At 39.9% G+C, this 60948-nt stretch overlaps 4 protein-coding genes across 5 annotated transcripts in view; 1 reads left to right on the top strand and 3 right to left on the bottom strand.

Moving 5' to 3' along the window:
* Nucleotides 1-4231: 4231 nt before the first annotated feature.
* Nucleotides 4232-10363, bottom strand: mbip (MAP3K12 binding inhibitory protein 1). Its single transcript, XM_069721106.1, has 9 exons — nucleotides 10238-10363; nucleotides 9057-9173; nucleotides 8657-8872; nucleotides 7958-8054; nucleotides 7544-7609; nucleotides 7223-7381; nucleotides 6689-6786; nucleotides 4733-4771; nucleotides 4232-4612 (listed from the first exon to the last, which is right to left on the bottom strand). The coding sequence occupies exons 1-9, from the start codon at nucleotides 10355-10357 to the stop codon at nucleotides 4505-4507; spliced, it is 1020 nt and encodes a 339-aa protein (XP_069577207.1). The 5' UTR covers nucleotides 10358-10363; the 3' UTR covers nucleotides 4232-4504.
* Nucleotides 10364-27990: 17627 nt separating this feature from the next.
* nkx2.1 (NK2 homeobox 1) lies at nucleotides 27991-29909 on the bottom strand. Its single transcript, XM_069721107.1, has 2 exons — nucleotides 29417-29909; nucleotides 27991-28733 (listed from the first exon to the last, which is right to left on the bottom strand). Exons 1-2 carry the CDS (start codon nucleotides 29781-29783, stop codon nucleotides 28045-28047), a joined length of 1056 nt encoding a protein of 351 aa, XP_069577208.1. The 5' UTR covers nucleotides 29784-29909; the 3' UTR covers nucleotides 27991-28044.
* Nucleotides 29910-39804: 9895 nt separating this feature from the next.
* On the bottom strand, nucleotides 39805-41027 carry nkx2.9 (NK2 transcription factor related, locus 9 (Drosophila)). Its single transcript, XM_069721109.1, has 2 exons — nucleotides 40868-41027; nucleotides 39805-40502 (listed from the first exon to the last, which is right to left on the bottom strand). Exons 1-2 carry the CDS (start codon nucleotides 41025-41027, stop codon nucleotides 39931-39933), a joined length of 732 nt encoding a protein of 243 aa, XP_069577210.1. The 3' UTR covers nucleotides 39805-39930.
* A 13544-nt stretch (nucleotides 41028-54571) lies between these two features.
* The window catches only part of pax9 (paired box 9), a 7599-nt gene continuing 1222 nt past the window's right edge, over nucleotides 54572-60948 (top strand). Inside the window, exons 1-3 of one of the 2 annotated variants that reach the window (XM_069721110.1) lie at nucleotides 54572-54650; nucleotides 55309-55923; nucleotides 57922-58059. In XM_069721110.1, coding sequence (XP_069577211.1) covers nucleotides 54647-54650; nucleotides 55309-55923; nucleotides 57922-58059 — 757 coding nt within the window. In that variant the 5' untranslated portion in view covers nucleotides 54572-54646. The remainder of the gene's footprint in view (nucleotides 54651-55308; nucleotides 55924-57921; nucleotides 58060-60948) is intronic. The other variant, XM_069721111.1, reaches the window with a different exon arrangement.

Raw genomic sequence — 60948 nt, 5'->3', positions numbered from 1 at the left:
GGGAAGAGAGAGAGGGGTAGGGGGTTGGGGGCGGGGGTGAGGGGGCTTGCTCTACGCGGTGCCTGGGCCAATGCGTGAGGGTTTGGGGCTAAGTGTCTCATCAGCATCCAGCTCAGGTGCTGCCAGGGCCCACGCACTAACTATGCCCTGACTTGATTGTAATTGCCTGAATTCAACTCCCGCTGCTCCCTCCTGGCAATATCACAGGCACATTTAACTCCCGAGAGCCTGGGGACCATGCAGCAGGGCCACAGAGAGCAGCTGACTGCCTCTTGTTGAAGCCTGTGGGCTGCAGGGGGATCCTCTCTTGGTGCTGTCTGCTTTGTTGGGGGGGGGGGCCCAGGTGCATGCACCCCCCACCCCCCCTCTCTCCACACACACATACACACCCCTCCCACCCCCTCATCTGGGTGTGAACATGAAACAAGTGCGACTGCATCGGATATACTCCGACAGTGATGGCATGAGCATGACAGAAGGTATTTGCAGTATTTTTTTTTCTGGAGGCGTGAAAATGTGCCACGAGCTGCCCTGGCGGCCACCCGAGAGCAAAGTTTGTGCTTATAGAACCATAACGGCGAAAATTTCGACTTAAATTTCAGATGTGTATCCAGGGGTTTCCATGACTACGACAACTATAAATTACTTGGCTTTATCTTTAAAATCTCCACACAATCAGAGCAGAAAAATAGCCCTCCTGGCTCCCATCAGCCTGTGTTTATCATGTCCAATTCAAAAGCAAAGTATACACTTGATTGCTTCATATCGCCAGCCACAATACTTTTTTGTATTTGACATACGGTTGTGATGCTGCATGCAGCAGTTATGCTAATGTTTTGGGGGGTTGAAAATTGCTCAAATCTGTTGTCAGAGGAAGAACTGAAACCCTTCAGATGACAGAAATAGTTAAATGAAAACCACAAGACCACCATCAACAACTTTACAGTAAGTACATTTGGGTTTTTCTCTGAACAGCACATATGAATTTGGCTCCAAATCTGTAGTTATAGGACACTCCAAGCTGCCCACATTTGAGCCCCTTTTGTTTGTGACATTTTGTTATTTGACAAGCGCACGAATGAAGTACTTTCCCCTTACACCAACAAAAGCCCTAATTCAACATACAAAATCACGAGCAGAAATGGCTTTTCCAGTAGTAATATGTACTGTAATCTACGTTTCCCAATCGGCCAGCTTTGAAAAACTACAGCAGGGTTAACTTAAAAAAGTTACCCTGTGGTGCTCCTCATCCTGTGATAATAGGCCTGTCTGTAATGAAGAACAGGCTTGTTGCCAACAGGTGGTCTCTTTAAAAGACCAGAGCCACAGCACTCAGGATGGGGGGAAAAAAAAAAAAAAAAAAACTGCCATGGCAAAATGTGTCAGAATCTAATGTTCTGCAGAGTGAAAAGCCTGTTTTCTGTCTTTTGTTCCCAGCTAGAGATTCAGCCTTGTTCCTTATTGTTCAGGGCACAAACGAGCAACAGTCTTTTTTGACACGGAGCCACAGATGAATAAAGACTGGAGCTGACTAGTCACAGGAAGGAGCTTTCTTTTCTGGAGGGCCTGGAGCCCATTAAGAGATTGTGAGATATGAATGGATATGAATCCTCTCCTTCGAACCCACAAAAATACTGGACCCACAGAAGACAAGGAACACCTCTGTGTCTTTTTAACCGAGGTTCCCAAGGACATTTCAAGACATCAGGCAGAGGAGGGGACTGATTGACAGGCAGGAATTACATAGAGTCAATAAGGAAGTGGCTCTTTGTTCATTTGAAAGGGTACACTATGCCCACCCAACCTTGGAGCGCGAACCACTGACACTAATGTTGACATATTGACTTTATATTCTTGACATGAGCCGTAAGAAAGCAGCCAGGTAATTGCAGCGATTGCAAACTTCGTTATTGGGATGTAAAGTTTACATTTTAGTTACATTGACTGGGAGAGGCTACGTGCATAATGTGTTCATGTGATAAAACAGACAGGATAAAGATAATGAGATATATAGTAAGCCGCTTCATGCAGACGCTAGTCAGCGCGTTGGGCTCAATGGGCAGATGATGGGTGGATCCCGGCGAAAGCAGCCCACAAAATACAAGCTTTTGTCCGACTCCATAATCCATTTGTTACACTCGGACCAATTTGTCCTCATTAACCCTCATAAGGGCACTGTGTCTGAGACAAAAGCTCCCGGGGAACAATGAGAACACCCCTCCCTCCCCTCCCGCCCTCCCCACATCCACATCGCCGCAGCTCAAGTGCTCCCCTTCCCAGCACATTGTGGCCCCCTCGTCGCCCAGAAGGTTCCAGTCTATGAGCAAGAGATGGACGGACCCCAACGAGCAGGGTCCTACCTGAAAGAAGGGGTGAAAAGAAATCTCCCCATTTCCGCGTTAAGAATGAAATATCTTCCGAAAAAAAAAACCAACCAAAAAAACAACACAATGCGACGTCTTCTGTTGTATTCAGGTCACTCCATCAATCAACTCTGAACTAAATCTTGACAAGACGTACAAAGAGCAACGCCAGAGCAAAGACAGGGGGAGTTACAGTCATTTCCAAAGACGTGAGAAAGTTGCAATTTTCTGTACTTGTCAGTCTGTCACACCTACTATCAAATTAATATAAAAAATTACATATATTATTGCCATAAGAGGAAGCACAAAGCAACTTCAGTTTTAAAACATGTTCAATTTTCACCCAATGGTTTTAAAGAACAGTTTGCCATAAACATGGCAATCGAGTACTTTTATTCAGTGAAGTACAAGTATCTCAAAATTGCACTAAAGTATTTCTTTATGCCAATTCGTACCTGCACTGCTCTATATTTTAAAGGGAACTTGTGTACTTTTTACTCCACTGAATTTATTAGACAGCAATGGTTTGTAGTTGCTTTACCTTTATTTATTTCACGTTCGTTTATACCACGTCATTAATAGTCCGTGCTCGTTTGTAATGCCACTTCCTAGAAAGACCTTTTTAATATGCCAAAAACAAAAATAGGTACAGAATAGCACAAAACACAAACAAGGACGGTGTTACAACAGAATTACCCTCAAACTCAATGACCAGATAACTCGGGTCTTTGAAAACCTGATTCAACTTCAGTTTAAAACTGAAACTTATCATGATCCCTTTTCAAATTTTGTGGGTTGCATAAAATCACCAAAAATTAAAATGCGTGGCTGAAGAGTGAGCCAGTGGTTGCTAATGTTTTTTGGCGCAAGACAAAAAAAAGTGTCTTATCGGGGTCACGTTTTAGATGCCCAGATGAGTTGTTAATAGTTTTACCAAAGAGACATTTCCCAAACCTCTTAAGTGTGGAACCATTGAATTGAATATTCTAACAAAGTCATATAATAATGCCCACAGGTGACAATTGTTTGGAGTACTCTTTCTTTCGCTCATAAGTGCAAGGCTTATTTAAATAAAATCTTACATTGGTGTTTTTAGTTAAGCAAAATGATTTGAAATACTCAAACCAGATAATATAACAGTCTGTTAGATATGATTCAGTTTCAATATCAACACAACAGTCCTTCAGATTTACTCATCATGGGAAGAAAAAAACAAAAAAAAACACAATTACTGTTTCATCCACTCGTTCGGTTAAAGCTCTACGCGAAAGCCTTTTATGAAACATGTCGCAGTGTCAAACGCAGCAGCGTGCCATTTAATGCTGGTTTGTTGGGTCTCCGATATGTTTTCCAAACAGAGTTGCAGTAATCAGGTCATTTGTTATAATGACAACCATTAGGGGTGATCATCGTCACACAGCAGCCAGGCAGATAAATCAGGTGCTCTCGCTCTCTCTCTCTCCGAGTCGTCTCGGTTACACACACACACACACTCACCTTCCCATCGTTAGAATGGAAATGTTAAAGAGCCATTATAAATTCATGCTGAAACGTATTTCTAGTATTGTTTGAAGGTGTTGTTCCGCTTGTTGTGTTATCCATTTGAGCTGAAAATAGTAAATATTATGAATTCATTTGCAACATCTGATTTAATTCGTCAAGTTATAATTTAAGCAAAAAGATTCACCGTTTAGCGATATTTCATAGACCAAATAATCATTGATAGAAAAGAAAATCAGATTAGTTGAGAATGAAAATGATCCTTAGTTACAATCTTCATTTTTACCAATAAGAGTGACTCATGGTAATCAGGTTTCACATAACATTTAACAAATACTTTTAAGTCGTGATTCAATTACGAGTCAAAGTTTTCGTGGAGGAAAAAAAAACAACTTTATTTACAGAAGAATAATGTTTCATTAAACTATATAAAACTATTTAGAGAAATACATTTCTTTTCTATTTTGATATCCAAAGGTCTCACATCACCACGTGAAAAGTCTTTTTGTGTTTTTAACGGCATAGATGGTGAGAATGGTGCTGATTGGTTAAAAAAAAAAAGAAGAGGAGAAGAAACGGAGGATAGACGCTGAATGCGTCGGTAGACGTGTTGTGTTTGGAGAAGTTGGTGTGTGGATCTATCACAGTGGACAATCTGTTCCGTATCCAGGCCCGAATTCGGTCACCCTCTTCAGTAGCGCCGCTTTTACCGCACTGATCTTCTCATCCAGCTCAGTCAGACTGCAAGCCTGAAGGACAAAGTAGGGGAAGAAAAAAAATAATCAGCTGCTCAAAACACGATAACCTCCGCTTAGAACTTGTGAAATGAAACAAAAACAAAAACAAAAAAAAAGAGAAAATCGACCAACCTGAGCAGGGGACGTCTTTGGTCTCTTGTGCAGGTGACTCTACAAAACAAGGACACAAGCGCACACCAGACCTTCTTAATTAGTGCACTTTCTAAACTGGCTTGAGCTTTGAGCAGCATACTGAGGTACTTGTCAGTCCCACTTCTTACTCCACTCTTAAATGTCTCTCAAGGACTGAAAGAGAATTTACTCAGAGACACGGACACAATGCAGGAGAAAGCCGCTTTGCAAAATCAAAACTTAAGCTGGAGATTTTCTCAGATCCACTTAATGAATTAAAAAAAAAAAGAGGTGAATTTATATCTTCAAAAGAGAAGACTGTGCAATGCTGCAGATCAAGGGAAACATTTAATTTTCATTGAATACTTTTTTTTTTTTTAATGGAATTTTGCCTGTATTGGAGGTTTTGACAATAGTTGGACAGTAAACATACGAGGAGTGACGACCAGCAGAAGTCCATGGTCAAACTTGAACAGAGGACATCATTTGTGTACGACTGCTCGCCGCGATACATATTTATTTTGAATCCGCAATTCTGGCAGTAAAACCTTGTGGAATTGTTTATCTTTAAGTTGCTGCAAATTAGTAAAATGTTGGTTTTTTTTAGGTTTTTTTTGTTGTTGCTAAAATTGTGGGCCAACTGCGTACCGCTTTTCAGCAAACACCAAACTATAGCAAAAAAAAGAAAAAGAAAAGCAGGGGAGGAGTGGGAGACTCCGAATATAAAGGACCCCATCCTCATCAGTTTATTCAAAGACACTCAACATCTCTTGCTCTGCTCACACAAACATACAGTGAGTCAAAAGCAGATGGAGAGCGGCATACTCACAGAAGCAGCATGCTGTGCTGAGAAATAACAGTATGAAGAGACGTGCAGCATCTCAAGCACACTTAGATAACTAACACGCTGGACAGACTCCTTCAGCATGGGGAATTAGAGTCTGTGTGACTCTGCTCATGTCTGACAGGTGGGATATGAAGTCCAATAAATTACACACTGGCATCTTTTGAGTCGGCGCTTCTCTGTAAAGCAGTGAAAAGTTGTCTTCCGCGACCTACATGTTAAAGTAAATCTGACCAGAGGCGTGAATTTTTGATTCAAAATCAACTCGTGTTGAGTGAAACGTGTTGAAGTATCAAAGCGTAACAGAGGAGGGGAGGGGGGAAAACTCTATTAGCATCACCCAGGAACTCCTTTCAAAAAGTAGATTTTCAATTTTGAAATGATTCTTCCACCAGCGAATCAATATCCTACCTGACAATTTAGGCAGCATAGACATTAGAACTGCGAGTGTGTGAAATGGACAAACTAAGAATACTCTGGAAGAGCTTTTAGTATGAATCCTCGACTGATACAGTGTCCCCCCCCCCCCCCCCGTTCCCACATACAAACACTGGAAGCCCACAGGGATGCGCATCCTGAAAACATCCTGTCGACACCCACAGAGACTCGACACTCGAAGGTCGCTGAGCAAAGCAAACTGGGTCGGTGAGGTAAAGTTAAACTCGTTGCAAAGTTGTTTATTTATTCCTACTCTCCAAATGGCGTAACTGTTGACACACACAAAACTTCACTGCAACTAGAATTCCCCCTCATTGTTATAGCTGTATACATACCACCTTTTCACCTTGTATATAACACTTGACTCTGTGATTTTTATGTAGATCATATGAATAGCAAGTCCTGCGTAAATGTGATCAAAAGTTATTCGTTTTTAAAACAGAAATGTGTTCGTGCTCATGTAGCCTGGGCGTCTAAATTTGATACCGAATGATGGGGCATTTTCTCCTGCTAGATTGTATCGAAGCAATTTGGCCGGTGCCTTAAAAGTATGTTGTAAGAATAGCATGAGAAACGGTTGATTCTGTGATAGCTGCTACAGTGTAGACAATTTCATAACTAAGTCAACAGGAAGTGGCTTTTCTCGTATCTATTTTAAAACCGGGGGTACTCACCGTAGACAGAAAGTACTCGGGTGAGAGTCCCTCCAACTCGAGGATACGATCCTCCAGCTTCTTGAGTCTGTGGTAGACACTCGATGGGATCGGGCCCACTGAGGAATAAGACACTTGTTGAACAGCCCAGATATGAATAACCGAACACGGCAAATTCAGATTGAGGGTGGAGATAGTTTGTAAAAAAAAAAAAAGAAGAATGGTCTTAACAAAAAGTAGGTCACTGCTAATCACTAAAAACTAATCATGTACACTGTATCAAGTATAAACCTCATAAAGTGTCTTATTTTTATCTTCTTATCTCACATAAAAGCCAAAAAGAAACAATAAACAATACAATAGCATCATACTGTAAAGCCATTTAAATGCTATATTTTCTATAAATTGCAATTGTAGAATTTTTTTAGTTGAAATTTTGAAAAAAAGTATTTTTCAATGACGTGTGTCACTTGCAGTCATGTAAACATGACCTAAAATAGAGATGATAATTGAAGCCTTACTAGACATTATTGGATCTTTTTCCCCTCCTCTCACCTGTTGGGAGTTTCAGGTGTGTCTCGATGTTGTGTAATCTTTCTTCTATGGCTGCATTTCCACAGTCTCGTACTATCGACCCCCTCTGCTGCTCCCCAGCCTCTCCTGGGCCTCCCCCACTACGGGTCTGGGGCCCGTACGTGTTCACCACGCGTGTGACTGCCCAGCCAAACAACAGACACGCAAGGCCACGAGTCAGTGTTAACCAGAGGCGACTAAACATGTCTAACCATTTCCAAAGCATGCAGATACATAGACAAGTTACTACGGGTCATCCATCTTTAATTACAAAAATGATGGTAAATAAAGCCGTTTTCTTACCTTTTACATGGCTTTTAAAACCCGGGTAAGGAGTAAACACTGCGTCTGTTCTGGCACAGCTGTCTTCTGCAGAGGATAAAATTGATTTGAAATTGAAATTAGAATTTCCAACTGTAATTAAATATGATTAGAAGAAATGTACATATCGCCCTTGAATTACAACTACTCCCTGATTTCTATTACTGGTGTCTCACACAGGATTTGAATTTTTTTTAAAAAGGGTCCTCGGGTCTCGTGTTTTTCTGGACTGAGCGGGTTGTGTTTTGAGGCCGAGTGTGTTAGCTACTTCAGCCCCACTCTTGGAGCAGTTCAGCCTGACCTCTCGCCTGTGGAAATCAGTTCTCTCCCAAACATTGGCAATCTGTGTGCAGGCTCTCCTCTCCACCCTGCCCCCAACCTCTCTCCCATTCTCACCCTGATTGCAGTCGATCACGTTGCAGAACTCGCGCACATTGTTTTCATTGATCTCCATCTGCTTGCGTTCCATAAATGCAGATATTCTTCGCTCAATCTAGGGAGGGACAATGAAGACACAACACAGATAATAAGATACGATGGATTGATGAGCTATTGATAGGTGTGAAGAAAGCAGTGTTGTTGTTTTTTTTTTTTTTTTTGCCTACTTCATGTTAATGATCCGGGGCAAAGAGGGTGCAGCAGTTTACATTACGTGCAATGAGAAATACAGGAAGAAATTATTCCAGGTAGCCAAAAAAGTTGAATTGCTTGCCATCGTCACATGATGGAATATGAATAGCGTTTGCTTGGCTACCAAAATAAATGCACAACAGAATGGGGCCTCTTGTCCTTCATCCACATGCAATCTCAGAGTAATGAGCATCCACTTCATAATCCATCAAGGACCTGGCCCTCTCTCAAAACCCTCCAGCAATGTGGTCTGTTCTACCCCACCACAGCACTAAAGGACCCCTTATTCTCTGCCGAACTCGGCTTATTAGGTCTCCATCAAGCATTTGCTTCATCGAGGCACGTCATGTGCACATCCTCGGGAGCAATTACTTATGATTATTCATTTGCTTGACAGAGTGTAAAGAGGGCTCCAAAATGTCACTGCCAGAGAACAGCTGACAGATCTGCTGACAAGAGACCAACCTCTGACTTCCCCGCTCTGATCTGAACCATGACGTCATCCGCCGCCGCCGCCGCGTTGCTCCCTGCAGCCTGCGAGTTGTGAGGATGGTGCTCAGACGGGGCAGTAGTCTGCTCTTTGACTGAAGATGAAGTGACATCATCATCGGATGCGTTGTCCTTTATAGCTGATGTATTGCCATCCGCATCCACCACTGTCTTTAGGCTTTCTGAAACCGCCTGTTTAAACGGTTAGGGCAGAAAGAATATTCTATTCAAGTAGGCAAAATAGTTAAAGACCCTTACTCACAACTATATAAAATAATGATGTCATGTCCAGACTATTTTAAACATAATATAATACAATTATGCAATTTAACCAATGTAAGAATTCTACAACCTGTAAAATCTCTAAGCACTTTACCTGTAATTTAATGATATGCTCCTGCAAACAGCTGTAAACATGTGCAGCTGGAGGCGATGGAAGACTCACTGCATCAGGGTTGACTTCTATTCTCAAAGCAGCATCACCTAATTTCAGCTTCATTTCAGAAACACACAAACAAAGTTAGAGTGTCACTGCCCTGGATATTGGCATTAAGCACATTTTGCATTTCACATGAAATGACATCGTCTCAGGACCATGTACACATCTGTCTGGTAAATTGATCTAAAAATAATTGGGCTATTATATTATCAATTAGGGTTATTCATTAGTTAGTCATTTTCCAAGTAAAATACAAATAGTTTGCTGAGGTCGGCTTCTGTAAAATATCGTTTTAAATAGCAAGTATGTTCTGCTTTTCACTGTTTTATTTCATTGTAAATGGAATATCTGTGTGTGCATTGCTTGTAGAACAAAAGCACTTTGAATTTATCCTTTTGGATTCAGTGAACTTCACTACTACTAATTTATTACTTTGGAAAAATGATGAAAGCAACTCCTACTTTACAGAATCAAGACTTGGAATCAGTGTACTAATGCAAAAGATACAGTTCGTGCACATGATGAAGCCAGAGGTGAGAGGAAATTTATACATTTTAGAAAATGCAGTGTGAAAAGAGCAAATGCTCATAATGTTTTAAATCCATTGAATACTTTAGTCCAACCAGGACAAAAGATCACCCACTGTATGCATTTGAATAATGCAAGCAATATGCCGTAGCATGTGTAAATGTATGATATAGTTCTGTTAATTAAAGGTTCGCAAGAATACGAGCCAGAAAATGAGCTGTGTGCGGGGTAATAATGGCGATAAAGCTGACGTGAAATTAAGATTTTTGCTTAAAGAAATAAACACACCCGAACAAATGCGTAGCAGCGAACAACTCTAAATTTTATTTTTTAAAAAAACCAAAAAACAAAACAAACAAAAAACAAAAAAAACAGAAAACATTAACCGCAGCTACTTGACTACATCGTGCTTTTTTTTTTTTTTTTAAAAAAAAACATCGCCTGGATGATGGGCGAGTTATCAATGAATGAGGTGAGCAGCAGCAGCAGCCCTGCCAACATACCAGGTTGCTAAAAACATTAGCATGAGGCTAGCTAACATCACGCACTGAAAGGACCGGAGCTACTTAGCTTAAACGAGCCAAACCAACCTCTTTCCCGAAGTCTACTAGCAGCCTCAGTATCAAATCCACGCAGTCACCGGAGCTGGACATTTTGCAGGATTCATTGGGAGGAGCGTGGTTTCCACTTAGCTTCATTGTCTCCGCCATCGCTGTTCAACGGCACCAGAAATACTGTGCGCTGATTGGCTCGAGTGCAGCCGCTGTATTTGCGTAGTAGATGACGTCAGAGGTTGCGCACGCAGGCGTGCACGCGCACAACCGTGGCTCAGCAGAGCATTTACTATCACTCTATTCCGTGTAATCCCATAGAAAAGAGTGTATTTACTAATAATTGAACCGCACTCTGGCGCGGGGTGGGTACCAGCGTTTCTACATTTGGCTAAATCTGCTCCTTATTAACAGTCCAACTTATTTTTTGAATATTTATTTTAAGTGTTTTAAGATTTAAGATTTTACAATAAATTAGTTCATATTGTCATCAGACATACACACCGATCTAAAACTAATGCAGTATTATGCAACAGTGCTGTAATAAATACCTTCATGATGGTTAATGATTTTGTTTATTTAGAGAGGAGTTAATTTAGTTGTATGATCATTTTGGAAGATGTTAATCAATTTTCATTGATATATAAACAGGAAGGACAATATAATAGACACATGTGGTGGTATTTAATATATAGTATTATATTATATAATTAAAAAAAATAGTACTATATTCACAGCAAAATGCCATTGCATCAAACATAAAAGTTCTCTGTGCATAATGGCCCCTGTCAGTGTTATATTGTGCTGGGTATTATTGAATTACTAGTATTGCTGATATGTTATGTAAGCAGCATTTATGTCTTGCAGCTGGTCGAGTTGGTGATATTTTGAACATCTAAAAATATCATCTTTTATGAACTGATTATGTAGGTTGTGTGTAAAATATTTATCTGCAAAGCCTGCAATCGGGCCCAACCTACGGAACAAATTACCAACAGTTCAAAGACATGCCTTGTATTTGACATTTACTTTTAAAAGCAAGCTATAATTCCTTTTTCATTTTTGTGTATTCATTTTCAGATTTATATCTTGATTATCACTGAATATGCTTATGTGATCAGACTTACTTTTTTATAATGCTTAAACATATGGAAAGCACTTTGAAACCGCCCTGCGCATTAATTCTACCGGATAAATAAATGTGCATTACGTTGCAGTAGAGAAGTAAAAGGAATGTACAATGTTTCCGGTAATGTTTATTATTAGGAGACGCTTTGGTAGAAAAAAAAATTGTTCTCATGAGAAGTTAAAAAAACCCAACAACAACAACAACAGTGTTACTGGTGCACAAATACACACGGTTCTTACTATATGGCATTTAGTAACTGGTGAAATGCGAGATGAATGACCCTTGAAGAAGAAAATTGTTCTGTCGCTGTTCAAGTGAGCAGAATTACACATGAATCAACTGCATAATAGAACTGGTATATTCACTGTTGTTCAGGGTTCTCACTCTGATTTATATCTGCAGTTAAGTAAGAAACAATCAGAAATGGCTCCCCGTTGGCTGGCCTGACTCAAATGTGAGACGTGTAGCTGCATTTAACTGTATTCTCCATCACTTACTTTTGTAACAGGAGAAAGAATGGTCACTCAATTGTCCCTCTGACCACGGTGAGCTGTGCAGCAGGGCATTGGGATGGGAACCTGGCTACAATGGCGTATTTTTCTGAGTTGAGTGACTGTGGGAAAATCTCCTTCCTCTATTCAGACATTTTTTCCTTCTTTTCATATAATGAGGAGAGAGACTGATGAAGGCAACAACAGGAAAAGAACAATTACAGGCAAAGAGAAGGCACAACCACTCAGAACTCAATAATGCTCTTTAGAAGGGTTAATCATTTTAGGAAGGGGTCTGAAGACCAGCCTTTTTAGTTTAATTCATCTCTGGGGTGATATTTTCCCCCCCAAAACAGGAAGGGAACTGTAACACTTGACATGGTTTGACATGCTGAGCCATTGCTGAATGTTCCCACACAGCAAGGAGCTCAGAAATTAAAAAACTGCTCATTTAATTTGGCTGGCTGCAGACCCAAGAATTGGGATTTTCTTTCTTTTTAACTAACAAGAGTTGTGATTCATATAAGCCGCCGTCCCCCCCCCCCAAAAAAAAAGTTTTCAAAGAAGCATTTATATCATTAACTACCAGTTGAGATGTCATTAAAACTGTCCCTTAAAAGTAAAATTTACACTCAAAATTTTACACAAATAAAGAAGGCGGGTACTTTAGGTAGTTTAATTTATACCAATGCATCATATTTTGTTATTAGCTGTGAAATAACTAGGGAAATAAGTGAAGTAGCACAAAATGACAATACTTGTACAATACTTCTAAGACTGAGTGCACCTCAAAACATTGCAAAAAGTAACTTTCAAACTAAAAAAAAAAAAAAGGGGAAAAAAAAGATTTTTAATGTTTTGTCTTTTTGTTTTCTCAAAGTTATGAAATCATAACGGCAAAGGAACAGCTGCAAATTAAAAATAAGTTTTCCATGTGACTTTACTTCTAAACTTGTACACACAAAAAGCGAGCAGAGATTTGTAAGTGCTTATTAATTTCTTTATCAACAATTTTAACTTGTGCAAACAGTTGATGAATAATAGCACACTATAACATAGTTGTAATCATATCAAAATACATATAATTACACACAAACACATGTTAAATAATCACATACAAAAATGCATTTGCAACCACAAACATAAAGCATAGGAAAATAGTGGTTTTATAGTTTCCAATATTTAACCACGAGTTTTTTTTTTTTTTTTAAACTAGATTCAGAAAAACGCAAGTAGACAATAAACCATTTCTTAGTGTTTACTGCCTTAGGCTAAAATCGTTACTAAGGTTCATTAGTGGTCCTCTGTGCAACTTAACGACATTTTTTGTATTCTTTATTATTATTATTCCTGTCTTGCCAGGGAGAGAGACTTTGTTTCATACAGGAAACAAGGTGGTGCTGGTGGTGCTGGTGGTGGAGGGAAGCGAGTGAAGAGGGATTGTTGCTGCCTCTTGCCTCAGTCACATCAGCCACCTGCAGGAAAGTAAAAAAAAAAAAGGTCTGGTTTTGAGCCCGTCTGCTCCTCGGTGGCAGATGATGTTGACAGAGCATGAGACAGAGTAAAGGCCAGTCAGGAGGTTCAGGAGAAAGAAGGCAGCACAATGCAGAGAGCCAAGTGGATGGCAGTGGGAAGGTTTTGTCTCGTTTTACTGTGAGAGGAATAATTAAATGTATTCCTTTCTTGTGGGTTTGGGAGTGAGCTTCCCTTGGTTTAAAATACTTGTCATTAAGATATCACAGTGGAAGAAATTGTAAAATGTGCTGAAATGTTTGTTTATTTGTTTTGTTGCCGCTTTAACATGAGTCCGGCCTTGCTATTGAATGTGAGAGACTACTTTGCACCGCGGTACTTTGAGTTAAAAGCTAATGCTAATATCAGCATGTCAACACTCTACTAACAATGACGGGTGCAAATATATTAATCTTTAGAAGGCTTAACATTAGCATATTAAAGCTTGGACTGTTGCAAATGTTTTTAGTTTTGCAAGAATTGGGCAATAAACCAACATGTTAGACAAATAAAAAGTTAAATGCTTACTAAAGTTGTAACAGTTCATCCTGAGGGAGGTCATGACTTCATGACCTAATTTTTATTTGCAGCATTTCAGTCAAAATCATAAATGGTCACGGGAGGTGCCAACTCCATAACCCCAGTGAGACACTGAACCATCTCACCTTGTTGCCAAGGCTTTTTACTCTGTAGTTTCTTACTTTGGTGTATTAGCGTTGTATACATGGTGTTATAATAGATGTATTTCAAAATGACAACAAAAAAGCCAATCATAGAGGGTCCTGCAGTAAAGTCAGAAATCTCCAAAGTTCACTCTTGTCCAAAATATTTGATCTTTGTTTTCATGCTAACGTTGGCTACTTATCAGTAAACACTGCTGAGGTCACTCAGAAGGCTGTTAGTTTGGTTACTAAACTCAGGGAGGTATTGGCGAACTGAAAGTTCGACCCACTGCTGCTAAATAAAAAAGCGAAGGGGTTCAGCAAAGTTATCACAAATTCATTGAGGGATATCCATTGATGTCAATGTCATGGTGGCACTACTGTGAAAGTCGGGGGAGCAAAAGTAAATAGAATTCCTTTTCGAGACCATCAAAATCTGTGCACATTTTTTTTTTTTTTTTTCCAACCATCCGGGAAATGGTTGAGATCAAAAGATGTTGCAATGCCACTAGTGTGCCTTGACAGAACACAGACCAAAGAGGACAAAAAAAAAATGTATTCAGTGATTTTACTGCTCATTTTACACAGCGGCAAACCCAGCTCTACCAAACTCTCAATGAGTTAATGTGATGGGGAAAATACCACTCTCCTGTGTAATGCAGTCTCCACTGAAAGTTAGGCACAAGGGTAGGCAGGCAGGTTATTGCTTTAAGCCACTTGTGACTGTGAAGAGCATTAATGATATGGACAAAGTGCTAAGGATCCTCATAAAGTTATTAGCTGGCTTTTACCGCCGCACACCGCTGCTCCTGCTACATTTCCAATCAGTGAGAGGAAGATGCAAGTGTGCCAGCGCTCTAGCCTTTCCATGTGCATTCGCTTAATCAGCTTAATCAGCTTGATACAGGTTCCTTCGCACGTATGGGGCAACTCAAGAGGTCTCGTGGTTGACCTATGTTCAGATGGGTTTCCATTATATATGCCTTTGGTTGTCTGTAAAATATATGTTTTTGAGTCATCTCGTATCCGACAAGACCACGTAACACATCAAACAACTGGCAAAAAATAATGCAGCAAAATTTAAAGCAGCAGTTGTGAAAGAAAACACTCCCACCATCAGGTCCAATTAGCTGTTCTGTAGCAAACAAAAACATTTTATTTATACATCTAACTGTTCAATTGTGATTTCTATAAATTTGAACTCCAGCCATACAATTGTACGTTTCTAAACTTTTTCTCCACTTAGTTACAGCTGTAAACGTAGTGGCCTTTTATAATAGACATTTAGATTGAATCTGCTATAATTTATAATTTTACAGAAACAATGGATCAAATATTGTAAGTATGTGAAAGGCGTAACTTGTGGTGATGATCAGCTTATTACATTCCACAATTTTACCTCTTTGGTTCACTCTCCCATTAGAGTGGTTTCAAGCAGCAGCTGGCAGCGGTTTTCAGGGAAAAGCCTTGTATTCTCCCTGCTCACCACTAGGTGGCAGACAGACAAAGTTAGCGACTAGCTAGTAAACAGAAGCGGCTTTTCAACTGCTTGGGAAGGTTCAACTCAACTCCTCTTTTTTGGTTTTCCATCGGGCAACCTCCTGGTACATGTTTTGGTATCTCTTCTGTCAGGGTTTCAAGTGAGCTCAGCTTTCTATTTTGTATTTACCGTAGTACTCGATTATTGGCAGCCTGTCGAAGCATACCATGGTCAATTTAGGGATTACAAATGTTCCTCTGTTTTTTCCTTGCTACGTCACTGTGACAACTAGATACACTGAGCTGCTACTATCTGCAGTGAAAAATGAAATTCTGAAAAGTACGTGATACCAAAACCACGTTCCTGGAAAGAGGCAACGTGGAGCATTTAGCAGCTTAAGAAGCGGAGGAGGGTGGTGGAGACCAAAACAGAGCAAAATTAAGTTTTGGACTTACATTAATTAGGTAGCCAGAAATACAACTCTAAATTAATTGAAAAATAAATTCTATCTGTTGAATGCTGAAATGAACATTTGCTAATAAGTTTGACATTAACTTAAAAGGTGACTATATATTGCTGTTTTCATATTTGGTTCCTGCTGCTCCCAAAAAAGCAGTTAACACAAGATTTAGATTTTTTTTTTTAAAGACGTATAGGTTGTAATCGTAGGAATAAACTATTGATGTCATTAACCCACCCCCAATTTTTTTTTCTTTTTTCCAGAAATATTATATAGGACCTGGCTTCTTTGTTGTTAGTTTGATTCAGCTCCGACTACAGCTGTAATTAAATGAAGTGGTGTAAAAGTAAAGTTGCACAAATACAAGTAAAAATTTTAATCAGTATTGTACTGAAGTAAATGTACTTGGTTACATCCCACCACCGGTCCGCTCTCACCTTTTTAGGTAAAAAAAAATAACCAAGTTACCAGAGACAACTTACTCCTTCAACATTGTCCTCCATGCAGCTGAGACTGTAACCAGCAGAGCCCAAATGGCTGAAGTGAAGTGCAGTGAGTCAGAGTGCTCCAATCACTCAGCAGTCTTTCCCTGAGTGGCTGTATGTTGATAGTTCCCTTGTTATTACATCCTCAGTCAGAACTATGGAGACCCATCTGAATCGTGGCTGTCTGCCAGCTCCATATACGGAGCGAGGCATATGAGATTTTTGGAATGGATAATGATAAACAAATGATAAGTGAAAGTGATGTTGTCGTCCGTGATGAAAGAGTGGCAGTAGTAGTAGTGTTAGTTTAAACACGGAAAGTATCCGCTTCAAAGCATTTGGCAGAAGTATTAAAATATTTTTGCTAAACAATACCAGAATGTAAAACTGCTCCCTCCCATTATAATGTACTGACAGCATCAAAAGGAAAAGTATTCATTATTCAGCAGAATAACTCCTATCAGATTGGTATAATTTTTCTGGCCAACATTTGAATGTTTTAGCTGATTGAGGTGGACCTAATTTAAATGATTTTAGATCTTGCTGGATAGTTGAATGTTAAAATTTTCCATATTTTATTATTTGATAATTTATTATTACTTTAACTGCCCAGTTTATAGGTAATAAATTGTTTATAATATAATGTAAATATAAAGACAAGAGCAAGTCTCTATAGATGCTTATCAGAAAGAGTAAAGTTCTTTACAAACACAACAATAAAAACTACACAAACTTAAAACTCTATCAATGTGTCCTATAAACTATTTATTAAATATATAAGCGCCAAACATACAGGTTATACCGGAATTTTTGCTTCTGAAATGTAGTGAGATAGAAATATAAAGTAAAAGTAAACAACTTAAAAATGGCATATGGGCTTCTTATCTCTCCTTTGTACTTGTTATGGGGATAAATCCTGCTGAATCTTTAAACTGCTGCGTAACAAATAACACTAATGTAAAATTTGACATAAAGATTGTGAATATTTAAATCTTCACTTCGTTCCCAGACAATCCACCAAACCTCAGTCTGTAAATCCGTCTCTCGGTGGCCCTACGAATACATCTTGCCATGTTACTCCCCATTTCATGACACGGTCCCTGCCCCCACCTTCAGCTGACTGCACCTGTCACCTGGGGGCCTCTGCCTACATTCAGGATCAATTTACATAACCTCATTTAGCAGTTCACAAATCAGAGCCATTAAGAGCTACTAAAAGGAACCAAGGGTTCTAATTTAGCTTGCCTTTCACAGTGGGAAAATTGTTCGGTTGAGGCCGACAAATAAAGATTCAGGTCTTGGCTTTGATTGTTGATTGTGATGGTAAATGTACAGATGATTAGAACAGATTTTCCCCCTGTATTGATTTCCTGCCAAAACACAGCAGGCACTGGTCCTCCTCTGGGAAAACCACAGGAAGAAGGTGAGCGCGTTGCAGACATTGATATGTACATGTATTAAGGTTTTTAAGTATAAAGTGTTTAATAGAGTCATAAAACTGCAGTGTTTTTCTGCATGGCCGGAGGTGCTTTTAAATGTATTACCATATATTATATAGATAAGAAAAAAAAAGATGTTATGAATTGAAACACCAGATAGATTCCTGAACAAAAAACTGACAAGTAATCAATGCTAAATTGAATATAACAGTTTATTTACAGTAACTTAACCCTGTAATTTTTTATTTCTCTATGCACATTTAGACGTTATACCTCAAACGACAAGCCGCACAATAATTTGAAGACTTGCTCAAGACTCAAATGCCTTTATTTACATCTGTGTGGCGGTGTGACAGGAGCAAAACCAATTCAGAGGCGTGAAAAGCTGCAGTCAAGAGCTGAAAAATTATTTTCAATCTGCATTCAATTTGGCAAAGATGGGGCTCATAGAATAAAGAGGCTGATTCAGATTCCCACTTGTTCGCCACTAAACTTGGTTGTACCGCATTGTGAACGTGTGCTTTTTTTAGGGGGCATTTTTTTTTGGGGGGGGGGGGAGGGAGGGTGGAAATCATGTTTAATTAATCAACAAATCAGCACTCTTCTCGCCAACATTCCCGGCCCATATGTTTGCACTTCAGGCTGTAGGGTAAGGAGGAGGCTCTGCGTGAGATGCATCCAGCCGCCTACAGATTTTGTCTACTGCTGTTGCAAAATGTGATTGCATAACATCAGCCATCGGCAGGCAGATAAGAGCTGCAACAACAGTGGGCCCATAGAGTTGGCAAGGTTTAGACCATGTGTGCTGAAAAGACCCAGACGCATGCATTGACTGTATAAAAGCTTTAGGGGTCAAGTCACACAAAAATGAAAATGTTTATGAGGTGTGATTCAGTGAAGTGGCTGTGTCCAGCTTTGGTCCAGCTCGTTTTTAGTCGTTTCACTTGAGGATAATTTATTACAAGTGTGCAGAGCAGGTCGATGTGGGGGTTGGGATTTAACAGAATGGTGCTTGAAAATGCTATAGCAACCAACAAGAGGTTGTGGGCCTTTGGTAAAAGCAACTCGGATTGTGTAAAAAGGAGATAAGATAGCATACTGATCGGGAGGGTGAAACATGGTGTTTTAGCATAACACTCAGTTAAACAACAGAGTTCAGGCTGCTTCTTTTTTTTTTCAGTTACAAGTAGGCAGAAAGTAAACTAAATGAGTGGAAATATGTTGCAAAAATGTCTTTTTGATTCTAGTTTTTGAGTTAAAATGAACTCCAGTGTGACTTTCAGACAATTTTAACTCAGTTTATCAGATGGACAGTTTGATTTAATCTCAGTTTTTTTTTTCTTCTTCTTTTTCTTCTTCTAAAATAAAAAGAAGTCCCAGCCTGAGTGAGATTAAATCCTTAAAAAAAGGACTTGGACGCCAGCCAGTGTCTTGTCCATCACTCCTTAAAAAAAAATAAAAAAGGAAAAGGGGGAGACAACTGTTGTTGCTGTGTAGTCTAGACGAATTACTTTTAATGAACATGTAATTAATGGAAATAGACTGAACGGTTTCAAGGCAAACAACGATTCTAATTGATTTGCATTTTCCTTTTTTTGGGGGTCCCTCCGATTCCCTTTGTCAGCCGTCTCTATTGATTACCCTCCGTGTGTATCGCTCCGCATGTGTTTTCCTTCATTAAGAGATAACGGGTTCCTGATTACTCCCATCCCCGGGTTTAATGTTGCTTAATGTCTACTTTGTTCCCGTGTCATGTCGGAGGGCAGAGAGAATAACGAGAGAGTGGGTGGGCCGTGATTGGCCCGCAGTAAGGCAATAGTGTGTTTAGGACGCCGGCTGCAAAGGGATCAGTGGAGAGGTTAGAAAAGCAGAACCTTTTGGGCTTGGCTGAAGCGCAGCATGTGGCCGCCGAGTCCGATTCAGCCTCACTTACACCGCTGTTTTTCTGTTAAACTGCCATTTTACTATCAACACCTGACACCGCTATATTGAGCCGCCTGTCAGCCTGACATCCCCGAGATGTGCTTTGGAGGCTTTCTGACCGAGTGTTTAACATAAATGTGCCTCCATCGTCGGGGATTAGGATATAAGCCCCTATTCTGTCGATTTCCGTTCATTTAGCCTGTAAATTGACCAAGTAAGAAATCACATAGGCTACATCCTACTGAGCAATTCAGCCACCGGAATAACATACAGTGACAATTGGCCCAAAAGGAGAACTACCGCGTTATGTGAACAGAATTGCATGTTAGCTAATTGTTAATTTAAGCGGCTCGCAGTGGCTAATTATGTCGGCACAGCCAAGCCATTAGCATGATGGACCAGCCACCTGCCTGAAGGCGCTGCCAGGGCAAACTATATAATTACTGAACAGCAGTGGGGCAATTTTTGACTGTCGCCCCTTTTGTGTCACATGAATTCCTCCTAATGACATATTTCATTAGGGGGGGTAAATATCACCCCTCCTCCTGGCTGCCCGAACAAAACATGCACGTCTCAACAGGTCCTAATATACAGGACCTATTTACATCCACCTTCACCCCGTGTTTTTTTATTAACCTGTAGTTATGTGCGTCGTTACTGTGAGTTAAATGGAGAGTCGTGCCTTTTCACAGCTCGGCACAGGCTGTGCTCCGGTTCCAATGGACCAGTGCTTTTTCTTAAAGTGATTGCAGCGTGAACTCATTAAGCTGTCAAATGTTCCAGCTTTGGGATCTTGATTGCTTATTGTGTAGCAACATTCAAGGAATTTTTTTTTTTCCTCCCTATTCTGCAGAGACTACCCCACTTATCACTGTGACTGGAGAATGGCCTGACTATGGTGGACTACAAGATTTGGAAGGGTTTTCTAAAGTTTCCCCACGTTGCATGTGTCAAGTTTAATTTATTTATTTCAGCAAAGACTCAAAAACAAGAGCAACTATTCTACCATGTCGTTTTCAGCTTGCACATTTAGCTACGCAAACGTGGCAAACCAGCCACCACACTATAGAGTATCTGTAGTAGTTTTATATGCACACATGTGATTGGTAAAAATGTAAAAGTTCTAGCCACAAAATCTGCTTAAAGTAGAAAATTTATACTCAGATCAGTATAGTTCTGTTGTGTAGGCCATTATTATTATTTATTTATTTGGATAGCAATGTATTAATTGGTAAGAGTGGTCAAGACACATAGGGTATCATTTGAACTACAATTAGAGGAACTTTACTTACTTTATTAAGCAGCTATAGATATTCAGCTATTTCCTGTAGAAATGCACTGGAGTAAAATTATAAAGTCAAGCACGACTTTAAAATTTGTACTTGAGTAGCCTATTACTACCCGAGTAAATGCGCTGAGTTGCTTTCCACCACTGCTCTTATATTCTGCCAGGAATGATAAACATAGGCTACTTTTTCTGGGTTAATTCCTCTCAGAATATCGCTATATATTTAAAAAGTGCTCTCGTGTTTATGGCATAGAAATCCATTTAAATTCCCTTTAGGTCTTACCATTTGAAAGGGATAGCCTTGGACTATTCAGACCTTCATTAAATGGAGAAGTTATTGCTGCATGGTCTATAGAGCGAGCAGCGGCACCCGGGTCGGTCTGGAGGGTCTGGTGTTAACGGGGTTAGTGATGGCTCGTTGGTTTCTAAAGGACTCCTGCTGGTACTGTACACAGACATGACAACTCCGCTTTAGTTGGGTCTCCTTTAATTGGCATGTTTAACGGGAGCCCGCGCGCGCGCGCGCGCACACACACACACACACACACACACACACACACACACACACACACACACACACACACACACACACACACACATATAGGAAGAGGGACACGTGCACATTAAGGCGTGCGTGCGCGCATAAATGCTCACGTGTTCTTGAATTTCTGTCCTGACGAGGACCTTCAACACAGCACCGTATTCAGGTTTTAGCCCAAGATTTGTAGGCTCAACTAGCCTATTTCTAATCAAGATTTTTATAGAAATCTTAACTAACCTTTGAATACGTGTACGAGTTTGCGGAGACAGGAAACAAATAAATGTTTGTGTTGGATGAACACCAAAGACACGACACTTTTGAAAGTTTGGAGAATTTGAAAGAACTGCCAATAAAACTAGCGTGTAACATGTCATGAGACTGGGATTGATAAGTGTTTGTAGAATTAAAAACAAATAAATGAGGTTGTTTTTTGGAGGTAATGACAAGTTTACACCCCGAGGTAGCCTTGCAGTGTTTACAGGATGCAATTATGAAATAAACTCATGGTGGGACTGGTGGGAAAATCTGAAAAACACAAACCCCAACTTTCGAAAGTTGGAAAAAAAATGTGAATAGATTTCATATTTGGATTAAACTAAAACTTAACATCTTTTTTGTAGGTGTATTATTTCGATTTGTTTTCCTTTTTTAAAGAGTTAAGTGGATGAATTAGTTTAAAAAAAAAATCTTAAATACCTTAATCTGAAACCTAACCTGGGTCTTGTAAAGACAAAAATAAGACAACGCTGAACTGAAAGAGGGCGATATACATTATACGCACATGCATTAGCTTACTGGACACAGCTAGGAAAGTCCTTCATTAGTTTGGATGTGGAGAGCTTAGAAACTGACTGAAAAGTTTTGAGCATGACTGCCATGCGCAGCCTCGCCTATTTATTTTTGCGCATAAATAATGTTTGATTTGATGCATCACGCTTACAATTTGCCATATTATGAACAACATGTTACTCTGTAAATGTAACAGACTTCTCTTTCACTTTGAGTAATTATGTCATTGATGATGTTAAAGCCAAACAAATAAACTTGTCTACTGTAACACGATTAATTTGTGGGTGTGTGCTGGTGTTTGGACCTTGCATGGATAAGGGTGGTGGGTGTGAAGGTTAGCACTCCTTTGCAGGTCTATATCTTTACATAACTCCTCATCATGCGGTGATTGCTATTCTATGGCCACCTTTAAGCGATTCAGTCACGCTTAGAGGGATTTAAATCCCTCTCTGCCCCATCTACGTGCTGTTCCACACACTGCTGAAGCTATAAAGACATTTTAATGTCTGTTTCACTGTAAATTTAACTTCTATGCAGATGATACTCTGTTTATAAAACCTATTATCTTAATGAACAAATTCATTGTATGTAGAGCAAGATGAAACAAGGTCTAGAAGGTTTGTTCAAATAATTAGAAAACACATCTCTTTCTTTTAAAACAGGAGTAGACGAGCAGGTCACTAAATACGGTTCTTCCAAACAATTGTTTGTGATTTTAAATGTTTGGGTTGACTCAAAAACTAGCATCAAATAGAGGTACGTGCTGGGCAACATTGTTAGAAGCAGGTGTGCTACCTATATGCCCAACTAAATCTTCCAATTTAATACCAAATGAAAGTACCAGTCAATAATGGAAAACAAATATTTAGAAAAATCCGTTTCTTATGCAAAATTTTTCTTCTATTTACGTTTATAACAATCCTGCACACTCCACTGTCAATTGCTTTTACTAACATCATTCAAAATATTTATGTCTGTCTTGGAAACTTACTCATTTGTCTTCCTCTTATTTTGAGTTTAGTATTTTCTGCAGTTTAGAAGTTTGGTTTTTTTTTCTTCTGCAATCTGAGGTGATCCTGCAGCACAGGTCACAAATACATAATCAGTTATTCATTAATAAGTTCAATAGACCTTTTCTGGGTCATTGTGGTCCCTGAAGGCACTGTATATATTCATTTAAATAGTAATACAATTTCAGGAGATTTTCTTCCTTTATATCTTACAGTTGCAACAGTAGGGCTCAGTGATAACATCCAGTCTAAAGGTATCAAAGTTAAACCTCTGAAAGTCTGTCCTCCTGTTGTGTCCTCGAGTCAGACTTTGAACCCCTGCTCTCCACTATAAAGACCTTCATGTCAAAAATCACAAGCACATCTATTTGCAAGTTCTCTGGCATTTTAGACTGAGTATGAAGTCCATTCAGTATTCAATTGAAAAATCGTGTGATTTGTGCCGGGGTTTTTCTTCCGCCCATACAGCATTATTAAAAAGAGGAGAAATTGCAGTGAGTCCCAGAGAAATTTTCTTCAAAAGAAACAAAGACAAATGAACACAGAAGATGTATAAAATGCACTCTGTTCATCAGAGGGAGGGAGAGAGAAAAGACTCCACTCAGCGAGCTCTGAATGCTGCATTTCATGCCTGCAACAATTATGCTGAAAGGTCAAGTATTACAGCATCTTGTGCTCCGCTTTGCATGCAAAGTATTTCAGTTCACAAATGACCCTCGTTTGTGCTCTTTGCACAATAGCTTGAAGAACCAGATAAACGCAGGACAATTAAAGATTTTTGCTGCTGGCTCACAATAACATTTACCAAAGGGGGTGATTGCAGTTTCTGTGTAATTGTCCTATTTGTAATGCACATGAATGCTCAGGCCTGCTGCAATGAAATGTTTAGGAACTTAAGAAAGAAGGACGAGAGGAGCTGTGTTTTAAAAGAAGAAAGTGCATCCAGCTATTTTTTTTATTTTTTTTTTATTAAAATCTACAAAGGGCTATTATGAAATGAAAACACATCTCATACTTTAGTGATGCTTGTCTTTGTGCTATTTTATTTCAGCACCGTGGACAGCACCCAAGTCAGCCCCTTGCATGTTTATCAGAAAAAAACTTTAGAAAGACACACAAAAACATGTTTTTTGAAAATTATCAGAGGCTGCTCTGAAAGTAGTTTTTTTTTTAAAGGGTTTGTTCTATTTATATTAGTTGTTTTTACATGCTAACAAGCCATATTGCAGCATTAATATTGCGCATGTCCTTTCACATCCTCACATATTCATCAGATGTATGTAAGAATTCACACACAAATTAACAAAATCAACAAATGTGTTATGTTAATTGGTTGCAGATCTGTTTTTCAATGTGCACTTTGTATTTTCAGCATTTAGTATCTGATTGGATAATGCTCATATTCCCTGTTTCAAATATAGGCTTATGATTACAGTCTTAGTCATTCTCACAAGTTGAGGTTTGAGATCTGTGGGGCTTTTGTTTTGCATCAACCCATTAATGCTGCAACAAGAGTCTGGATACAAATTCCCCTGCAAAAATATTTAAGTGATTCAAAAAGAGATCTATATCTTAAGAGGCCCATTTAGCTTCCTCAACTGCGATTTCAATATTTACTCCACAATTTTTACTAAAACAATAAACGTGCACAGGAAACTAACCAATTTATCATTTGTGAGAAAAAATAATGCAAATTGAAAACGACTGACACGCAGCCTCAATTTTAATTTTGAAAACCTCTCAAACTTTAAAGTCAATTCTACCTACATACTCCTGATACACAGAATTCCTGGGTGCTTAACAGGCGAATAAAATTCACCAGCTCGTCACTAACTCAAATATGATTACCTTGAGATTACAGACTAATTGCTTGGGGTTCATGGAGACAGCCCACCATAAAGCCAAGAGGACTTGGGGAGTTGCACTGTGGGTTTCTACAAAAGAGAGCGATGAGAGCACACACGCTTCCAACAAGTCATTTTCAACAGCTACAAGCTCCACACAAAGACCACACACCATGCCAAAGACATGTTAATGTAATCCCAAAGTTCTCACTTCTCTCCCGAACAAAACCTGCCCTGCAAAACACCTAAATAGAAGATAGTTTCTGCTGGTACGATTTCACTTAAAAGTTCCCAAAAGGGCTCTTTTTTTTTTTTTTTTTTTAGGGGCTGCCTGGGGATTAAACTGATACATTCAAGTTAGAAAAGAGGCGAATGTAAATTTTGTTTCGTAATTCTATGAAAATCACATCCTTAATTATATTTGTTAAATAAAGTTAATTGTCAAATATTATTAATTGTAGAAAAGTCTGTTTACATTCTTTGAGCCAAAACGTACTGCCGTACTCTGCAGGGTTCTGATAGGTTCGTATTAAAAAAGGGGAACATTTAAAGGCTTTTAGACAGATAAATATGACTTCTGGTGCAATCACACATGATACAGCATGTTAATTGTAGCTTAAAATTCATACTGCTGGATACTGTAAACACCAGGAAACAGAAGAGAAGATAATAAAAGAATCCCTTCTATCAACCGCAGTGATGCCATATTAAAGACATCATGTGCATTGTAGGGTAACAGGTGCGGAATAGGCCTGCAGAGTTAATGTAGCTGCATGTGAGTGATAATGTTTTTCAATCACATACAACAAACGTAAGCAGCTTTGTAACTTCCTTTTTGGGAAAGTTGATTAGCTAGACTTTAGGTTGGCGGATTAAGGAGCTGATTTTAGTCCTCAATTAAAACTACAGAAGCCACAAAATCATGCAATGGAAAGCCCACAGTGCCTGTCAATGGAGAGTAAATTTACTAAACTGGGCCATGCACAGAGATGGTCATTCATCTCAAGACAAAAGCATCCATTTCCAGGGGATTTTTATTTTTTAAAAATATTTAGCCTATATAGTCTACTTCAAATCTTCACCTAAAGCATGCAAATATTTATTATTTTAGAAATGAAAAGGCAGCTGAAGCTGAAACCAAAAAGGCTGAAGGATAAAAAAAAAAAAAAAAAAAAAAAAGGAAATGCCTTTATGCCACAATATTTTTCAGTCACGCGGGATAGTATCTTATCCAAACTGAAGGTATTTTAAATTACAGCTAAATGACATGCGACAGCACTGAATCGAAAACAACTTATTTCTGCCGTAAACGAAAATCACCTATCGTTACATGCGTCGCTTGGCAACCACATTGTTTACTGTTTAAGACCTACAAGTCTATTAGGCGGCGGGAGAATAGTCTCTACTGGTTATTATAGTCTCTATTTACCTCACCAACACCTAAAGAAAAATCAATTACTATAATTATATAATTACTGGTTTTATTCGGCCTACCAAGAGCCGACAGTCTAATTTAAAAAGAAATGTTTGTGGAGACAGATTTGTGACTGACGCCTGATTTATATTAAAAAAAAAAAAAATCATCAAATAAAAAAACATTTGCCGTTTCCTTTTCAATTCCAGATTGATTATTGATGAAGCAGCTGATCGCCCCGCGCCGACACTTCGCCTCGCCTGGTCATTTGAGAAGAATCGCCCCAACCGCGCTGTTTGGTCAGGGATTTCATTGATAAGCTGCCCCTTTGAGCAGCGTTCGTGTTTGATGTTGGGAGCTGCGAGAGAGACCTCACCTTTCTGACTCACGCGGAGAGAAAACACGCATACAGAAAGAGAAAAGAAAGAGCACATAAAGGCTCGGTTTACTCTGCAGGGCATGCTTGTGTGAGCTGCAGTCTTGAGACGATAAGCCTTGGGCGGTATGCGATTTGTCAGAAAATAAAATAAAACTGGCCCCGTTATTGTCAGAATAGAAGTTGAGTGTTGATTTAGTATTTAGTTTTGTCACTTTGACAAATCTAAGACAACTTTGAGTGCAGTTGGTCCTTCAGATGACTTTTTTTTGTTGTTTTTTTTGTTACATAATAATAGTAAAAATAATAATAAGTTTAGGACTATATTTTTTTTTAAAGGAAATATTTTCGCCATTTAAAACCGGAAGTATTGACATTTTTCACAAAAAAAAAAAAGTTTAACTGTCTTGTTTCCATAATTTATTAATAGGACTGTTTTGTAGTAAGTCAAATATCTATATAAGTTACAAAGAAATAAAACGTACAAATACCAATGAAACGACAACAAACCGGCAATAGCGTCAAAAACTTTGTACAACAAATCGCTAAAATTCAAACCTCTTACAGAAATATACAAGCTAGATCTACGGCTTACATTACATTCTATTATAAATCAGAGTCGTCACGTGTGTTTGTGGAGTGGAGTGGAATTTCACAGCACCCGTCATACAGCAGTCCTGCAGTCTATTTGCGTCAGTTTTCCCCAACTAGCGGTCTATTTGACTGCTGATTCTTCTGTTTTGTTTTTTTTCTCAATATAATTTACATAAATAAATCCCAAGACTTTCACATCCGCAGTTTCTGGACACGTGTTTCTTCCACAGGAGTCACAGTTCCTTTCAAAAAAGCTAAAATTGAAGAAGAGCTGCATCGATTTCTTGTTCAAAATGCGCACATTTACAGTGGAAACTTCTCGAGTCTTGACAGAAAATGTCTTCTTTTTTCTCTCTCTCTCTCTCTCTTTAAATAGAAGAAGATTTTAAATCATAGCCGGCGCCTCTTGTCACCACGTCCTGCCGTATAACAGGGCTGAACACTGCAAGGCCGAGCCGTACTCTGCGCCGGGGGAGTTGAGGTGGGAGAGGCCGGCCACTTGGCTCTGCAGTGAGGGCGGACTGGCGGAGTGCGGCGCCAAGTCTGGAGAGTGACCCGTGCTTCCCACCTGCTGGCTCTGGTGCTGGCCGAGGCCGGACGTGTTGTTGGACATGATCATGACGTTGCCCCCTTGCTGGTGGTGTGTCTGCGCGGAGGATGTGGGCGTGTGGCCGCTGCCTTGGCACGGCTTCCCGTCCTTCACCAGCACCGGCACGGCCACCCTCCGCGGGGACTGCTGCTGCTGCTGCTGCTGCTGCTGCTGGCAGGAGCCGCTCTCCTGCTGCATCTGCTGCTGGGACACTTTGTCTTTCGCTTGCCTCTTCATCTTATACCGGTGATTCTGGAACCAGATTTTCACCTGGGTCGGGGTGAGGTGGATCATACTTGCCAGGTGTTCCCTCTCCGGGGCCGACAGGTATTTCTGCTGCTTGAAGCGTCGCTCCAGCTCGTAGACCTGAGCTTGGGAGAACAGCACTCGCCTCTTTCTCCTCGGGGTGCTGGACAGAGAGCCCATGCCTTTACCCACGTCTGCCAGGGAGCCGAGGCTGCCCATGCTGCCCATGTTCATACCCGACGATGAGCCCATGAAGCGAGAAACTGCGAGAAAAAAAAAAAAATAATAATTTCAGCGAAACACTGATTTGACTTGGAACAACATGCAACAAGTGTCACATGGAGAAAAATGATTCTCTTTGTGTAGAAAAATTCGCGTTAAATTTGGATATCGCTGTGTGTTATTAATCCTGTTAATCCATCTATGACATTAAAACTAATAATTATTTCAATGGCCCAAAAAGTGCAACTCAACATTATCTGCATTTTGGCAAACATCTGAAGCAGGTACCCTTAAATACAAACACACAATACGTGTCGAAGCCCATATTCATAACCTGCATCGACTGAATTTATTAGCACCAGTTCATAATTTACAGCATAGTTATTGGATGAATATGATAAAAGTAAAAAAAAAAAAAGGTTAATAAATTAGATTTATTTGCTCAAAGATTAGAATTAATTCTCCCGTGCTCCTATCGTCAGACTTTCTCCAGATGTTGCACTCCGTAGACGTGGAGATTTTGCGTAATTTCTGCCCCTCTTAATTATAAGAATAAGGAAATCTAATTTGCAGAGAGCCTACTTTGCGCACAAAAGCGCAGAGGAGACAGAAACAAGGCAGCGAGTATACAAACACGGATCACCGAACGTGTCCATAAACCCTGGATTTCAGCACACTGCGATAACTCAGAACTGCAGTCGGAGTACAGGTAGAGAATACTCACTGGTGGAGAAACGCGGGTCTGGGTTGGCTCCGTACCAGCCGGTGGCCGTGGCGCTGCCCCTCATGCCGTCCTGGTAGGACGGAAGGTCGCCCATGTTGCCCAGGTTGCCGTTACAGTAACCCCCCATGGCAGTGTGTGACAGCTGAGAAACACCTGCCGCAGTCATGTGGTAAGCCGCAGACACAGTCCCATTATGGCCCATGTGGTGCTGCTGCATCGCCGCCTGAGAGACCTGCGGTTGCCGGTAAGAAGTGAGAGGTGCCCCCAAGTTGTTATTCTCCATACTTACTTTCTTATAGCTCTCCTCAAGGGGACTCAAGATATCGGAAACAGAAAAAGGAGTCGTATGCTTAGGGCTCATCGACATTGTTCTGGGGCTGGAGAGGGAGAAATTAGAAGGCAAGGCAATCTCTCCTTCTCTCTTTTTTTTTTTTTTTCCTTTTTTTTTTTTTTTTTTTTTTTTTTTTTTTTTTTTTTTTTTTTGGCCAAAGCCCCTCTGGTTCCTGTTGTCTCAACGTCGATCCTGGTAGATGAACACGTAGGAGAGCGCCTCAAGTCCGCCTTAATTGGATTGAGTGGGAGCTCGGTGCTGGCTTTGGTTTGTTTTAGCTGGGTGCCAGGTTTAAGGCTACCATCAGAGGCGGGGCATCGGCAACAATACAAAACAGTTCTAGCCTCCTTTTTTCCGAGCGTAATTTCACATACAAGACATGTGCTCCCCTCCCACTAACAATAACATAAGCGCTGTACATGATCGTAAATGTTCATCCCGGCCGGCTGCAGGCGGTGTCCGAGCGCGCTGCAGCTGCTTGCATTTGGAGTTCGGGACTTGTTGCTGCCGATGATAACCACGCGGCTGCACCTTGGGATTGCAGTGACCACAATACACTTTATTAACTGTAGTGATGTTTACGAGGGCCTCTTGATGAAAGGAGCCCTATATGGACTTGAGAGTTGGAGAACCACTCCGCGGTTGAACTACTGACTTTTAATGGCCATGAGAGGCCTCCAGTGATTGCGGGATTGTTTGTGTTATGCCTTATCGTACTCAGACATGCAAAAGTGCACTTGCGGGGAGGGAAAATGACTGATACTGATAAGTAAATAAATACACATCCGCGTGTTAAGTGGCTGCGTAAATGATTAACCCCCTCGGATTTTTTTTTTCTTCTTTCTTTTCTTTTGATATCGTTGGACGCAAACAGCGTGTTACCTAAATTCAGATGCACACACTCGCCTGAGACCCAGGGAAGAAGAAAAAAAAAAGAAATAGAGTCTGGAGTAGGAGAGGCTCTCATGTGAAGTTAACGGCGTTCAAGTAGCTACCCTCCTGCAGCACAACGCCAGGTAGCCCTCAGTAGCATCTTGCCTTAATGCTCGAGGAGCCATTACAGTTTAACTCAATCATATCTCATTTGTAAAATTTTGACGCAGATGCACGAGAAAAGATTTTGTCCTTTTTCCAAGCAGCTTTTAAAGTCAAGAAATGGTGTTTTTGGTGCCTTTGGTGCCTTTCTCTGCACATTTAACCCATAAGTAGGGATTAAAATAGCCTTATTGTTTTAGGGGGAAAAAAATATGTGAAATGATATTAGATCTATTATTATTATTATTATTATTATTACTATTATTACTGGGTTTTTACTTAAATTATAGCTATTATCACTATTACCAGCGGATTTAGCTTGGTTTAATAATCGTATTTTATTGTACGGTAGTCAATAATTTAGTATAAAGCCATAACCACAGGTCCGTCTTCGACTATTCATGTATCCTGTCTTCTGCTTTACAGCAACAAAAATTACAGTCGTACAACATCATCACATTAAGCAGTGAATTAGCATCGATGTAGTAACTTCGAACTTACACAGTCTGTGGATGTCAGGATCGTGCCGGACAAGACACAAATAATTTGAGATCTAACGTCAGTCCAGCAGCAGCAGCAGCAGCAGCAGCAGATGCCACAGAGGTCTGCGCCTGCAGGTTGAACCGCTTTCACCTTATAGCCTACAGGAATTAAAGAAACACAGCGTCTTCTGGTGGCAGCCCATGCACTCTCAGTCCTCACATTGCCTTTGTGTTTTTTATTTATTTATTTATTTATTTTATTGTAATGTACAACTGTAATTGTTTATTTATTTATTTTGTATTAATTTTTTTTTTTGGGGGGGGGGGGGGTTACTTTTTGCAGCTTTTTCTCGTAGCTATGATGGCGCAAGTCAAGAGCAACAAGGTGCCCAACTGGAGCCACGCAGGCTCAGCAGCAGTGGGAGTGTGTCGGCTGCAGTGACATGCAGATCACTGACAGTTGGTCACGGGGATCACCAGCGGCGGTTCTCTATTTCACTGCCTTTCAGGGCTGTGTGCTTTACGGGTGCCCGCGTGTTTCTTGCGCCGTCATCTTGCGTTCTATTTTCAGTGCGCCGGTCCAATTTGCAGAGCCCTGTGCACCGTGCACATCACAACAACCCATATCTTCCCTTTACCTTACAATTATCGCTAATGAAGCAATATTACCATATAGTACAAGGCTAAATATTACAGCTGAAATAAATTGTTTGGTTGATAGCCGAGGTGGGGGTGCGTAATTCGCAGGCCATATAAACGCAGGCAATTAAAATTACAGCATCTGTCTGCATCCCAGGTAAATCTTGCTTATGCGTTCCTTAATTACGGAATTTTTCAAGACATTCTTAATCATCTAAATCAGTACCTTTACCCTGTTCTGGCACACCGCTATTACGGCCAATTAGCAGCAATTAGTCCAAATGTTCCGGCTAATTCCTCAGAATAATGAGGACACTTTGAAGTGGCGGGTATGAGGCTACCGAGCCTTTGTTATCGAGGCTTCACGTCGTTGTTTATGAACTGATTGGAGCATGATATAATCCAGAGAGCAACTTCAGACGAGGAAATAGAAAGGTGCTCAATAAAAAAGTTAAAAGGACTTACTGTTGTTGTTTAAAAAAAAAAAACTAAAAAAAAAACTTTTTATTTTATTTTTAAAGATAGGCAAATTGTCCACATATTCATAGGGATACAAAGAGACATATGAGTATAACATATTGATTAAATGCACTTCTATATGAATGTTATAAGAATATTACTAGACTCTATGACCATCAAATGTAAAAAAAAACGTCACTTTATAACCACAAAGGTATCCCAAATGTATCTATAAAAATATCAAGACAATCCCTAACTTTATTTCAATTCCAAGGGAATATAAAATAACAAAGTGTAGATCTGTATGTTCCTAAATTTTGACTATTTTGCATTAAAAAAAAAAATCGTATAAAGTTTGGTCCACTTCTGTTAGTTTTCTTAACTATGGATTTATGACACAAACACTGTATCCCCATTAAAATAACAAACTGCCCGCAGTGGGGATATTAATAACTGCCTGCCTTGCTTTGACAATATTTGCTCCCCTAAAGATTTTTTGTTTTGTTTTTTGTTTTGCATTAAAACTTTCTCTACATTTTTCCTGTTTTCCTCTAAGATAGTTATCAACCCTGGTGCTACCAGGAAACAAGCTGCATACCAAATAGAAGACAAGCGTGGGTTTACGGAGGAGAGAGACCAAGTTAAAACTTTGCTTCACCACCTCACATGTGACGTCAACCGATGATGACTTCATGAGTCATTTCTTCGTCTTTCTTACAGCTTTGAAATGTGAATTTATGACGTTACTTGTGAAAAATAATCCCTAATCATTTATCCAATCATCACATATAGTACAGGAGCCTGAAAGAGTTGTACACGTTTCAAAATCTATCTGACATGGTCTAAATACAGAACGAGAGACTTTTGGAGCCCTGCCACGCAACCTTTGAGCAAATCCTGGCGCATGACGTCACGCCACGTAGCCGTAATTACGCCACTATGCGGGCAGCCGTATTTCTGCACCCATTCAGCAGCTGCAAGGGGAACGCAGGAGAGCACATCGTGGCGTTTTTCAGTGAAGCACGGCCCCTGGTGGATGAGCGGCTCTCCTCATGCAAGTACCTAAACGCACCCTTTGGTGACATTTCCTTCACCAGGCGAGTGAGACGGTTTTCAAAATGATACGGTGTGTTACTCCGCCATCTAGTGTAGAGTTGTGTCACAAACCTCTTCACACTCAACAGAGGGTGAGACAATTCACTGCATATTAATACAGCAGCCAGTTTCAATTACTGAAAAAATACCAGTGAATTAAACTTCTACCTTAATGTGGGTCATCAAATGTGATTAAACATATTTTGAGGTCAGTAAAACACAGATTTTATGAATATTAAAAGCTGCACAGATTTAAAATGTTGTGACTGTTACATCAACCATTAGTTTCAATCAGAGGTTTCCAAATTCACAACAAACATGTCCTTAAAAGCTGATTATACCGTTCAAAACGAGATCAGACTTTAAAGTTTATCACGAGATGCAGTTCGCTTGCTCAGCACCACAATATGTTTAAAAATAAAATGTGATACACAGGCTCCGGCAGTGGTGCAAAACATAACGGTAACAGTACAGTACATATGTCCAAGTACTTACTTAAATACAGTTTTGCGGTAGTTGTACTGTACTAGAGTATTTCTGTGTTATTCTACTTCAAACTTCTGCTCAACAGAGGAAAATATGGTTTCTTTTTATTTAATACATTTATTTCACAGGTATAGTTTGTAGTTCCTTTGCTAATCAATATTTGACAAAAACATATTAGGTTGTAAGATACGATAAACCCATTATAAATGAAACACTCATTAGATACATAATGTCAAAATTAGCGCCATCTTGTCATGACTAATAATTCAGTATTATAATTAGGCTACTGCATTGCTTTTTATGCTTTGAGTAATTTTTAGGATGATACTTTAATGCTTTTACTTCCTGATTGTGGTAGTTGACTTTACTTGTACTGGAGTATCTTTACAGTGCACTCTTGCTACTTTTACTTACAGCAAGTTAGATATCATTTGTCTTAAGAGACATGGGTCATTGCCATCAAATGATGCTCAATCCGGTGTAAGTCAGTGTTGAATATGGTTTTCAAATGTCTCCAAATGTTTTTGTTGCAGATTTTCACGATAGGATTTCTACCTTTTATGGCATTACTGCATCTGATATGACTGTCTTTTTATTCGGGCTGATAATGAGATACTGGCAAAGGTTTTCTTCCTTTAAGAAATTGTTCTCGGATGTTTGACGCACCGGACTGTTTGGATAACCATTAAGCACACCTGTCATCAAAGAACTTGTCAGCATGATGTATAAATATCAGTGTTTTGCATTTATTTAAACATTATGACCTAATGAAGATCCAAGTCTGTCCACTTTATTTCACATTTTGAACAACATGCTCTAGTATGACCTTTTTTTTTTTTATTTTGGACGACATGCTATAGTATGACTTTTTTTTTCATATTAGGGACGACATGCTATAGTATGACTTTTTTCATATTTCGGATGACCTGCTATAGTATGACTTTTTTCACATTTTGGACAACATTGACTACGTGCATGAGTTTGTCGTCCATATTTTGGACTTTTAGGTTATTAGTTATGCAGAAACATGCAAATTCCACTTAGAAAGTCTCAGGCGGTTATCGAAATACAGACCTTTAGACTGTGAGACGACAACGCTGACAACTGCACTATTGTGTTGCCTGCCAAAATATCAACGGAAGTCATACTATAGCATGTTGTCCAAAATATGAAAAAAAGTCATACTATAGCATGTCGTCTGAAATATGAAAAAAAAAAGTCATACTTTGGACGACATGCTATAAGTATGACTTTCATTCAAGTTATCGAAGGCAGCACAATAGTGCAGTTGTCAGCCTTGTCATCGCGCAGTCTAAAGGTCCCCGGTTCAAATCACTCCTGGGACTTTCTGTTGTAAGTCATTGTCTGACTTACATGACTTTTAAACATGCTTTGGAAGAGGGATCAATGGTGTAGTGGTTGGCATTGCTGACTCCCAGTCAGAAGGTTCCAGGTTCAAGACTCCCCCGGAAAGGATGACAGATGAAAGGCCATGTCAAGGGCAAGAATTGAACCTCGAACCTTTGGACTGGGCAGTAACAACACCAACCACTGTGCTTTCTTCAATAAAATGTTTAGAAGTCAGACAACCATCCAATAATGGCAGCACAATTTTGCAGTTGCTAGAGTTGTCATCTCACAATCAGGAAGTACTGGGTTCGATAGAGGGCATGGAACTCTGTCTGTGGAGGATTGCATGTTCTTGCTTGGAGTGTGACTTTGTCACATTTACGACATTTATATTTTATGCATGATTTCATGCATTACATGATTGACAACATGCATAAGTTTGTCATCCATATTTTACTTTTAGGTTATTAGTTATGCAGGAACATGCAAATTCCATATAGAAAGTCCCAGGCGGGTATCGAACTGCGGACCTTTAGACTGAGACAATAACGCTGACAACTGCACTATTGTGTTGCCTGCAAAAAGTTAAACGGAAGTAGCATGTCGTCCAAAATATGAAAAAAATTCATGCTATAGCATGTCGTCCGAAATATGATCAAAAAGTCATACCATAGCATGTCGTCCGAGATATGAAAAAAAGTCATGCTATAGCATGTCGTCCGAAATATGAAAAGTCACATGCTATAAGTATGACTTTCGTTCAAGTTGTTAAAGGCAGCACAATAGTGCAGTTGTCAGCCTTGTAATTGCGCAGTCTAAAGGTCCCCGGTTCAAATCACTCCTGGGACTTTCTATTGTAAGTCAGACAATGACTTACATGACTTTTGAACATCTTCTGGAATCAATGGTGCAGTGGTTGGCATTTTTGCCTCCCAGTCAGAAGGTTACAGGTTCGAGACTCGGCCTTAACCATTTTGCTGCCTTTATTGCATGCTTGTCTGACTTATATGACTTTTAAACATGGTTTGGAACAGGGCTCAACAGTGCAGTGATTGGCATTGTTACCTCCCAGTCTGAAGCTTCCCCATGACCATTTTACTGCATGTTTGTCTGACTTATATGACTTTTAAAGTTGTTATGTTAGAAGGATCAGCGGTGTAGTGGTTGGCACCGTAGCCTCCCACTCCAATGGTTCCAGGTTCGAGACTCCCCTTGGAAAGGATGACCGATGAAAATCCATGTCAAGGGCAAGAATTGAACCTGGAACTTTTTGACTGGGAGGTAACAACACTAACCACTGCACCACTGTGCTTTCTTCAATAAAATGTTTAGAAGTCATAGAAGTCAGACAAACATGCAATAAAAGCAGCACAATTTTACAGTTGCTAGCGTTGTCATCTCACAATCAGGAAGTACTGGGTTCGATCAGGGGCTTGGAACTCTGTCTGTGGAGGATTGCATGTTCTTGCCTGGAGTGTGACTTAGTCACATTTACGACTACATGATGTTTGTTTTACATCATGGACTACATGCATGATAACATGCATAAGTTAGTCATCCATATTTTGGACAACATATTTTACTCTTATTTATTATTTATGCAGGAACATGCAAATTCCACATAGAAAGTCCCAGGCAGGGATCGAACCACGGACCTTTAGACTGTGAGACGACAACGCTGACAACTGCACTATTGTGTTGCCTGCCAAAATTTGAACGAAAGTCATACCTATAGCATGTCGTCCGAAATATGAAAAAAAAGTCACGCTATAGCATATCGTCTGAAAGATGAAAAAAATAGTCATACTGTCGTCCAAAATATGTATAAAAAAGTCATACTATAGCATGTCATCCAAAACGTGAAAAAAGGTCATACTTTAGCATTACAGCACACTAGTGCAGTTGTTACCGTTATCGTCTTATGTTCTTGCAAAAGAAGTCATAATATCAAAAATAAGTCACACTGCAGTATTTCATCCAAAATATAGGCAAAAAAGTCAAGTATTATTGTCATGCATGTAGTCCAAAATGTAAAAGAAAAAGTCATGCATTAGCATGGTTTCCAAAATATGACAAAAAGTCATGATATATGCAAGAACATGCAACCTTCACAGAAAAACACGCTATTGTACGACTTTTTTCCATATTTTTGACGACATGACTTTTTTTTTTTCCAATATTTTTAATGACTTTAATGACTTTTGATTTCATATATTGGCTACATACTACACACAAAATGGACCTCGCCAGGGATTGAATCCGGCACCTTTTCTCGGCGGAGCCCGTGTTCTTCTGTTTGTGTTGCTTCACCATCATTCTTACTCCCCATATAACCAACATATCTAAAACCTGACGTGTTTTTTTTAAACTCCACAAGTACAGAATAAAAGTAGGCTATGAGGCTGCTGTAGTCTTTGTTTAAACCTGTGCAGACAAAACAACAGGGGACTTTGATTTTCAAAGACAGAGATTTAGAAAGTCACCCAAACACTCAAATGTCGAGTCAAGACAAAGAGAGAGTTTTAAGTCTGTAAACGATTTATATCTTTATGGCGTATACTGCAAGGTTTTAGCCAATCATACTCTTCACAGATGGGCAAAGAGGAGCAAACCGATGTCCAGTAAAACAATATTAAGGATTTATATGGGTTTCTATCAGGGAAAAATTATTTCTTGCAAAAAATGTGAAAAGAAGAGTCAACGTTTCAACCGGATGGCAGTTAACATTGATTTGTATGAAAACATTATTTGCAACAACTTAACAGAACTCCTCCTGTGGCCTAGTTTACGTGGGCCTTATATCTCTCCTAAAAAAGGGGCCCCAGAGAAGGCCAGTGAGTAAAACTATAGGATGGGCAGGCTAATACAAGCCCATCCTTTGCAGACAATTCCTCTGACCAACTTAAAAAACCAATGGCAACCTCTAAAAGCCTGTCTTTGTCACCCTTAAACCCCAAGATGCTCTAAAACACCATTGTGCAGTTAAACCTCATAAATTTGTCGCAGGGACTGATTAAACATCACGGGAATTGAAACACTAAAGATTTTGTCTCGGTCCCTTTTGGATGAGGGACAATGGTTCATTCACGGGGAGACACCCAGACAAAAAGAGCGTTTAAGGGGAGATGCAGCGAGCTGAGGGGTTCGGCCAGTCCCCTCCATATGTGATACAAGGTGGCCCCAGTGAGGGGAACAAAGGGCCAGGTGACAGGGACGATGGGCTGCAGGGTCACAGGACGAGCAAACAACATTATAAGGGGCGTAAAAGCAGAAGACCCCCCCCTCGTCACTGATGACAACCTGACATGATTTTAAACACAGAGGCATATTTTTCACATATATTTAAACAGGAGGGGAACATGCTTCCTCGAGGTGACTCTACAACTTAAAAAATAGTCGTGTATATTTAGGAATATCCAAGAATTAACAGTATAATCAGCGCACTTTGTGTAAGTATAGTTTGATTGTGGAGGTTTGAACTGAATTAATGCACACATAAAATCAGCAACAAAAAGGTTTTTTTGTTTTGTTTTGTTTTGTTTTTTAGGTTTTTGACCACAAAAATCTGAACTATAACTTACACCTGTTCAATTTTATAGCAGACTATGGTCGAATAAAGTTGATGATCTGCCTTTAATTCCTCCAATCAAAAGCTCTTCAAACCTACAGTACACTCGCACCAAGATTTCCAGATAAAGCTAATAGCAGTATTTAGCCCACTTTCCTCAGAATAACAAAAGTTAATTGTAGAAGTGAAAAGCAGCTCATGGTCCCAGACAGGACAACAGGGTGCTGTAGTGAGAGAGGCTGTAATGTTTACTGTTTGCTTAACCAAATCCAGTCCTTTTTAGAAGTGATGTTTGCTGAGCTTTTGGGTGCATAATTAGGATTTTAACATTATAAAAGCCTGCAGGGTCGCTGTCATGACCTGCTACATATTTTCGATTCTGCAAATGAAATATATTTTATAGGCTGCATGTGTTATTTTACCTTAAAACCATCAAACAGATAAAGATAAATTTGGGAGACATTCAAATCTCAGTTTGAAGAAAAGCTCAAATATTCACTTGTGCATTCATCAGTTTTGTCATCAGTAATATGCATCCTTTTTTGGTTTATATTTAAAAACAAGAAAGCACATTACACTGTGAACCGTATACAAAATACGAGAGATTTTATTATTAATTTTGTTCACAAATTGAAACAGTTCAAACTTTTAAACAAAGTCTCCTTGAAGACAACAAATGACATTATTTTTCCTTCATACTTTAGGCTCTGCTGCTACAGCATTCCTCTTCTATCACCGCCTAATGCAGCCTACTGGACCTCATGTATCTTCAACAAGTTATTTATACAAATATTATGTTTAAAAAGTTTTTAAAAAAAAATTACAAAATACAAAATACATCATCTCGCCAGATAATACAAATTCTACAGGCTACACCAGTAAGCCATGTAAAAGAAAATCTGATCAGCATTTAAAAAATTGTGTACACGTAAAATGTCCAAATAAAATGTGCAAAATATCTTTCGTTATATAGTGAAAATCTAAATGTTTAAGTAGCACGAAAATTTGCCGAACATTCAGAAAACATTTGATGCCGTTCTAAATGAATTTGTGCAACGAAACGAGGCCTTCACTTGAAAGAGTTAAACTGGATCGAGTCGCTCCAAAAGTCTCTCCAGGCGAATCTGGAGGCCGCCGCGGCAGGAAAGTGCTGATGGTACCTTGGAGGAAGAGCGACCGGGGATGGATGCTGGAGGGAAGTATAAACTAAGGGGAAGGGTACCGCCTGAGAGGAAGGAGGTAAACAGCCAATTTTCTCCGTGTCAAGTAAGCAGGTGTGAAAAGGTTTCCCGTCCCGGACCAGGATCGGAACCACGACCCTGCGCAGCAACGGAGGCTGAGGTATTTCCACGTCCTGCAGCGCTCCTTCTGCTCGGCCTCTCTTCATCTTGTAGCGGTGGTTCTGAAACCAGATCTTCACCTGGGTCGGGGTCAGGCTGAGGAGTCGCGCCAACTGCTCTCTCTCCGGGCCGGACAGATAGCGCTGCTGCCGGAAGCGCCTCTCCAGCTCCAGGGTCTGGGCCTTGGAGAACAAGACGCGGCGCTTCTTGCTCTTCTTGCTCCTCTCCGGCTCCGAGTCCAGGGACGAGTCATCCGGCTTGGTGGAGTCCGGGGAGGCCTCGAAACTGCCTTCATCGGAAGCTGCAGAAATAAATACAAGTCCAAGTTAGAGTAAATAATGTGGAAAATTACGCACTTTACGCATCTATCTATCTATCTATCTATCTATCTATCTATCTATCTATCTATCTATCTATCTATCTATCTATCTATCTATCTATCTATCTATCTATCTATCTATCTATCTATCTATCTATCTATCTATCTATCTATCTATCTATCTATGGCTCTTAAAGGGGATGCATAATAAACTTTTATCTCGTTAGTCATTTCAAAATAAAAATGTTACAAATAAAAATATCTCAATTTAATATTTTTTTCCTGCTAAATTTATTTTTATAAATTCCAGTATCATCAGCCTGCAATGGGTTTAAATTCGAACTTACATATGCAAGGACTCCGGTCGCAGTCGATCCAGGAGGTGTAGGGCGAGCTGGAGGAGCAGGAGGAGTAGACCGGGGAGGACCGCGGCGCTGCCTCCGCATCCTGCTCCGGCAAATCCAAGATGCTCCTGACGGAAAAACTGAACTTGGTCGGTGCAGCCATTGCGTCCTTTGGTTGCAGTCCGTGAAAAGCAGCAAACACTCAATGGAAATCTATCCCCCACCCGCCCCAAAAAAAAAAGAAAAAAGAAAAAGAACGGAGCAGATCCACTTTACGCACTGTCCAAACACCGATGTGTGCACTGAGCTCAGTGTTTACACAAACAGCACTCCATAAGCTGCAAACACAAGGCTGCTCCCCTTATAAAGACTCCTCCTCTGGCGAGTACCTGAATAGCTGGAGTGCCGTCACCCAATGATGGTTAGGTGTAGACTCAGAAAAAAAAAAAAAAAAAAAAAAAAACCTCTCGGAGCTTCAACAATGAGCGAAGGAAACACTCGTCATCATTACAGATTCGTCCCGTATCGTCAAACTGGGGAACAGATAATGGTAATTGTTGGAGCTGAATCACGTCTTGGGTGGCAGCTGACAACAGAGCCCGTCCCATCATCAAACTCCCCACCCATACCAGCCCTCCTCCTCCTCCTCCTCCTCCTCCTCCTCCTCTCCTCCAAACAACTTGTCCAATATTTGCATACAAAGTGAGCAATTAGCGCTGAGTTGGTTTAACTAATACGCCCATTAGAGGAGTAATAATTGCAGGCGTGAGAAGTTCTGACGTTTATGGACGCTGGAGGATTCCCAAACCTGCACGTTTCTTCAAAGCAACTTCCCTTAGAGAGTGCTCTTCGTTTTTGACTTTTCTGGATCATTATAATTCTATTTCATGACAAAATTCTTTTTAATTTTTTACTTTTAAGAAATTGTTTATAACTAAGTTGTACAAGCGTTTCTTAATTTGTTTGTCAACAACGATAACTCATTAGAACATTTGCCAATAAAGTAAAACACGGTTCTAACAATGTAAAATATGTCTACATGGGAGAAATCAAAGTTACAAAAATTGTCTAAATTAAAAAATAAAAACACTTTAAAATATTCCTGTACCTGCAACCAGTACATTTTAGTTTGCGATAAAACATTTAAATAATTATTATATAGTGCTTTTAAGTGCTGATAATAATTTTTTTTTTAAATCATGGTTTCCAAAGAAAAATTAACCGCATAATAAAAAGATTTGCCAAACTTAAACCTCCAATCAATCCTGGTCCACTGCCTGACAAATTGTAGTGACTGATGACTGCTGGCATGATTTTATTAATGGAGATAAATGATCAATAATTCATCATTCTGCAAGCACATAACTTAAAGGGGACACCGTGACTTCCAGTGTGTTCTTGTTCTCCATTTACTCTCTTGTAATTTTGATTTCCTCATGTTAAAGGAGTCCAATCACTCGCCACCTTCAACTGACGCCCACAGGCTGATGTCTCGACTCTTTTCCGTCAGCCTGAACATATAAAACGCATTAAATGCAAAGCCAGCCTTATGTGTGTGTAGGGGGGGGAGCCGTTTGGTTTTTTTTTCTCTCCCGCTACTTATTTGATATTGATATCGAGCCTCATCCACTTCAGCGAGGTGCATATGAGGGCCGAGTAGGAGAGTGGCGGCGGTGGTGGTGGTGGTGGTGGACATGCCTCCCCAAGTCGTCCTGGGTGGTCGGACGAGAGGGAACACAAATACATGCCAACCAAGAGAAGGGGAACAAAGGGGGAAAATGTAGCCCCGCGTCCGAGACCCGTTGGAAGCATTTGTTCCAGTCAAGATTTTGCATTTGTTCAGTCCCGCAATAATGCCTGATTGACGCCCCGGCACAATGTCCTTTAACTTTGCAGGATAAATCCGAGCTTGTTCCGTGTTGTCATGGTTTTGAATGGAGCTGAATAGGATCTGGGACACTATCTACTTCTCTGCGCCTACTGCCGCCAAGTCTATAGCCCGGAGCAATATTACATGTGTGATTCAGGACGTATTAAATTCCTTTTAGATTTTCAGAGTTCAGCAAAGTCGGTGACCTGTGTTATTAGTCCCCAAAATGCCCTTAAATCAACCTTTTGTCTCTCGTTTCGCTCCAGTTCATGATCGTTACGCACATGGCGTCTTGTGCGTCAAAACCAAACACGATCAAGTAAAGTTTGAGTGTTCGCAATTAGCACAAACACATCAGATCTTAAATGGGCGACTCCTCCCGAAGCATCCTTTCCTGTGTGCACACACAGCGGCCTCCGCGTGGTCGACAAACACCAGAGGATTACAGTACTGCACGTCAGAGTGGATAGTTTACAGAGGGCACTCGATTGGAGAGCAAAAACACGCAAAGGCAAAGAGAAGTCATGTCCAAAGAGCGGGAATTTCTCTTTTCACAATGACCCAGCAGCCCCTTAATCTATTTAACACCCGCGGGCTTCAGCCGTAGAGTACCCTCTGCAGCTCCCAAGAGCTCTCCACTGCCAAATATTTACTCTGTTGTTCAGCTCTCCATCCCCAATCCCTCCTCAGCCAAATGGAGATTTTTCTCACATGGTTCTTAAGTCAGCAGCTGAACTGACAGGTTCCATGTTTTAGACCTGAACCACTATAGGGATCTCCCGTCAATATTTAGTGGGTCTATAATGCATCAGAACCACATAAAGTGATCAACTTCACTGTTTAAAGTTTACATCAAAGTTTTCACATTCATCTGATAGAGGGAACTTCTTTAAATTTGAGTTTAATAATTATATAAACATGATGTTATGGCTAGTTTGGAATCCAGTCAATATGCAATTTGCACAAGAGTGATTTGGAAATGGACTCACTGAAGTAGGACATCATAAAACTTGTAAAATTATGGTCTCCATAAAACTTGTAAAATTATATATATATATATATATATATTTGCATGTTTAGTGAATTTTTTTTCACATGCTTTCGGATAAATAAAAGTAGTTTAAAGTTTTTTTTTTATTTGATTTTTGTTTTGTGGGTAAAATAATGACAGATACCAATCAGATAATTTTGTATGCCTTCATCATTAATTAATGGTAGCAGAAGCTGAGGTCACTTAGGTCAACTAGGCCAGTATCTGGATGTTTCCTGAGCCCATCTTAGAATAAAGAGAGACCATGAATTTGTTGTCTTTGCCTTTAAATTGAGAAAAGCTGATCAAACATCTTCCAGGTCAAATATAAAAACTCTCAAGGCTCATGCAGAGCATATTTTCTCATGGTTTTTTTTTTGTTTGGTTTTTTTTAATATAGTTTGTGCTTTAGTGATTTTCGTTTTGAAAAGTGTCCAAACATAACTAAACCCTTAAGACAGCACTACAAACTTTACACTATTTGCACTTCTATGAATTTAGGTGATTCACGACATGGAGTGAAAAAGTAATACCTCCGCAGACGTTTAATACATAGTCTGAGTAGAACAAACTGACAAAGGGAGTCTCCTCTTACTTAAACCCCAACGCTGGCGGTGGGGGTACCATTTACTGACAGCTACGGTCGCTATTAACGTTTAAACCTGGTGACTCAAATTGTGACCAAACAGTAAAACCAATGAAAGAGATAAATCTCTGATGTTTATCTGACTGCGGTCTGACTGATTATCCATCACCTCAGCAGCCACAATGACCCCTCTGTGAGTGCAGCATGGTGTCTCAGTGTAACATCACGCTCCAGCAGCTGCACCTGCTGCTCGTGTCCTCTCCCTTCTCCCTTCTCCCTCTCCTGTAAATACCATTAGCATTTTGGAGAGGGGCTGCGGGGGTGGGGAGGTGGGGGGTGGGGGGATAATTACTTGGCAGCCGCATCACTCTCTCCGCAGTAAACTGGAGTCTTGTGAGGCCGCTTGACCATGCAGCAGCTGCGTCGCTGCTCAGTGAAAGTGTGTCAAGAAGTCAGGTTTGTTTGTGTGGCATTTTTTATTTTTTTTATTTTTTTTTTTAGGACACAAGACCAGTGTCATAAAAGGAGTGAGAAAACAAAGAGGAAATGGGACAGCAACAGGAAAGTTTGGATGTGACACACTGAAATGTCACCACGGACTTTAAAGTTTAAATTATTTTATATATTTTTTGGGGGATAGCCATTCGCATTTGTAACGTAAAGAATTCCTATTGTAAGATGATAGTACTGAACCGAAGACAGGAAAATCAAGAAAAATGAATGAAGTCACGTTGTTCCCTCCGCACCGTGTCTGCAGCGTGATGAATGATTTATCTGAACCGTCCTCCTCTGTCCGTCAGCAGTGATCAGTCACTGCTTCAATTACATGACGAATGATGAAATATTCAAACTCCATTTAACAGTGTGAAAAAAAAACAGCATCCAAACGTAAAGGTAGTGTCTCAAAATAAGGAAACGGTACTTACTCTTAAGGTGAATCGACTCCACAACTGCTGTCACATCAGTCCATGTTGATCAAGAAGCAACATGGGCGTTACTTTGTCTCCAGCCAGGAAATACATTTAAACACATCTAAATATAGGAATTTTGTATAGATGTAGCTGCTGTAGTGATAATAATAAAATCAATAAATAGAAGAAAAGAAAAAAAAAGTCAAACTGTTTGCATTTAATCGTAGCATAGGAACATAGAACAAATACAGACATTTCCAGATTGTGCAGGGCACCTCTATAAACAATATTTACAATTTAAACCATATGTACATAGTATTTATATATATATATTTACAATATCTACAGCATTATTAAACCCTTGTAAATATTTACAAATTCTGTAACACCACCAAAACATTTTGAACTGAGTAAATGTGAGTTTACTTACATGTAAATGTTTCAAAAGAGCTTCTTTAGGACATCTGAAACACAGTGTTTGTTTTCTACAAGACAAGCAGAATTACTCACCCATCAACACTGGTTTTAAAGTAACAACAGGCTGCAATAATATTTTTTTTTCTTTTGTCAAACATTTGATGAATTAAAAAAAATCAAATTAAAAGTTGATTATATTGTAATTTAAGTTCCCGATTAAAAAAAAAACCCAGAGAGATAAAAGGGTCGGTCATTACAACTCAGTTTCCTGTTTCTACCTTTTTCAGATGCACTGCAGAAACAAAGAAAACTTCACTGATAGACTCATTCAACAATCCTGAAAGAGTAAGTAAAACAAAAACAATTCTCTGGCTTTATTTTTTAAAAAGCTACCAAGTATGTTTTTTTTTTAGTTGTACCACCTGAACCGCAGACCTCTTCATCCTGAGCACCAACAACATCTGAAGACTCGGAACTGTCGCAGAAGCGTCTGACATCTGTGATACTTGGTTGCCCTCTACAGGACACACATTAAAACTGACAGGCCGACCTGTTTACCCTCCTCCAACCCTTCCAACCAACCGCACGCTGCAGGTGGAGTTCAGTCCACTTTAGTCTTTCTTAAAAATATAAATACAACAACCACATCCCCGCATGCCTCTCCATGTCTGTACCTTTTGTTTCTCGTTTGCCTGTCACCTGTTGTGTACATGAGTGACAATCAGTGAACTAGGAGTGAATATTATCTTTAAAAGGAAGTACCGCAGTCATCAATGCCTTCTTAAGGTCATAAGGACAATTAGGTCGAACATAATAGTTTCATATAAAGCAATATTTCATCTGGGTGGGTACTTTTTACAAGTACATTAAAACTTGACTGATAAAAAATAACTTAGCTTAACGTGTCCTCGTGAAAGAGGAAAAACAAATAATGAAGGTTACAAGATTTTTTTTTCTTTTTTTAATGTACATAAACACACATAAAAGTGCATATTTAAAATAGAAAAAGGTTCAGATTTAAAAGAGAAAAAGAGGATTTAACTGATAATAATCTCACAATGCCATCCATGAAATAAACCAGCCAAACCAGGGCAATAAAATCAAATCAGTTCATACCAGAATACAAACGATTAAAAACCCTCCTACACCAGGTGGATGGGGCAGATGCTTCAAAAACAGTCCTGAAAAATACTCTACAGCAGTTTTTCTCAATAGATGAAAACCTATTTGAATGCAGTAAATGCCGGTTCTTTTCCACCAGGTGGCGCCACTGTATCTCACAATAGACATGCTGTGTGGTTACAGAGTGTGTTGGCACCGAGTCCGCAGCATCAGTGACCCTCTGCAGAGCGTGTCACCAATGAGGACACACAGGGAGACTAAAACAGGAGGACTAAAACAGTTCAGCAGTCAGACAGATTTCGATCCAGTGACTGACTGGTTCGACCCCTCTGCTGCTAAACAATGTCCTCCATTTCTATAGTCACCTCTGAACCTGAGCTGTGACAAAAAAACAACAACAACAACAACAACAACAAAAACGCTGCTTCAGATTCCACTAACACGCAACTCTTCATTAAATCTTCAAATCAAAGGCTTCACCCCTTTTTCCATGTCAGTCTCACCGTGACGCATGACGCACAGATTAAGGAGGCCTGTGCTGATTTAAACCTGTGAAATACTCTCTTCTTCATTCAGGAGCAAGAAATGCGTGCATGTTTGAATGAAAACGTACTGAAAAGTTTATTCCAAATTCTGTCGTTTGTATTTCTCCCATCATTTATTTTCTCTGGGCGACGGACTCCTGATTAAGTAACAGAATATGAGAGGGCTACTCTGTCAAAGTCCTCACTGACATTATACATCTGACTACTACCTGCGACCTCTGTTTGTGTGTGAGGATATTGAACACTCCGTCTGCTCCGAAATCTAATAACACTGTGTAAAAAGTCTGACGCTCGTGCGTCCAAACCTGACTAATTGCAGGAATGTTTCTGCGCTTATACCAGGGATCCTAATGGATGAGGAAATTCAATATAAGTCCCGTCCAGATATGACTCAACGATTCCTCGCGTCTATAGTGCAGAACGCGGCGGTGTGGTCTGTATCAACACCCCATTTGCACTTTTCTGCACAAAAGAAACGCCGCGTAAAAGCGCAGTAAAGGTAGAGCTCTCCATTTTTTTCACCCCCTCCAGTGTCCTTGGTTCGGGACAAAGAGGGCTCCAAATTAGGGCGGAATGAAATATTTAATACTAATGGATGCCAGGTGCCAGACGAACAGATGTCAAAGTGATGTATGCTTAAAAGTGTCGTAAATATTGTTTCTTTTTGTCCCTCTCCGTTGAAACCTGGGCCTGGCCTCTGAAACACGACTACATACGTCGTTAACCCGCGTTCGTCCTCATTAAGGCCGCACTAAAGTTACTGGGCCACTCAGCCCGGGAGAAGTGCTAACCTGCAGAAAAGACTTTAATGGTGTCACCGCCGTTTGGGCAGCAAAGGTTAGAGTCATCAGTGCGGGTTATTTTAAAGGCGCCCAAAGTGATGGCATTTCCCTACAGAACAGCAGTCTCCACACATTAAACATCCATATAGTCCTATCTGATTTGTATCAAGCAGCTGGAGGCGACAACGCTTTCCCCCCCCCCCCCCCTTGGTGCTCTGTTTTTTTTGGGCAACAAACTTCAGGGCCTTGGTGTTCTCTCAAAGCAGCACGCACACACTTTAACTCTCGGCACGTGTGTATCTTATTGCAGATGTCAGTCAATTTGGGGACAGTTAGTATGAGATGACAGACCTCCAACCCCTCCGTGAAACAAGAAATCCCTGCGCGTCCCCGTAATAAGCCATTAGCGGTGACTTGGATTTCCCACAGGATCTTACTGGGAACATTAAACCGTGAGCTGGGAAACTTATTTTTTTTTTTTTTTTTTTTGCACCGCTCTGCTGCTTTTCTCCACCGAGAGTCTGAGCAGCAGTCAACGGCTCTGAGTCCGAGCGGGTTGCAGATAAAGAGATCCTGCCTCGCACTATTTCTGTTAGATTTTTTTTTTTTTTTTTTTTTTTTTTTGCTGGACCACAAAGAGGAAGCAGTACCCACAGTCAGTGCGTCTCAGTTCAGATTCTGTCTCAGTGACTGTCTCTTGAGTAAAGATGTGTTTTGCAGCGTTGAGGCCCGCTGATACAAAGTCACGTGACATCAGGATGCGGCTAATTTACGCGGAAGGATCTGATGAAGTCCAAAAAATAAATAAAAAAAAAAAAAACACATTGTAAATAGAACCTGCGCTACTGGGCCCAAAATATAATAATAATAATAATTATAATAATTATGATAATAATAACCCTACATATATATATACAAGGGATAAATTACTGCTTTTATTTTTTTCGAATTTGCAGTTGATGTTGTTGTTGTTGCTTGAATCAAAAATAATATTTGACAAAGTAGCTCAAAATATTTTTGCATCGTCTTTGAAAATGTATTGTTTCGTTTATTTAACGTATATTATATGTTGTTTATTTTCTATTTTCTATTATGTATAACTCGATATACTTTAATTACGCGTCGATGGAGTGTTTGCACTTTTCTTTAAAGTTTTCATTCAACTTCCTGAAGATGAAAGTGAGATTTGATTAAGTAATTAAAGCACGAGCCGAGATACATCTGCTAGCTGACACTGCAATAAATAAAACTATTATAACATTTGTCAACTATTTCTAATGAATCAGAATAAAGGCGTATTAGAAGGTTGATGGTTAATGGAGAGTGCAGAATCCAACCTCTTATCACCATCATACATCATCATCATCATCATCATCATCAGTGTCGTCGTCGCGTTTATAATGGAGAATAAATAGAAATTACTACCGGTTATTTTTTTTTTAACAGTGATATTATTTAGTTTCATACAAATTTTAATATTATTACATCCTTTCTATCTCCGTTCACTTTTGTGTTAATTCGGTATTGATTCATCGAAACAAACTGAAGAAAAGTGATCATGGACTTTGTACGAGAAACGTTTTCATGAGGTATCTCACTACACATGGACAGTCTTGCACAAGAAAAGCTCATTTCGTAAAGTGCAAGTTTATTGATTTCCGTGTGAGTTTACTTTTTGGAGATCATATTTACCGCATCATCATGGATCAAACTGAACTCCACTGCAGAGAATTGGGAATTGACGTGTTGCGCAACATGAAGGTGGATTACCGTTGAACTATTTCGATCAGGATTAATCGAAATCCTGCTGCAAATAACAAATGTTTCAGTTTAGTTGACACCGAAACAGCCTCAGCATTGGGAACCAAGACAAAGAGTCTGTGTGGCTGCGCTTCACTGCTGTCGAGTGGTGACAACTGCTGAGCTCCTCATGTCTTCACACGTTGGAAATGTGGGAAATAAAAATCAAAAGGTGGTTAAGTGACTTTGCTCACACATGAAGGACATAGTTGAGGTGGGAGTGCCTGTCATCCTATTTTTAAAAAAAAAATTTTTTAGCTATTAAGCAAGTAAAGTACACACAGGTAAACAGACTGATGTGGTCTGTGCACTATCTTCACACTATTCAGTTATTTGTTGCTCTGCCCAAATCAGCGAGGCACGATTAGAGCCGTTACATTTAGTCTGCAATATCTGGAGAATTTTCTCAGTGGAAGAAGATCACAGACATTTTCGTAACTTCTCCTGTGTTAATGGGAGTCTTGATAGAAAAGCTCATTGTCAATATGTAATTTAAGGGGAAGTGCGGGGGGGAGGGATTTTAAGATGAGAAATTAGATGATAATTTCAATGATAAGTACGCACAACTTGTGTATTTATGTGGAAAGGACTGCCAGCCTGAAATACTGATGGATCCATTTATGCATCAGCATTTCATAATTTTTTTTCAAATGGGATAACCAGCACCTCAATTGTACATCCAAGTGACTTTTTCCTAAAATAAAATTACCAAAAAAAAAAAAAAAAGCGAGCAAAAGCACTCAATCTTCACTCAATGTTGAAAACGTAAAAAAAAACTGCAGGACAAGTGCATCCACTATATCCGGCTTCACCATCCACCTGTTCCGAATTCATATTGCTGCAATATCCATTTATAACCAATAACAAACAAAAGAAACAACGCATTAACTAACACAAAGTTACCCGTCTGCTTAATTATTAAAAATAATATCACACGAATACTGTTATGAATCTGTCTTAGGTTTTCCCGGTAACAATCTTAGCTGCACAATTTCAGCATATTTGTAAAAAATAAATAAATAAATAAATAAAAATTTAAAAAAAAAATAGCCTCATTTAAAAGTTAAAGTGCGCGAGAGAAACTGCTTCAATAAGGAAAAACCTGCTGCTTGGACCGAGCTCGGGGGGCTGCAGGTCACTTCACTGCAAACAAGCAGGAGGAAGTGTCAGAAACTCAAGTATATTACACTTCTACATTATTTACAAAATGCACCTCAAGCGTTAAATTGTGGATATGGAGTGTGATGGAAGCGCTGCACTGCAAATGTAGCACAGAAAACGTGCGTGTGCAAAAGCACCGGACCCACTGTCAGTGCGTGTATGAGTGGAGTAATCAGTCGAATGCTTGGCTGCAATACACGTCCCACAGGATTTAGACTAAAGGGCATTTTGAAAACATCATTTTAATGTTGTTGTTGTTGTTTTTTTTTTTGTTTTTTTTTTAAATGCAGGATTAATATAATAATACGTCTCAATCTTTAAACTTCTCTTGCAAATATGTTGAAGGAACTGCAGTACTGATTTTAATGCTGGACTTTTATGACGTAAAAAGCCCACTGTCACCCAGAGAGGACACTGCTATCCATCTCTAAATAAAGACAGACCACATTAGAAGGGGGAGGGGGGGGGGGAAGAGAAGAAGAAGAAGAAAAAAAAAGCTCGGCACATAGTATCTCCTGCAGAGAAACATGCAGAAGCTCAAGTCCATCGGTGCACAATTTGTCTGACAAGTGACGCGTTGCCTTCACAGGCGGTATGAACAATTCAATTCGACATGGACGATTTTGGGCTCGTGAGCAGCGCAGGCATGTGACAGCCATGTAGTGTGTGGAAATCATGCGTGGAGGCTCCGCAAGGCTAACAGGCCTCCGACAGTGGATCTCAGCCGAGTGAAATATCACAAATCTTTAAAAAAAAAAAAAAAAAAAAAACATGCGTGTGCATTTTAGTTGTACGTTGAATACATAACGTTTTATTTTCAAGATGAAGGCAATATGAAAGGAGGCTTTTTTAAAAAGGAGGCTAGTTTAAACTATAATTTATTATTATTATTATTATTATTATCACTAATATTAGTATTATCATTATTATTATTAAGATCAGTATGCTGTTTAGTTTTGCTCAATAGTCGATATAAAATAATAGCATAATAAAAACAATATTAATAATAATAACAGTCGCTATGATCCGTTCATCTGCAGCGATTTTACTGATTGTAAATATTCACATCACTTGTCTGACATTTATTTCAACAACCTGTAATTCTTTCTTGCAAACAACGGTCTAATGTTAATATTCCCCAGGTGCTGCCTGGTGTCATTAATAAACATGTATAAAAATAAATAAATAAATAAAAAAACACGTATTAAAACCCGGTGATGTCCCTGCAGCGCCACGTACCGTCACGTTGGACGTCTAGTCTAAAAGGGGAGGAATGCACATGTCCGTCCAGTCGAAAACTGCTGAAGATGGAGCAGACTGCGGAGACCTTTGATCCCCTCACCACTGACCTTTTGTTATTTCAGCCACCAGAGGCACCTCAATGGAAACAAGTCGAGCACGTTTCCCCACCGTAAACATTATCCTTGACGCATTAGTGGGCCTGGGAGCTGAGCAGGGTGGGCAGGTGGGGGCACGAGGGGTGATGCCGTGGTAACAATTAAAAAATTGTTAAAAAAAAAAAAAATAATAAAAAAAAAAAATGGAGTCAACTAAGGCCCCCAGTCGGTCATCTCAAGGCAAATAACTCTTCATGTAAACAAAAATATCTCCAGATAAAAAAAAAAAAACGTGAATTTACGCTTCCTTTAACCGACTTGTACTGGTGCGGACACGGACACTGCAATTTGTTGCTTTGCAGAGATTTACGCCATCCTGAAAAGGTGGGAAAACTAAACAAAATATCCCCTCCAGTATCCAGCCCTCAGAGCTGTGCGTGCTGAAACAAATACCGACGAATACTTTGTGTACATTTTGTACCCTAACCCAAAGCCACGTCGGTGTTTAATGTCAGCAGAGGTTTTCAACAATATTCCTAATTGCACGGCTGCACGGGAGTACCGTTTGATGTTTACATGCACGTTGATCCCTTTAGATTGTGCAGAGATGACGGTCAGTCATGCGCCTTGGCCTTTTAAAAAAAAAAAAAATATGACACGAGAAAACCCAAAGCATGTGTCAAAAAGGGGAGAGAGTTGAAGGCGCAAAGTTATGGCGTGTGTTTGTTTCTCGTGTCGGGAAGCAACAAATCTTCCTTAATACTTGCAAGTGGGGTTTCTATACAGCGAAAGGATTAATGCAGGGATAGTAAAGGTGGAATTAATCCCTTTTCTTGGATTTTTGTCTGCAAACCTTGAGCCGGGGAAGCAATTATGTAAAAGTTAAGAAATAAAAGGTAATTCTTTTATCACATGAGAGTTCTAAAAGCCTGCACACTATTAACGCTTGCTATGCGTAATTGGCAAAAAAGAAGAAAAAAAAAAAAAGGCAACATTTGGTCGGTCCGGCTCAAAGCCTCAATGCAAATCAAACGGATTTAAAGTTTAAAAATGGACAAGGGAAAATGGTTGAGTTTAAATAACACTTTAAAGTGTAATGTTCGTTTCACATATGTCCAAATCAATCAAGTAATACTTAATTCAGAATTGGCACGATTGTTAAATCGTCTATATTTTTTGTAAATCAGCCATTTCTTTCCAAACAGCATGACTAAGACAAATCCTTTCCAAACTTTAAACATGTTCGCCTTCTGATCGGCTCATTTTCAGCCAATCGTTGTGCCGTGAAGTATTTGCTTTTGGTGCGTTTTACACAGTGTAACAGTCGACGGTTGATGCGTAAGGGAGAATAAAAAAGTAAGTAAGAAAAGTAAAATAATTCAAAAGCGCACAGATACAATTTACAAATATTATCCAGGCAATTACATAACTCAAAAGCAATCATTCATTTCCTCCTATTTCCTTAATGATGCCATTTAAAAGGTTAAAGATGAAGAGTGGTGTAGTGGAGCGTAAAGCCACCCAAAGTCATAGCAGAACTGGGCTTATATTTTATTTTGAAAGGGTTAATTATTATTATAAAAACAGGAGCAAGTAATCAAACTAATTGCAGCTATTGGGGTTTAAAATGCACAAATTTATGTGTTTTTCTGAAAATATTAATACTGTTCAGGTGGCGTTTTCTTGTGATGGTCTCCAACGGGAGCTTTTTTACGTATCTTTTTTTTTTTTTAATTCGGTGCTACCTGACTGTTGAAAAAGTGAAAGTGTGATTCCAAATCTTGATACTGCATCATACTCACACTATCTGTCTCAATAACAAACACATTCATGGTGGTATATCTCCAGTTTTGCTTTCTGATGGGAGAGCAGGATGAGGGGGAGGACTGCGGAGTGAGAGGGAGGGGGGGGGGAGGGAATCGCTGTGGACTTGTCATGTCAAACTTTTGGACCAATCTCGTCCGTAGATAGAAGAGCTGGACCAATCAGCGGAGAGAGACGCTGTGGAAGCCCAGCCTCTTGATTTCAACAGATTGAAATGTAAGCCTGTCTCCGGCGCCGTCAGGAAACAGATCGAGAATTTTGTCCCTCTTGTTCCTTTATCGCACAACAAGATTTTCTTGGACACGATTTTTGGACAGTGGACACGCTGGACGCGGAGCAGGATCCACGCAGGAGGCACAACGCGGACACCGTATTCTTCATTTGCGGCTTTAACACGATGGGTGAGTTCAATGTTGGATCGTTGCTTTTTTTTTTTTTTTTCCCTTTTTTTTTTTTTTTCCCCCTCCTCGTCAGGGATGCAGCGAAACGGTCCAACGTACCACGGCGAGTTTGTGGAAATCTAGCGAGATATTGTCGGTCTGTGATGTTTTGACGGGGAGAAACCAGACTACTGAATTATTACGTGTCAGTTACGCATGGGTTTTTGGCTCTGAACGCTGGACACCCGCGTGAAGTTTAGCCTCCGTGTGCGACAGCAATCAGTCAGCACAGTTGATACTTTTCACCCAAACATCGTGCTTAAACTCAAATAACTCAAGACAAGCAGTTTATCACTTTAAGAGTTTGGTGAAAATTAAAGTTTCAAAAGTTGCGCCTCAGTGTATTGTGTGGTTGTTTTTTTTTGTTAGGAGTTTTAGTTGCACGGTGCTCTGAGAAATGACAAAACGTGGAATAAGTAATTTTAGACGCCCTTAAGGTGTTAAACCTATTTGCTGTATTTGATTTCTGTAAATAAGTAAATTGTTAGCGACGTCAGGTCTAATAAATAAGTGGTTTAACCCGCGCAACTGGAAGTGTGTGGTGGGCCTCGAGTTTGTTGCCTAATCTCCGTCTCATTGTTGTGCTCTTTTTTTTTTGTGTGTTTGTTTTTGACACCAGAGCCTGCCTTCGGAGAGGTGAACCAACTTGGTGGTGTTTTCGTGAACGGCAGGCCGCTCCCCAACGCCATCCGGCTCCGGATAGTGGAGCTGGCCCAACTAGGGATTCGACCCTGTGACATTAGCCGGCAGCTGCGCGTCTCCCACGGCTGCGTCAGTAAGATCCTGGCCCGCTACAACGAGACCGGCTCCATCCTCCCGGGGGCCATCGGAGGCAGCAAGCCACGGGTCACCACACCCACCGTGGTCAAGCACATACGGACATACAAGCAGAGAGACCCGGGGATTTTTGCCTGGGAGATCCGGGACAGGCTACTCGCCGACGGGGTTTGCGACAAGTTCAACCTGCCCTCCGTCAGCTCCATCAGTCGGATCCTCCGAAACAAGATTGGGAATCTGTCCCAGCAGAGCCATTACGAGTCGGGCAAGCAGGCGCCTCACCCACCGCCACAACCAACGATTCCCTACAACCACTTATACTCATACCCGACCTCCAAAGTGCCCACTCCCCCTGGCATGCCCACCCTTCCCGGACACATGGCCATGCACAGGATATGGCCTTCCTCGCACTCTGTGACAGATATTCTGGGGATACGGTCTATTACCGAGCAACAAAGTAAGCATGGCCACACGGAGGGGCGGTCACATTTGTTTATTGCACTGCATTTAACCAACTTTTGAAGGGGTTTTGCGCGCAAGAGTGCGAATGTGTGCTTGTGTGTTGGAGAGAAAAACGGGGCATTTGTTTTTGTTTTTTTCCCCCTTTGAGTTAGTCCAATTATTTTTGTTTTTTTTTATAGGCCTCCAAAAGTACCCATCGGAACGTTATGAACTCATGGAGAAGAGAAGGCTTAAACGCCATTTAACCTGCCTGTTGATATTGATTTGAAAGTTCAGAAACAGATGTTCCAGCTTGCAGTAATAATTAGGAGGCGGATGTGGAATATTAAGAGGGACAGCGGAGGGAAAGGCGGTGAGACGAAGTGTATCAAAATGAGGTGTGCTGAATGTGTGCCATGACTTGGTACTTGGTTTTTGGGCAAGAACTGTGTTCAGGTGATTCAGGCCTCGGAGACCTAACTCGAGTCGCGATGCGTTTTCGGCTGCACGTGTTGTGTTTGTCGTGTCACACACGCAGGTATATAGGCCCAGATAGCTCTTCGGCTTGTAGCTTACTCAACAAGACCGCAACTGTTTTGGAAACAGTGAAACAGGATCCGGCATAAATCAGTGTTAATGGCCGGCTCGGTGGTGTGAGAAGGCTTTTTTTTTTTTTTTTTTTTTTTTTCTGGAGAGCTTGTTTGCCAGTGGCAGGAAGGGAAAACGCTTGTCAGTCCACTGCGAGGATTCAGGACGAACCTTGCAGAAACACGCCTCGGCTGCTCTCCACTTCCACGCGAAATAAAAAAAAAAAAAAACTCCCAACTCCGAGCAAACTAATCGAGACAAATGGGGAGGCAGATATCCACGAGAAATCACAGCGGCAGGAATGTCTTTTGAAAGGCTGCCTTTATAAACAATTTGTGCATTTCCAAATTATTAGCAGATGTTTGTGGCAGGTTTTTCAACGCTGGTTTAAGATTTTTTAAGGACGTTTGGTGACGTGAGCGCTGAAGTGATTTCACTAGTCAAATTACTGTAAAAGCCGGATGTGGAATTCATAGAAAAAGAAATATGTGTAGGCTTAACATCACAAGCTATTAGGGAATTTTTTTGCCTGAGCTAATATTTATTTTCAAGGCGCACGCGGGTTAAAAAAAAAACCTCAAACTGCTGTGAGTGAATTCAATCAATCAGTTTCAACATGCATTTTGCTTAACGCTCTTTATCGAGTTATGACATTGGTGGGGCTGCTGTTCCCTTAGTAAACACAGGGACCTCTGTATAATATAATATCCATCACGCAAAAAGGAGGGAGTCGGTGAAAGTAAATCTAATTTTGTCCCCGACAGGAAGACGATTTGGTGGGCTAAAATGTCTCTGACCCACCAGAGAGTCGTCTTACTGCTAACCGTCTTCGACTGGGCCTCAATCTTCATCTGATCTTTAAGGAGGAACCAAAACATTTAGCCTCGCTCAGTCTAAACACATTTACTTCACGGCAAGTGGAAAAAAATAAAAAAAATACGACAGATAGTTTCACCATTCGCCAGTGTTATCTTTAATAATCCGTCACAGAAAAAGATGAAGCTTTGTCGTGTTTATTTTAAATATCTCAGACCGATATTTTAAGAATATTTGATCTCACCTGCAGACAGTTGGAGAGAATAATACCAGGAGTACGTTTGACTTCAGACACTAATGCTGTTATTTTTGTTTAATTGGCCAAAAAAAAAGAACTTTACGCACACCAAAGTCCTTTGACAAATATGTTATTTGTGCGTAAAATGACAAATGAGCGTGGTTCAGTGCAAAATGTCACAGGGTTTATTGTCTCATGCAACCTGGCTAACCTGCGGCTGATGGATGCATGAGTAACAGCGGCCTGTGCCGGACCTTTTTTTTTTTTTTTTTTTTTTTTTTCCCCCCCCATCTAAAAAAAAAAAAAAAAAAAAAAAAAAACTCTTCCTGACTTCACTCTCTTCTCTTCTCTCTTTCTCTTTTACCCTCCCAGTTAGTGACAGTCCATCCTTTCCCAGCGCCAAACTAGAAGAATGGAGCGCTATAAACAGGACACATTTCCTACCAGCAAGCTCTCGACTAGTCAATGGCATGGATAAACCGCATTTAGACCCTGAAGCAAAATACACAGGTAAAAAAAAAAAAGAAAAGTGAACACCTCACATTTTTTTGGGTAACCTGAAATGCAACATGAATTAAAAAAAAAAAACAATCTATCAAGACTTGTGGAAATCAGCCTATTAATCTAACTGCAGTCTTAAGTATTTTTATATTTTAATAATTAGGCTGTGTGGCCTGGAAATTTGCCTTTCATAGCATTAATGCGCTCCTTCTGCTGGCTAAAGTAATGGTCCATTTTTGTAATATTTAATAATTTTTTTTAATTTTTAATTCTGGCTTTACAAGGGACACTTCCTTTAGATTATGCAGCTGGGTCACTGCTTTTATGAATGATTAATTTAATAATTAGTGGAGTTTTCAATAGCCTAGTTATTATCTTATTGGGTTTTTGAAATTAATTGTAGCGTGCTAAACACTCAGACACTAGTTGGACCCATAAATAAGAGCCAGCAGTCAATAGTCTGTTTTCGGTTTCCTAGTAATTTATTCAAGCATAAAGTATTTAATTCAAGCATACAGTATTTTAATGGGCTGGTTTCTGGTGCTGTAGTCCAGGTCTGAGTCAAGTCATTGAGCTGCGTAACAGGAACAAGCAGCATCACGTCATTTGTTTGTTTTACACAGCTTTAGGAGTATAGTAGGCTATAGGATATTATTTTGTCTCAACCAACGCTAAACAGTCGTAAAACCTAAAGACCTAAACGTCACTATTTCGCACCCGAGTTTATTTCAAGTCGACAAAATAAACGTGAACAGTTAAATCCAAAATAAAACAGCCGACGCCGAATTTCCTTTCATTTTGAATTATTTATAAAAACGATATTTTACCTGAATTTCCCATACATTTCTGCGACTACATTTTCTAATAATCCCAAATTGATTTTGGATTACGTTCACTTTTATTTAGCTTCACCTGTACTTTGTTTTAAATACGACGCTAATATTAGAACGACTCTTAGCAGGCCTTTACGTCTGCTTTTCCCACAGCAGGTTACAAACGGAAAGGTCGTGGTGACGGTTTTACGTGTGCGCGCATGCGCGCTTCATTTTTGTTCTCGTATTTTTTTTTTTTTTTTTTCAGGCCGTTGCGATTCGCGCTCTTGACAGCAAAAAAAAAAAAAAAAAAAAAAAAAGTTTCCATGCTGCATAATTTATTTAGCCACTCTATCACGGGAGGAGGGGGGGGGGAGTTTTCATGCTCGTTACGCAGAAAACAGGGCCGATGCTGCGAGATTAAAGGAGCGTTCAAAGTGGACACAGTAACTGTCTGAGCGGTTAGCCAAGCAGCTCTACAAAAACAGAAGTGAGCCATTAAATGCAGAAAATAACAACTCTATAAATTACAGAGTTTACTGCATGAAAAACAAAGAACGGCGAAGCTTACTTCTTAAACTACTTAAACTAGTGTTCCAGCAAAAGAGAGGATTTTGCCTTTGACACTCAAAGATTATTTATTTATTTATTTTTTGTACACAAGGCAGCTCTGCCAAACAAGGCCCTAATCTGATTGTTCAAGCTCGCAATTGTGTGAGACGGTCACGGGTCAAAACATCTCGAAAGATTTGAAACTACAAATCGCCTTCTTTCCAGCCATCAAAGTAAAGTCTTTAACAAAGCGATAGGCCTATAAATTGTTTTATATATTTTCTTAAACGTCGACTTGTCAAGTACGAGCTGAACCGAAAGCAGGACACGGAAAACTTCTTAAAAAAAAAAAAAAAAAAAAAAAGGTCATTTTATTTTTCGTCAAATATCAAGCGGGCTTAAATCACACGTATTTCTCCACAAGGCCAAAAGCCCGTGGTTAGAAACACGTGGCCTTTTAGGCGCTGTTCAGAGGGCAGAGCGGGGCAAGATGCACCCACGGGACCCCCGGAGGAAGAGGAGGAGGAGGAAGAAGAAGAAGAAGAAGAAGAGCGTCATAAACGGATTTAAAGTAGAGTCGCGAGTTCAAACCCGCGCGCGGTGGCGGCTCGTGCTGAATCTGATTTTTTTTTTCTTTTTCTAGAACAATAGAAACGTATTGACGCGTTTTTCCATCAAAGTACGAGTTTAAAATAGTTGTAAATAAAAAAAATTCCTCTCGCCAAATTAAAAGGCTCCTCGTGTCGAAACGTTTTTAATGATTTATTTGAAATATAAACACCGTTATTGGGGCGTGACGAGGCGAATCCTTTGAGTTTAACCGAATGGCATAAATGCTTTTCATTTTTCAGTTCTGGTTTTGCGTTTACTCAATAAATCAAAAGGCCATTAAAAACACAAACATACATTATTATTGATATCTCTTAAATGACCAAAGATGAGCTTATAAAATGTGTTTTCCATCAGGCCGTTTTAATATCTATTTTTTTTTTTTATAAATCTGTAAATAATTATTTCCTCTAAATTCTAATATTTGCATATCTTATAGTGTATTGTACTAAGTAGGCTACATATAAGTATACTTCCTTTGATAATAGCTGGTGGAGGAGGGGTGGACAAAATAAAAGGGACACCAAACAAAGGATGAAATCTGATGCAGCCAATTCATCCTTTGTAAACCTTTCAATTTTGTTGACTTTGTGTCCAGACAGGTGTTGGTTCAGCTCTGTGGTCGTTTCTGAGGCTGTAGTTAGTGGTGTTAAACTGAGAGGGAGTTTCCTGGGATTTTGCATACTGTATGTGTGCATGTAGTCGTGTGTATTCGTTGGTTGTGCGTGCGCTTTTTTGTTAATTGGAGTTGTGATAATGTTTGACAATATGTTTTTGTTGTTGTTTTTTTGGGAGATGAAAACAAACAAAACCAAAAAAACGTTTAACCCAATAGAAAGGCTGTTTTAGCACTTAATGAAATATTCGTCGGTATCTTTGAGCGAAGGGAAGACACAAACACCCACAAATGCCGTCAACGCCCGCC

Source organism: Brachyistius frenatus, unplaced genomic scaffold (assembly GCF_029030835.1).
Source record: "Brachyistius frenatus isolate BFR_SWC_R1_liver_20210118 unplaced genomic scaffold, ASM2903083v1 Contig_257, whole genome shotgun sequence".
Classification (NCBI taxonomy): domain Eukaryota; kingdom Metazoa; phylum Chordata; class Actinopteri; family Embiotocidae; genus Brachyistius; species Brachyistius frenatus.
The sequence above is the reverse complement of the archived record's forward strand: the minus strand, read 5'-3'. Positions and strand labels throughout refer to the sequence as shown.

Coding starts and splice junctions, on each gene's coding strand:
- mbip (XM_069721106.1), bottom strand. CDS start 10,357: ATGGCGGAGACAATGAAGCTAAGTGGAAACCACGCTCCTCCCAATGAA. Junction 9,174..10,237: donor TAGTAGACTTCGGGAAAGAG/GTTGGTTTGGCT, acceptor TCTGAAATGAAG/CTGAAATTAGGTGATGCTGC. Junction 4,613..4,732: donor CAAAGACGTCCCCTGCTCAG/GTTGGTCGATTT, acceptor TTTGTCCTTCAG/GCTTGCAGTCTGACTGAGCT.
- nkx2.1 (XM_069721107.1), bottom strand. CDS start 29,783: ATGTCGATGAGCCCTAAGCATACGACTCCTTTTTCTGTTTCCGATATC. Junction 28,734..29,416: donor AGACCCGCGTTTCTCCACCA/GTGAGTATTCTC, acceptor TTTTTCTCGCAG/TTTCTCGCTTCATGGGCTCA.
- nkx2.9 (XM_069721109.1), bottom strand. CDS start 41,027: ATGGCTGCACCGACCAAGTTCAGTTTTTCCGTCAGGAGCATCTTGGAT. Junction 40,503..40,867: donor CGACCGGAGTCCTTGCATAT/GTAAGTTCGAAT, acceptor TTATTTCTGCAG/CTTCCGATGAAGGCAGTTTC.